The sequence below is a fragment of the Vicia villosa genome, linkage group LG6 (genome assembly GCF_029867415.1).
Source record: "Vicia villosa cultivar HV-30 ecotype Madison, WI linkage group LG6, Vvil1.0, whole genome shotgun sequence".
Taxonomy (NCBI): domain Eukaryota; kingdom Viridiplantae; phylum Streptophyta; class Magnoliopsida; order Fabales; family Fabaceae; genus Vicia; species Vicia villosa.
Window position 1 is genome coordinate 16,086,727 of NC_081185.1, and position 72,089 is coordinate 16,158,815.

At 32.8% G+C, this 72,089-nt stretch overlaps 3 protein-coding genes across 4 annotated transcripts; 1 reads left to right on the forward strand and 2 right to left on the reverse strand.

Moving 5' to 3' along the window:
* The first annotated feature begins 36,994 nt into the window (after positions 1–36,994).
* On the forward strand, positions 36,995–37,860 carry LOC131611279 (protein SOB FIVE-LIKE 4-like). The gene has a single exon (XM_058883349.1). The coding sequence runs from the start codon at positions 37,366–37,368 to the stop codon at positions 37,756–37,758; it is 393 nt and encodes a 130-aa protein (XP_058739332.1). The 5' UTR covers positions 36,995–37,365; the 3' UTR covers positions 37,759–37,860.
* A 4,978-nt stretch (positions 37,861–42,838) lies between these two features.
* LOC131608929 (6-phosphogluconate dehydrogenase, decarboxylating 2) lies at positions 42,839–46,134 on the reverse strand. Of its 2 annotated transcripts, none has more exons than XM_058880522.1 (2): positions 45,979–46,134; positions 42,839–44,486 (listed from the first exon to the last, which is right to left on the reverse strand). In XM_058880522.1, the coding sequence occupies exon 2, from the start codon at positions 44,474–44,476 to the stop codon at positions 43,013–43,015; it is 1,464 nt and encodes a 487-aa protein (XP_058736505.1). In that variant the 5' UTR covers positions 44,477–44,486; positions 45,979–46,134; the 3' UTR covers positions 42,839–43,012. The 2 variants fall into 2 exon arrangements, with proteins under 2 accessions (XP_058736505.1, XP_058736506.1); XM_058880523.1 differs by having other exon boundaries at positions 45,867–46,019.
* Positions 46,135–62,959: 16,825 nt separating this feature from the next.
* On the reverse strand, positions 62,960–63,391 carry LOC131613258 (uncharacterized mitochondrial protein AtMg00860-like). The gene has a single exon (XM_058884945.1). The coding sequence runs from the start codon at positions 63,389–63,391 to the stop codon at positions 62,960–62,962; it is 432 nt and encodes a 143-aa protein (XP_058740928.1).
* Positions 63,392–72,089: the final 8,698 nt, after the last annotated feature.

Here is a 72,089-nt window from a genome sequence, read left to right on the forward strand (position 1 = left end):
GAAATGAGTGTCATTTGGTAGGATTCTCTGATTCAGATTTTGCTGGCTGCAAATCCGATAGAAAAAGCACCAGTGGAACGTGTCATCTATTCTCAAATTCATTAATAAGTTGGCATAGCAAGAAACAAGTATCGGTTGCATTATCTACTGCTGAGGCAGAATATGTAGCTGCTGGAAGCTGCTGTGCACAAATATTATGGCTCAAGCAACAACTTCTTGACTTTGGTATTAAGCTTGATCGCATACCTATCATGTGCGATAACACAAGTGCCATAAACTTGAGTAAAAATCCTGTCTTACACTCACGTACCAAGCATATTGAAATAAGACATCACTTTCTACGAGATCATGTAGAAAAAGGAGACGTTACATTTGAACATGTAGAAAGCAAGAAGCAACTAGCTGACATCTTCACCAAACCTCTAGCAACGGAGCAATACTTCAACATTCGTAGGGAATTAGGGATACTCGATATCTCTAATTTGGGCTAATTACGTTTGTTCTCTCTTAATATTATTCCTTTACTTTATATATATATATATATATGCTTTCTTTTGCTAACATTTTTCTTAGCGTAAAGGTAGTTCATTATCTAGCCAGGCGTCATTCCACATTGATTAAAGGCTGCCATTAAAGTTGAGAAAGCGGTAACGTTATTGTTGTTCACTTCCAAAAATATTATTGATACTATAATATGCTATCAATTAACATGCTTATAGTGACTTCATACATATATCGCTCTTGCTCATTTGACTCTCATGCTATAACTGGCTACCTTTTTATGAATGCTAGCATTTTATCTATGTTTCTCTCGTTACTTTTCTCTTTTCGTTGTATCTCTTTTTGATGTTGACAAAGGGGGAGATAGATGCTGAGTGTACGGGGGAGCTTTGTTGAGAGATTGCCTTGTCGAGAAATAGATGCTGAATGTACGGGGGAGCATTGTTGAGTCTTTATCTCTTACTACCAAAGCCTCGACTACTGGTTTGCCATCATCAAAAAGGGGGAGTATGTGAATACAAGATTACAATCACAAAGATGTTTTTGATTCATGGCAAACTCAATAAGCATACAAGCAACAAGGTGGAAGCAGAAAACTCAAAGAAAAGCAAGCATTGATCACTCATGTCAGAACAGGTCAACCTATTATGCTTATAGGTTGACTCAACACAAGCAAAACAAGAAGAATGCAGAAAAGCAGCAGTTAGGTCGACCTACTGTCAACCTAGGTCGACCTAAAATGGAGAAAAATCCATATACCTCTGCTAGGTCGACTCACACATCATCTAGGTCGACCTAAATTGATGAAATTTACATACCAGTCTGCTAGGTCGACCTACACAACAACTAGGTCGACCTAATCTGAGAAAATGTCCCCAGAATGCATTTGAAGAGGATTCTGGTCGACCTACTCCTTAAACAGGTCGACCTAACTGGGAGAAAAATTCTGCAAGCACTGCTAGGTCGACCTAAGCTCTACAAGAGGTCGACCTAACTGATCAAGAATGCCAAAAATTCTGTTTCTCTCATCTCCAACTGCTAAGCTATCTTATATATTATCAAAGGTTCATTATTCAAAGCAACACCAACGACTGAAAGATACACAAACGCTTCTCATCTTCGTTCTTCATCATCTCCAACACAATTACACATAATCATTCTTGCATTGCGGGTTAGTGATGAGTTCGATAACGTCCATGGAACGGAATTGAAGATTCCTAGTGGGTGAAGGTTTGTGGGGTTTGTTGGTGAATAAAATCTGCGGGTTTTGTCCTCCACGACGGGTGGTTCTTGGGGGTTTTTATCAAGAGGCGTTCATTGAGGATTCGGCTGAGTGTAACGATTGAGGAACGGGGAGTTCAAGGAATCAAGACACTGCAGAAGGGAATCAAAGTGAAGCTCTTGGATAACCTTGATCTTGTTCAAGATTAAGGGGGAAGAAGATTCAAAGGATCGACATAATTGGTTTATCGTTTATCGCTTTGTTATCTTCTTTGTATATACTACTTTCAACATTAATGAAAGATTACCCAATTTCAATTTGGAATTGGGGGCAGACGTAGTCGTAGCGAGGACGATCGACGAACTGCCTAAACAAATATCGTGTTCTTGTCGCTTTTACTTTTTCATTTACATTCTGTTCATATTTGATTATAATAGCAAATTGATCAACGATTCGAGTGTTAAGATTGTGAATTAAGAACTTACATAAACATCACAATCCACCACACATTGAATTACCTTCAATTTGATCATTATCACCAAGTGTTTGTATATTTGCTTCTATCACTCTTACTGCATTGCAAACATTGGTCATCATACAAAAAGTTAATCTGATTTTCAATAAGAGCAACGCTTTGATTCTGCAACATATACTCTTATCACTTACCTCAAGTCTTTGACTGGTTTTTAAACACATATATAATCGTTTCGATAGTGGTTCGGAATAGACGCGAGTCGATTCAGAATCACTTCCGCTGAAAAGTCGTTTAAATCCGTAAAACTGTGAACGATCTATTCACCCCCCCTCTAGATCCTAAGGCCAGCGTCTAACAGTCAACACAAGTAACTTACGATCCAACAATACTTTTTGAAGCATCTACTCTAGGCGAGGTCTTCGCACTGACCTGAAGAGATAACTCGCATCCAACTGGTCAATATGATGCAACCACCATCCAATCTTAAGTGTTTTCTCAAAGCCTGGGTAATGGGCTTTCCCTCACAAAGTCAACCATCAGAAAGTTCCAACCACGACAGATAAGAAACCATACAATGATATATTAAAGGCAATAAGAAATAAAGATAACGAAGAAAGCAAATAAAAGATAACATACAACACAAGACAACTAAACTAGGGTGGACTCGCATTAAGGAAGATCCCCAGCAGTTATGACGCGGAAAATACTTGAGCGTATCGCACGCTCGAAATACAATAGAGTCGCCACCATTATTTATTCAAAACGGAAAAGGAAAATATCGATAAAACCTATGAAAGAACAAAGGATAAGATTGTCATCGCAACCAAGAGCGGGTTCGGGAGTCGGTTATGAAATGTGAAGGTATTAGCATACGTCACATCCGTTATACTCAACGAGACTCATTTAGTTAGTCTAGCGAATGAGTGTTAGCGTGATATTTGCGTTCTTATAATTATTAATCGAGAAAATAGAAAGAAAGGGTTTTTTGATTTTTTATTATAGTGCTTGACGTGACTTTGAGTCTTGCTCCTACATATCTCCAGGTGCGATGGAGAACTCAAGGCGATCTAGTTTTGGGTAGAAAATGTCCGTGGGTTGGTTGATTTTAGCGAGAGATACTCAATCATATTCAAACGGAAAACATTGTTTCCCAAAACATTGATAATTGAATATTTGCATCACTTCTAGAATGAATGACTGAATTTGGATTGACACAGATTCTTGTCATCATCACATTCGAGTGGAAAATGTTTGATCTTCACATGTAGAAGTGTTGTTTGCATCGTCATAGAATGGACGGAGTTTCTTTTGATTTGAAAAGGTTTTGAATAGAAAATACAAGAGGCAAAAGTTTTGAATGAGTTGGGTTATATTTATGTGGGCAACGAGCATTGGATCACAAGCCTAGAACAACTAACAATCCAAGTACTCGGGAACGGAGGGGATAAAATCGTTCAAACCATTCTTTTTCATCCCAAAATTTTTGTTTATGAAATTTTTGAGGTGAATCAAGATTCGTTTATTTAATGTGTTTTGAAGCATGGAATCCAAGCATTGGGCCCCAAGCTAAGGGCGGCCAACAACCCAAATACTCGAGAACACATGGGATAGAAGTGTCCCAACCATCCTTTCAAGTTTTATTGAGAAGGGGTTTTTTAAAAGATAACTTAACGTTAGATTAAATGTTTGTTGATTATGAAAGTATTTGAGTAATCGAGAAAGAAGACTTGACGTTGGATCAAGCTTCGCGTTGCATTCTTTTTTAGTTTGATTTGGAAAGGGGGCTCGACGTTGGATCGAGTTTTTTATTTTGGAAAAAGGGTTGCTTTTAGTTATCGCATTAATCAATTATTCAAGCTACCTAAACAAAAGAAAATGAGAATTAAAAAAACTAAAGAAAATAAAATAAAATACATAAATATAATAAATAAAAATAAAAGAAATAATAAAAGGGAAAGAGATTCACTATCAATACAAGAGTGTGAAAGCGTAAAAAAGATTAATGGGCTTAAGGCCCTAGTTCTAAAAAGAAAAATAAGAAAAACAATAAATAAAAATAAACAAAAGACATAATGAGATACAAAGTGGGAGTGTCATTAGGAAAATGCTCTAGGCCCAAATGAGGGGGTCCCGTAGGGGTCCGCTGAGCAATCAAGGAGGATGGAAAAACTTCTTCTTCCCCAATCCCACATTTGTTTACTATTCCTGTAAGCACTAAAAATGGAAGAAAAAGCTTCAAACAAAATAGTAAATAAACACGAACAAGAATCTATGCTCAAAATCAGCAAAAATTCATCTACTTGATCTCACGAACAAGAATCTATGCTCAAAATCAGCAAATAAACAACAAAAATTTACGGAAAAAAAAAATCAAAAATACAACAACCCTCTTTTGACTTGATTTGCCATAATTTGTTCAATTTTTCATAAAATTAAGCAAATGAATAATGAAAATTCATCTACTCGATCTCACGAACAAGGATTGATGCTCAAAATCAAAAAATAAACAACAAAAATTTACAAAAAAAGGAAAATTAATTCAGATTTAATCACATTTGCTCATGGAGGTTCAAGAACACTTTAAACTCTTGATTTTGAATCAATGGAGTTTCCATTAAAAAATGGTGATGATTAAGATACCAAATAAATGAAGCACGAATAAAAATGCAATAGAATTAAATAAAGAACAAGCATAAGAGCCATTAAACAACAACAAATCACTTTTGTTTATGGAGGTTCAAGAACACTTTTCAACTCTTGATTTAAAATCAATTGAATTTCCATGCAAAATGGTGATGATTAAAGTACTAAATAAATAAAGTAAGAGTAAAAATGCAATAAAATTAAATTAAAAACATGAATAAGAGGGCTGACTTGAAAGAAAATGAAAAGAAAAATGAAGAGAGTTCTGACTTAGTTTAATGAATGATTGGTGGTGATATTTGTGAATGGTAATGAGTTTATTTATAGGCTCTAAAAAAGGTAGTTTAGGAATTAAAAAAAAGGAGGTGGAAATGGTTTGAGTGCATTCTCGAAGCTTATTTAATTAAATAGTGAATAATGATGCAATAAATCCAAAAAATGATGTAATAAATGAAAGATATTTTATGCCTTGTAGAAACTTAATTTTTGTTTTATGATGTATGAAAATGATTAATAAAATTCAAATGGATATTATGATGATAATTCAACTGATCATGGAATTATTTTTGAAAAATGCATAATAAAAAAACTGTAATTTTAGTCAATTTCTTCAACATGTGAAATGTTGACTTTTCTTTGACATTTTAGGGCCTGTTTGTTTTGACTTTTTTTAAAAAAGATTTTTATAGTGTTACATAATTTTGTGAAAAAAAATTTTACAAAGAAACTTTTTATAAAAGTTTCAAATAAAATTTTTGTTTGAATAGTTATTCTTAAAATTTGATTTTAGGTATTTCATTTATTTATGGGAAAAAATTTGGATATCAAAATTTAAAAAAATCACTTAATTTTGAAGCTATTTCAAATATATTTTAATAAAAATCATTTTTGAAATACAACTTTTTGAAAAGATTGCAATTTTGACTAAGTTTTGGTCTTCAATAATGTATGTTTATGTTATTGGATGTCAAAATTAGTGTTTCATTTTAGAATAAACGAATATTAAAAAACTTGTAATATTTTAAAAAACAGTTTTGAAAAATTTATTTTCAAAAATACAAAGAAAAAATCTATTTTTTTAAAGCTGAAACAAACAGACCCTAAGTACGATGCATGATAATGATCGATGAATATTTTAAATGAAATAATGTGATGATTTAAATTATTTTTCAACAATGATCAACGATGCATGAATTTTTAGTCAAATTTCACAACACATGAAATGTTGACTTTTTGTTTGACTTTTGATGTTTGTGTGATTATGAAGACTTTATTTAATGGTAAAAATGCACATAGCTAAAAAATCAAAAACTTTGACAAATGGACATGTATCAGATGAACTTAGAAACAAGGCGCATAAAATTGGAGTATGACACCTAGTCAATTAGAAAATTAAGTTTTGTTTCCTAATTAATCATAATTACTTCTTAATATATTAAGTATTTTTCATAATTTTTTTTAAGTTTTAAGGAAGAGATAAAGAGTTTGAAAAAAATTTTGTGTGTGTATTGCGGTAGTACCTCAAGACATACTCTTGCTTAAATTACATTTAAATCACTACTACGAAAAACACATATAACAACGGTTGCGAAAGACCTATAATAACGGTTGAACAACCGTTGTTAGGTAGAGTGTGGTTGTAAGTGGGTTATTTAAAATCACAGTCTATTGCCTGTGGTAGTAAATTAGATAACGCGCTACATCAACCACATTTGTATTAAACAATGTTGTTGTATGTCTTTTTGTAAAAAAAAAAAACGGTAGTAGAACAACAACAATAGAAAGAACAAGAACAAGAACAACAAGAACAAGAACAACAAAAACAAGAACAACAACAACAATAATAACAACAACAACAACAACAATAAAACAACAACAAGAACAACAATAATAAAAACAAGAACAATAACAACAATAACAAAAAAAGAACAACAAGAACAACAATTAACATTGCTAACTTGAATCCATATTTTCCTTGTTTCATTCAAGTTGGAGAAGAGATGATGGAGTTCTGAAATTTGTTAATGAAAGAAATGATGTTTTTGAGTTTTTATTAATGGAAGAAATGATATTTTCGAGCATGGTTTAGTGGAGAAATAGAGTGTCGTAAATGAAAGATGACGTTTGGAAGTAGAAGATGAAGTTCGTCTAAGTTGGAAGTTCGTCTAAGTTTTATGTTTCACGCGGATCACTAAGAGTAGTGTCTTAAGCGTTGATACCCACTAAATGGACGACAAAGATTTGTTTAAGGACGATGAAGAAACTACATAAATACACTTATATTTCTCCATGACCTTGAGTGACTTTTCACCACGGTTGGAATATCCTACCGTTGTGAAAAGTGGCTTAAAAACAAATAAAAAACAAAAATGTAGGTGCTAGGATTCAAACTCATCTCCTTGAGTGACTTTTGACCACGATTGGAACTTTCAACCATAGTAATAAAGTGGATAGTGTAACACCCCATAAATTCGGATTTATTAATTTAATTGAATTTTTAGATTAATTCATTAATATCAGTATTTTAAATTGGGATTATTGGAGAAGTATGGTTTAAGGGCCATTGGGCCGAATGATGAGATTAGTAACGTGGGGGTGCTAAGTAAGTAAACCCAGTACTAATTATTTTATATTTTCATAAAATAAAGGGAATAAGGAAAAAGAGTGGAGAACGTGAAAAAGGAGAAGTTGAAGAGAAATGCTGAGGAACGTAAAGAGGAACAAAGAGGAAGAGACCAAAATCAAGAATTTGGCTAAGGTAAGGGGGACTCTTCCAATTATCATCTCTTATTGTAATTATGAATGATAGTGCATGATTGGTTGTGTTGTCCGGGTCGATTTGATTATATGTCAGAGTTAGGTTTTTGGGGTTCTAAGAATTGGTTAGAAATTGGGTTTTTGGTGTATAATTTGATATAGAATGATAGTCTAATAAGTATGAATGAATTCTATGAATGAAAGTGTGAAAATGGACTGTTTTAGACTCAAAATCGTGGACTGATGGGAGTAGAAACGAGTGAGAATTGGACTGGTATGAAATTGCAAGTTCTGGAAAATTTACTGGTGTTTCGCGTATGAAATAGTGTCATACGCGTATGGGATGAGGCCATACGTGAATGAGGGATAATCCTCAGGGGCAATACGCGTATGATACGCAGCTGCCCTGTCCCAAAAACCATGTTCTGGTGGATTGCGTATGAGTAGCGTATCGGAGTGGTCATACGCGTATGGGAAATTTTAAGAAGGATTCTGGTTCTGCTGATACGCGTATGAAGAGGATGATACACGTACGGAAGATCTTTCTGGGAAATTTTGGTCCTGGTGAAACGCGTATGATACGCGTATGATGAAGGGTGATACGCGTATGGGCTAGGTCATACGCGTATGGCTGCTGTGTGTTAAAATTCTGCTTTGTGATTTCCTTCGAATGTTCAATGATGCGTAACTTTTGATCTGTAGGCCTGTTTTGAGTGCCGTTTTGAGGATGATGAACCTTGTGATATGATCTTGTGTTTTAATGATGATTTGAATTATATTGAATGATCGCTAATATACATATGAACATGCTTAATGATGATGATGATGATGATGATATAAGTATGTTGTGTATGTTGCATTCATTCCATAGTCATTTGATGAGGGTTGAATCCTAATGATGAGAAGATTCAGTGAAGGGCATAATTCCCATTGTGTGGAATTTGTGCTGGCAGGGCCGTATCTGGACGATGTTGGATCGGTCGGTGGGTGACTCCCATTAATGATGTTTGGTACCACATGCATAGAGTCAGTTGCATTCATATGCATGAATTTGATAACATGACTGAATGTATTTCATTGTTATGTTTTTAGTGATATGTATTTTATGTGATGATGGATTATTTGAGTATAGATGAATCGGGTGAATAATATAACTATTGGTGTATTTTTATTTATAATGCAATAATATTTGTTAATTGCGAATGAGACTCACCCTTACACTATATTTTTCAGATTGAGGATAGCGGCTTCGACTTGGTGAGGATTAGCTCATGAGTCAATATGTTAGTTAGCGTCGGGTGTCATGCTCTGATAGAAGTAACACTAGGGAACGAAATGTTTTAAGTTTATGATAATAATTCTGTTTTGTTTAATTTATTCTGAGGATTAAAGCATTGATGATGTGATGCTAGTTGATGATTTATTCCGTTGTGTAAACATGAGATTTTAATTATGAGTTATGTTAAGATGTTTCTTGGTGAATACATGACATATGACAGATAATGTTTATTTAATTAAGAATTATGACGCCCTTGTGCATGTTATTCTGATTTATTTATCTAATTGCCTCGGGGCTTAGAAGGGTGTTACAGATAGCATGCTACATATAACAACACTTATAATAAACAACCAATGTTGTATGTCTTTAAATAAAATATAAAAAATGCAGCAGTAGAATAACAACAACAACAACAACAACAACAACAACAAGATTCGAACTCATGACCATGCGTCACCTTTTACCACGGTTGAAACTTCCAACCGTAGTGAAAAATAACTTAAAAATAAAAATAAAAATAAAGCGCCTATTTGAATAGATTCTACCACGGTAGATCCTTTGACCGTGGTAACGTGAATGTTGTTATATAATCTTTTTGTAATAGTGAATGATCAAATTATAAGATAAAACATTAAGCACATGGTGAGGCAAGCTATCACAACTTCACAACTCCGATTTATTTTAATTACTTGATTTAAATTTGTTTAACTCGTTCGATAGAAACTTTAACACTTTATTTTGTGTTTGCTTCTTTACTAATAATACTTGTGATTTATTATTCCTAATTTAGTTGTCATTCATGAAAATCTGTAAAGATCATTAATCTACACATCACATAGAACTGCAATAGTTTCACTTATATAATAATACCAGATTGCAGATAGATCACATACATCTAATATCAAAACAATGTCTTCATTTTCTTCCATTATTTATCATAATTCTTTATCATTTTATTTCTGTTTAAATATATTTTGGTGTTAAATTTTTAAAAAAAATGTGAACAAAGAGATATCTAACTTATATAAATAAAAATATTATTTAATGTTATTATCAAACCCCTCTGTGTTGCTACACTATTGGTATGTCTTCACTTTTAATATTTAATGAGGAATTTGACGATAATTTTTCATGTGTGCGCACAATGTTTTGATGAGGTTGTTGGAGTTAGGGGGGAATAGATAAAACATACCAATAGGATATTCCATATGTAGTAGATGATGTGCACATACAGTGGGATTACCACTCCTAAGTCTATATATATGGCTTAGACTCTTCGACACCTCTAAGGTCTTGTCAAATATATATCAAGATAATGATGGTCTTGTACGAAGAATATGGTTCTTAAGGTCTCCTCAATGGAGAAATACAATAATTTTAGTGTTTTTGTGAAGTTCATATGTGCACATCATCACTTATCTTCTTGAATTTTAATTTTTAATTTGATCTTTTTAGTTTAACATTTTTGGATTGAGTCATCATACTTTTCATTAAATTTTTTAAGTAGTCCATACCAAAGAAATTCCCACTATCATTTATTAATTAAATAATATAAGGTTCTATTTGACAATACAATTATTAAAACTTTTAGGGTCTGTTTGGTTCAAATGAGGGGGAGGGGAACGGAGGGATTTTAATGGAGGGAAGGGAAGGGGAGGGGAGGGGAGGAATTTTTTGTAATTATATATATGTTTGGTTCAAACGAGGGGAGGGGAGGGGAAGGAAGGGATTTCGTTTAAAAATATGTTTGGTTCACGAGGGGAGGGGAGGGATTTTAATAATAATTTACAATTTTATCCTTGTAAATTTATATAAGTGATATGATATTCAACTGTAAAAATTTCATAAATATTTTCTTGGAAATAATATTTGTATAATCGAGTGATTAAAAAGTCATAACTTATCGCATAATATTAAAAAAAAATTGAGTACACTTGATTCGTATTATAACTCTCGACACAAAATAAACTATGCATTGATAACAACTTTTGAATATATAAAATAAATTATAATAAAAAACAAAAAATTATAGTAATAATAATTTTTATTAAATAAAAAAGATAATTTGAAGGTGAAAAATAATTATAATAAGTTGATGGAAGTAATATAGAAAAAATCACAAAAAGAAAAGTAAGAACATGAAATAAAAATATTTTTAAAATAATAAAATAAAAATGAGGATATTTTAGTAAATATATTAATTAAATTAATATTAAAACTCAGATCCCCTCCCCTCCCCTCCGAATCCCCCCGATTCGGAGGAACGCAAAAAGTATCATTTGGAGGGATTTTGCTCCCCTCCACTCCCCTCCTAAAAATTGAACCAAACACATTTTATTTTAAATATTCACTCCCCTCCCCTCGCTTTACCTCGAACCAAACACACCCTTATATATATATATATATATATATATATATATATATATATATATATATATATATATATATATATATATATATATATATATATATATATATATATATATATATATATATGAAAATGAATTTCAACCATTAGATTTTAAAATAAATTATGGAGATTATGCATTTAATTTTTTAAGTAGTCTATACCTAAGAAATTCCCACTATCTTTTATTAATTAAATAATATAAGGTTCTATTTGACAATACAATTATTAAAACTTTTATATATATATATATATATATATATATATATATATATATATATATATATATATATATATATCTTTCTCTCTCTCCTTCATTATTAAATGAATGTTTGTTCTCCATAATTTATCAAAATAGTCTCGCTGCTTTTTAACTTAGCCTTTAGACTTCTCTATTTATCTAATCTTAAAATATTTTTGTTTCAAGTAATATTATGAAATATTGGGATCTAAGCCTACATAAATGTGATTAGAAAAATTAAGACGACAAACTCGCCACATCATGCTACATCCTCGATAATGAGTCATCCACCATGCTATATAGTGGAGCGGAGTTTTGCGAGTCATAATCGAGATTATCAAAGCTTTATGTGTTTCAATGGCCACATCATAATATATATTCGGTGATGAATCATCTACATAGCTCTCAAAGAGGGTACGATCATGTGATTCATGCTCGAGATTATAGCTTCAAAAGTCTTCACATGTACGTAGCTATTTCAAATCTTCAAAATGTATGATTCAAATCAATCTTCAAAATTACCTTATTTTACGGCTTCTAACTTGTGATTCAAGGCACACATATTTTGACTTTGACCAATTTACTCAAACTAAAAAAACATTGAAATAGATTCAATCTAATTAAGTGTAAGGGATATCTTAAGGTACAATACTAAATGAATTATCAAAATCAAATTACAAAAAAAAATCGATAAATTATCAAAAATGCGAGAAATCATCAAAATACACAAATGAAACTCTATGTTATCGACAAAGCAATTTCATGATACGCTTCAAATTCCCCGCCATATAAGAGAATACTAAACCAGAGAAAGAAATTTAGGTGAACCCACCCATAATACACTCAACACTATTATTTGGGGTTTCTCTAGAGGAGGTGAATTAAGCTCCTCGCATAAGAGGTATGCTCGCCAGGTCATGCATGTGGTAGGTTCACCCCTAAATCCTCAATCAACTTTTTCATCCAAAGTCAATTTCTCAAATCATGAAATTATTGGTATTCTTCCCCATGAAGAAGACCATGTTTTAATCAATATCAAAATGTTTTACTTGGATGTCAAGCGAGTATTCATAGACCCCTAGTAGTTTTGCCGATGTCTTATATGTAGCTCTATAAGGTTAACATGTTTAACAAGTTTTGATGATGTCGAAGGAATAATGTAATCAAATCATAAGAATCATCCAAGAATAAAAATATTGAAGTAATTCAAAAAGAGAAGCTAGAAGATTTCAATGTTTTGTGCATTGAAAGTAAAATGCTAAGATCAACATCAAAGGATTTGAAGTATGTGAAACCTCTCCTGATCCTATGCCTTAGTGAAATTTTATTTGATTACGATCAATAGTATGTAAATTAAGTTTGAGTAGCTTTCAAGGTACTAAGTAATGCACACATACTCAAAATCATTTTGCAAACATCATGTATTTCAAAAACCCTCTTTAAAAATATTTATGGCCTTTATCTAATAGATTAGGAAGGTCGTGGCTAGTTAGGAAATCAAAATATCGATCTCTAATTTATTAAAACTTGTACCTAATAGATTATGAAGTGATTTTACTCACTAATCTATTAGGAACCCTCTTAATCAACCAAGCTTTGAATCTGGCTAATTTTTCCTAACTACTTAGTTTTAATTGATTAGCGCCACAAACTAATCAACTAGAGAATGGCCTCGACCGATGGATTATTTTCTTTCTTGGTCATTTTTATTATCTTATATAAAGGAGACTTTTTTATGATCTCTAATCACGAAAGTCTGATTTTACATTCTTCCTTCTCAGTCATTATTTTCATATATACTATTTTTATACAATTGTCATTATCTTAGTATTGAGAGAGCATATAGTTTAAAGTAGTATTGTGCAATTTGTTGTTTGATCAGATTTTTCTATAATTCTAAATCAAAAGCTTTGATTTCTTGTGACATTGTAATTTATCTAATGGTTGCAAAATAAAATTGTGTAGAAGCTTTATAGTTGAACTCTTAAAGGGAAACTCTAGGAGATTTAAGTAAGTCGTTTGATTTAAGACCGAATCAATATAAATATGGTGTACTCTTTCTAACTCTTATCTTTTACTTTATTGCTTTCTATCTTTCACATGTTAATTTTATTCTTCATCTTGTTTTTTAAAATTGACCAATCTAAAATCAATCTTTTTACAAAAAAATTTCAAAAACAATATAATACCATTCACCTGTCCCCTCTTGTATTTGAAGTCACTTAGTCAACACTATTTGGTACACCTTTAAAATAGTTTATAACTCCTTTTATATAATTTATTTAGTGCCCGAATAATTATATAGGTTAGTTATATCTTAGGTGTTTAGGGTTATTTTAATTGGTTTCTAAGAAACTTGACATGATTAATAGTTAACACAACAGTTGCTCTATCTTTTACCTTTTTTAGTATGCACGAGTAGAAAATACAATGAGCGTAGTCAGGACATCTATTCGAGACAAATTCCTAATAGGTTTGGTTGTGACTCATGAGTTAGCATTGATTTGGAGAAATTCCAAAAAAACAATAAATTAGTGTTAAGTTGTAGCCTTAATCACTAAAATAAAGAATAGATTCTATAACAAAGTTTTTACCTCAGCCAATAACCAATCAAGGTGTAAACCATAGTTGCACCACATTTTAATTTTTCTAAAAAATACTTCGTATTCCCTTTGCTGAGTTAGCAACTCAGGGGAAAGGTTTTGATCAACCCCCTCATAATCATAACAACTGTATTTTAGTGCCTTTTATTTTTTATTGATTTATTACCTATTCCCTAGGTTGAGCTGGAAACTGAGGGGAAAATTATTTTAGCGCCTTTAATTTCTTTATTTTTTATTTATAACCTACTCCCTCGGTTGAGCTCGTAACCAAGGGGAAAACATTTTTTCAAGTTGGTGGAAAAATTTAGTAACGAATCTTTCTCCATTTATAAAGTAACAATAATCAAGACATTTCCTACTCAATAATCCACACGAAACCTCAGTGATTTGCGCGGAACTCACACCAACAAATAAGAGCATGAGTGGCATAACGATGTATCTTCGATAAAAAATGATAAAATGCAAATTTAATGTAATTAAAATAGTGATAATGAAAGCTGATGCAATAAGTACTACACCATTCTCTAGAATGAATTGCAAGATCTGAAAAAAAGTTTCAATGTTATTTTCTTAACGTAATCTCTTCTCTTATTATTGCTAAAATTATTTTCTTCAATATGTGCTTGTTAAAATGAAATTTCATCTAATCTTTTTGATTTTTATACCAGAAAGAAAATACATGCAAAAACCATTGAGCTTGAAAAGCACCTCGGTGTGCAATAAAACTTAGAATTTGAGCTTTAATAACTTAAAGCATCATTAATGTGTTAAGGAGCATAAAAAATGATAATGATTACGATGACGATGATCATGATGATGTTGATTTGGAATTTGTCAACATATTGGATGCTTTGCATATTGAATTAGTAGAGATGGAAGTGTTGATTGAAAAGTTAGTAGCATTGAACCAAATTCTAAATGTTAAAGAGCGAGAGATGAATAATGAGTTGCTAGAAGCTCAAAAAGCATTGATTAGTGAAAGTTGTTTTTCAAATATAACTGAATTTTTTAGATTATTATTTTCTAAATTAAATTTAAAGGCTATTTGTTCAGTGAGGGGTTAGTTTTCTCTATATTGTTAAATTTATGGTTCAGAACAAGGTAGATAAGAAGGCTATTGTAAAATTAAAATCTCATCATATAGATTTTCCCTAGATTAAAAATCTCAAACAAGGGAAAAGGTTAGGCATTGTAGTTTTTCACCTCGGTTCTTATTCCAACAGAGGAAAAAACTTAGTCCGCACCTTTTTAAAATGCAAAAATGTTGTTATTGAGAATTGAAGTCATGACTAGTGCCACTTTTAGCCTAGGTTGGCAGGTTCAATCGAGAGGAAAATGATGCGTTTTTTTATTTTTCACCTCGGCTCAATTTTTCACCTTGCTTTTTCATGACACCCTACGTTACTTTGAACACCCAACCAAGGTGAAATTTGGCTTTCATAGTAGTGAATGGATAAGAATGAGCATAAGATGATAAAAGTCTACCAAAGCTACCACATTGCAGCCACACAACCACCTCATAGCTTCTATAAGATTATGTTGTCTCCCATTAGCTTTGTACTATTTTAGTACACATACTAACAAAGATGAAATATCTCTTATTGATTAGGCTAAAGTTAATGGATAATTATAAGACTCGATATCTAAAGAGAAAGTATGCACCTAAAGAAAGCTTCTACAAATTGATATACATTTATAATAAAAATGAGGTTTGGAACATAGAAAGAATATTTTGTTTCAAGGAAGAAGGAAGAACCATAGTAAAATTCAGTCTCCTACCCTCGTTAATTTTAAAGTACTACAAAGTTGGGAGGCATGTCACTTAAGGTTACTTGTTGTTGACAGACTACAGGTGATTGAAGTGTCATTCTTAGGTTTATCATTTCTATCTTCTTTCTTAGGAATGTGATACTTAGGCTCTTTCTCTACTGTATTTACTTTGCTCACTATATGCTAAACTCCTGTTATTGGATAACATGAAGTTTAATGACAAAATAATTCATTAAATATTATGAATGAATAGTTTTGATGTACTTTATTCATGTGATTTGATGCCATATGTATTTATTCCTTTGTTTGATCACCTTAGGAGTAGATAACAGTTTATTAGGTCCAAGTATCATCTAATAAATGGATTCCATGAACTAATATGGTTAAAAAGCTAGTAGACATGCATTGCTCACTTCATCACTTTAAGTATAAAGGCCTAAGGCCATTGGGAAAAAAAACAAGTTTTATAAAAAAATGTATTGGTTCAGACATAAATTTCTTAGTGAACCAATGTATATTTTTATGTTGTATACATACATGACAAGGTTGAGTTCTTTCCTCATTTGTCCTGATACCTCATGTCATATTCATGCATTAGATGAAGTCAGTGAATGAACAATTGTCTAATATATTAATCCACTCTGTTAAATCCTTACTTTTTGTTTATGATTTAATTGTTTCTGACCATGTGACATATACACTATCAATTCTTTTTTTCCTTTGCTCAAGTTTATTTTGTGACTCTTCTATGAAAAATTAAGGTTCATTGGTGGGGTTCTCTGGTGAGCAAAAACAAGTACGAGTATCTTTAATAAAACCATTTTGAAAATGGGTGAGAATGTTGTATGCAGATATCTATGAAGAATTTACACCCGTTTTAAAATGGGTGTAAAAAGCAAGTATATTACACCCTATTTTAGATATAATGGGTGTAAATTACTAGATAGTTACCTTGAATTTTAAGAAATTTACGACCTATTTAAGATAAAAGTGGGTGTTAAATGTCAGATATTTACACTAAATTTAAAGGAAATTACATCCTATTTTAACTAAATTGGTGTAAAAAGAATGATATTTGCAATAAATCTCAATGAATTTAAACCCTATTTCAGATATATGGGGTGTAAAATGTTTGATGGTTACAATGAATTTTAATTTACAACCTATTTTAGATATAACGGGTAAAAAAAAGTTTATAATGACATTGGAATACAACGAATTTACACCCTATATTAGATCTAACGAAGTAAAATATCTCAATTTATTTTTAATATATATTTGAAAATTCATTAAATCAAATATTTTTATATATTCTTGAATAATTGATAACCAAAAAATGCTAACAGAAACAAATAGATTCTATCATCTTCATATATCTCGTACCAATAAGTCATACTTCAAACAAAAATTATTCATACGTGTAAAAGTAATTCAATCACTTTCTTCGTATAACTTATACCAACAAGGAAATAATTCATTTAACCTAATTAAATATTTCAAACAATGCCTACACAAATAATTTTACACCGATTAATTAATCAGGATATATGGGCATTGAAATAATCACACACACTAGTATTTGAAGAACTAATAATATAGTAAAATAAACAGATTGCACATACAAATTGGACATGTTGTATCAAGTAAACATTAATTAAATTAAAAAGGCTTAAATGCACTTTTGGTCCCTGTAAGTTAGCAAATTTTTGATTTTCATCCTAGTAAGTTTTTTTCGAGTCTGATTTCCTATATTTCACTTTCGCGTTCGTTTTAGTCTCTAAAATCAAAACCCGCAGGAAAATCCACAAAAAAATACGCAAGAAATCTGCAGATTTTGGCTTTAGAGACTAAACCACAAGCAAAAAGTAAGATATAGGGTTTCAGCCAAAAAAATTTCAGGGACGAAAATCAAAAACTCGCTAACTTACAGGGACCAAAAGTACATTTAAGCAAATTAAAAATTTTGTAATTTTTAATAGATTAATTGTATCAAGTTAAACACACACCTCTTTTATAATCATCTTTCGAGCATGGTGTTCATTTGTTCCAAGTGCAACAGTCAAGTTATCCTTACGTCCTTCAAAAACAATTAAGAATGAATTTATCGAAAGTATCTTAATTTGATTCAAGTTAAACAATTTATCGAAAGTATCTTAATGATTTAGAAATAAAATTCTACCTAATTCTAAAAATGAAAAGAATTAAAACAACGACACTCACAAATCTTCACACAATATTAGCATTATGTTGAAGTTAAAATTTATACCTAATTCTTTACTCTGTTCCTAGATGCTTAGCAAAAATTTTAATCTCTACCACTTTCATTCAACCAAAGCATTTTTCTACATTTTTTTTTAATAAGCAATGGAATTAAGGGAGCAAAAGGGATGCTCCACCCCAATACAAAGAGATTACAAGGTAAAACACAAAAGAGGTTGGGTATTCCAACCGAAATAATTACTTAACGGCACCTTCTTATAAAAAGAACCTAACCAATTCCACGAAATGATAAGAATCTCCGACATACACTCACAAAAGCTAAAAGATTCATCTTTGAAAATGATAGCATTACGCTTAATCCACAAAGTCCAAATCGTCGCAAGCCAAACTACCGACAACATTGCCCTCTTAGAAAGACAATTAATCTTCGCACAATTATAGAAGAAATCTAGAAATTCCTCTAAAGACAAGAGGTCCCCAACTCCAAGCCACATGTAAACACGACGCCAAACTTTAATAGATACAACACAATTCGAAAAAAGATGATCCCAAGATTCTTCCGCCATCGAACAGAAAACACAAATAGAATCACTACCCTCAATCAATATACCACGTCTCACTAAGAGATCTCTAGTAGCAAGACGGTTATGGATAAATCTCCAACAAAAGAAAAGGACTTTAGAAGGAACCTTGACTTTCCAAAGATGAGAGAGAGCCCGAACTTTTTCCACGTTCAACTCCGGTCCCGACATATTAGCTTTGAAGAAATCATAGCATGACTTTACTGAAAAAATACCATCCGAAGCCAATCTCCAAGAGAATGAGTCGGACTCTTCCTTCAACACAGCAAGAGGGCGCAAGAGCTCCCTAAATTCGTGGAAAGACTGCTGCACAGCAGAACTGCCAGCCACAAAACCAGAACCAGCCGCCGCCATACTGTCACTACCACCTCCCTGCACTAACACCCTTACAGACCCAGACCCAGCATCACCACCTACTATTCCAGCCCCTTCATTTTTGTTCTCAGCCAGCGTAAAAACAGAACTACCATCCTGAAACAAATTTTGCAAATCCCACTTCCAACAGCTATTATCATAAAAACCTGCAGATGCAATATTAATGATATGATTATGAACCATAGAAAACAGAACCGGGAACCTCACCATCAATGAACGCTGCCCGGTCCAGTTCGCATACCATAAAGGAGTTGATTCCCCATTACCCACACAAACACGGACGGCACTAGTAAAATTATCCAAGAGAAGATTATCATAATTATCCGAAGTAATTAAGTCCCTCCACCAAATAGAATCATTATTATGCACCATCGAAGAATCTCCAACCAAAACCTTAAGCTTAATGTTGCCATACCGAACTTCCAAAAGATCACGCCAAACCTCCTCTTTATCCTTGAGAATTCTCCATTTCCATTTACTAAGCAAGGCCACATTCACGATCTCCATATTTTTAACACCCAAGCCGCCTTCTTCTCGGGACTTACAAATCGTATCCCAATTAACCCAATTAATAGAACGTTTCAATTCTCCACCTCCCCAAAGGAATTTGCGTTGAATTGAACAAACCTTATTCAACACCTTCTTAGGCGCCTTATAAAAGGATAGCGTATAAATTGGTAAAGCATTAATTACCGAGTTAATGAGAACAACCCTCCCCGCCATATTAAGATTGGTACCTTTCCACACCGATAATTTCTTCTTGAACGACAAAGTAAACTCTCTCCACATAGACAATTTCCTCGGATTATCTCCCACCTTAACACCAAGAAATTTGAAAGGTAGCATCCCTACCTTACAAGATAGAAAACTAGCCGCGGCTTCCATAAACCAATCTCCGGAATTAACCCCATACAAATTACTTTTATGGAAGTTAATCCGCATACCCGACATCATCTCAAACCCTCTAAAAATAGCTTTTAGACTCCATAGGTTGGCCAAATCACACTCGGCAAAAATCAATGTATCGTCCGTGAATTGGAGCAAGTCCACCTCCTTATAGGCATTAATCTTGAAGCCACGGAAATCTCCCAAATATTTGGCTTTTTTCATAAGGACCGTAAGAACTTCCATGACAACAACGAACACAAAGGGAGACAAAGGATCTCCTTGACGGAGGCCTTTCTCCACAACGAAGTCTTTAGTGGCGCTCCCTTTAACAAGAATAGACATCGTGTTGGTGAAGATACAAGCATCCATCCATCTCCTCCATCTCAACCCAAACCCCATTCTCTTAAAAACATATCTAACAAAATTCCAACTCACCCTATCATATGCCTTCTCAAAGTCTACTTTCAAAACCATACAACTCCGCCTCTCTCTTTTAGCCATATCTAACACCTCATTAGCGATAAGCACACCGTCCGAGATGTTTCTACCCGGTATGAAAGCCGTTTGATTACTCGAGACCAACTTTCCCACCACACTTCTAAGCCTATTTGCCAACAATTTAGCCAAAATCTTATACAAACTTCCCACCAAACAAATCGGACGATATTCCTTCAAAGATTGAGGATTCTTAAATTTAGGGACAAGAGTAATAAAGGAAGACGTGCAAGCTTTAGTGAGTTTCCCTTTTTCATGAAAATCCCTAAAACACAAAATCACATCCCCCTTCACTACCTCCCAATTAAGCTTAAAGAAATCCAACGAATATCCGTCCGGACCGGGACTTTATCACCATCACAAGACCAAACTGCCTCCTTAATCTCAACTTCGGAGAATTCACGCTCCATCCAAACCACATCACTATCCTCCAACCTCTTAAAACATAGGCCTTCCGGAACCGGTCTATCAAATTCTTCTTCTTTAAAGAATTTTTGAAAATAACCATGAATCTCCTCTTTGATATTAGCAACTCCTTCAACTCTACCCTCCTCTCCTTCCAAAGAAGTAATAGAGTTACGTCTTTGTCTCTCTTTAATAGAATTATGAAAAAGTTAGTGTTCCTATCCCCCTCCTTCAACCAAAGATTACGCGACTTAAGTCTAAGCATACATTCTTTTAAATGCATACTGTTCCAAAGGTCGACCGACGCGTTTCTTCTAGCTTGAACCACTACTTCATTGTTACCTCCCATATTATCCTCTATCACCATATCCAACATGTTAATACTATCCCTTGCCTCCTCCATCTTAAGATCAACCCACCCAAAAATCTCCTTGTTCCACCCTTTAAGTTTCTCTTTAAAGCTCTTCAATTTTTCATAAAGCACAAAATCGCCCCTTCCCGTTACAAGCAACTTCTTCAACTCCACATCCACAAAAGCCTTGAAACCTTCATGTTTAAACCAAGCATTATTAAACCTAAACGGTTTCGGACCCCAATCAAGCTTTCCCACACCTAACCGAATAGGAGCATGGTCCGAAAAGTCTCTTTTATCAATCCTTTGATCACAAACCTCCCATTCCTCAATGAACTTTTTAGTAAGAAGAAATCTATCTATTCTACTAAGAGCTTTACCATTGTCTTTAAACCATGTGAATTTACCTCCAACGCAATTTAAGTCGATCAACTCCATTTTATTCACGAAACATCTAAACTCCTCCATACCTTTAGTAAACCTAGGGACTCCCTCACCAATTCTTTCTTCCTTCCTCAAAACTTCGTTGAAATCGCCCACCACACACCATTCCTCCCCCCCCCCCCCTCTAGATCCTTTTAAGGAGATGATAGAATTCCAAGTTATGAGCCTCTCCGCCCTAATACACGCCGCATAGACATTCAAAATACTTTTTTCTTAAATTTAGGGAGAATGGGATAAACCAATCTCCCCCCCCCTATATTTTAAATTTATTGTGATGTTATTCTAAAATTTAAATTGTAACTTTTTTATTTGAATAAATTTAAATTAAAATGATAACTTTTCATTCAATATTCATTATATTTTATTCCATTGTATATTTGATCCCAATATTATTCATTCACCCTCCATCAAATTCTCAAATATAGTTTAAAAGTATTGCTTATCACTCATTTCCTTTTCGTTTATTAGTTATAACTTATGCTTTACCATTCTGTGTGGATAATTAAAATGGCATTTAATTTTTATGTGTATTTTCAATAGACCTTACATTTACTTTTAGTTCTATATTATATGTAATTGTCTAACTAATAGATCATAATGGACTTTAAGAGCCAAAGTTCTGTTAACAATCTAGCTTTTCCGAAAAGGATATTTTAATCATTGAAGTTGCTAACATGTTTATATAGCATATATTATACATGCACAACAAAAATTTGAAGGTGATTTCACATCCCTTGTTGAAAGATAAGAGTATGTGGCATTAAGATTTTAAAAAATAGCTCGTTATTAGAAAAATGACCATAACAAAACAATATCAAAAATGTCGATACTAATATCGTTAGTTATTCACAATTTTATGTGCAATTACATCTTATAAAACTTGCATATATTATTGTTTGTTCACATCATATCACTAATCAATTGCATAAAACACATATTAGTAATCGGTTATGATATAATGGACACAAGACCCAAAATGCATGAATTAGTCAGAATAATTAATATAAAGGGAGTAATAGAGATTTGATGATAATAATATTTTAATTTTACACCCGTTTAAAAAAAATAGGATGTCTATTATTACATACTATATTCTAAAATGAGACTTTATTAACAAAATTGTCACTGTGTTTGTTATTTACACTTTTTTTTTAAAAATAGGGTGTCTATTATTATGCAATAAATCTTAAAATGAGGCTTTAATTACAAAATTACCACCGTGTTTATTATTTACACCCGTTTTAGTACAACAAATGCAAATTCTTAAATTATATTCTTCTTTTTGTACTAGTGCCACAACGTAAAGTTTGTACACCTTGACCCAAGGGGAAACCCTAAAAAACATCTTTTATGCGATTTATCTACCTCAAAGAAGAGGTAGCCTTAATCCAAAAAAGTAAAACCTAAAATGTCTATATACTATAATTAATTAATGGTTTTTTAATCAATTATAAGGCGTTTATCTATGCGTTAATGTATTTGACAAAGTCCTTAATCTATTAGGAAGTGGGTTAGCTTTCCCAAATGATTAGAATTTTATTAAAATCAGAAGAAGTTTGAAAAGTATTGTGTGTGTTTCCGTAGTACCTAAACAATAATTCTTGTTTCTTTTACATTTAAACTAATTAAACTAAAATACTAAGCGCAGGACCAGACAAGCTTTCAATCTTTCACAACTTCAGGACTTCCAGTTCATCTACTTGATTCAATGTTTCATTAGCACTTCAACTAGAACTTGAACTGCTTGACTGATAAGGCTTGAGATATTTCTTCTTGATCATAATCCATCATCAACAATAGTTGGATAACTGATGCCATACTTTTTTCCCAAACATTGTACCTGTTTCAGTCTACCCTCAAGGTTACTTAAAAGGGTGGTCCCAGTACTACGGCTCTAGGAGCTTCAACTTAATTTTTATTTTTCCTTTTATTATTTTATTTCCTGTTATTTTCCCATGTTTTTCCGTGGATGTTCATTTATACCACTATAAGTAACCATCCTCACATTGTATAGGATAAGACATTCATACTGCATTATCTCTAATAGCAGCAACACAACTGATAATGTTAGGCCTAAACCATTCATCGATCCCCTCATAAAGCATATCAGTGATTCGTCTAGGGATGCTCTGAATTTACCCAAACTGGCGCACACACCTCTCAATTGAATATCAAGCCACATAAATCGTCCATCGTAGATAACCTAAAACAAGGGCTATGTCATCAAACTCCTTATGCACTCTATGGTCTACATAAGGTGTCTATATGATATCGTCTAGTTTCAGCGCATCGATCCTCCACCCGTACTCTAGAATACCTCCTAGATGAGAATGTTTGGCCCTCTATCTAGTAGCCCATGGCGATCCATCAATGATTGGACCACAATCACACTTGTCACGAATAGACGAGAAATGCTCGTATGTCTAACACTACATAAGAAAAATAAATTACACATGCCCAATGTCTTTGATAAATAAGAAGTAAATAAATAAACCATAATAAAAAATCATGCATGAAATAGACTCATAATCGATAAGTTGTCTCGTCTCAAAGAGAGTCGCCTCTCCAAGGGTATTATATAATATCTTCAAAGTAGCACACCCATATGCCTAGTAGAGATGCTTAAACTCAATAGACATGGATATGTATCTAGCATCAATGTATACATAAGAATTATCCTCTAAGAAATCACATCATACAAGATTCAACATGTATACCCTAGCGGTTGCCTCATACATAAAATGTTGCATTAGTGTCTCATATGTATCATATAGCCAAGAGAGACAAATGTGAGAACCCTGTTAGCCTTGAACTCCTCCAAGTTTGTCCATATGGTAAACCCTAAGAATTGTTCATCCATTATATATGTAAGCTCCTGATTAATGACAGGAGCGATGAAAAACTTACTTGCAAATGGGGAGGTGAAAGAGGCTGGAGACATCATCCAGGATAATTGTCATCTTACAAAATGGAAGATGGAATGAGGATGTCTACTTATGCTATTGCTCAACAAAATCAAATAATGCCGATCATGGTGAGGGAACACTCTATCAAAGGAATCAAACACACATAAGCGACAATTACCATGATCTTAAATAGAAGGGTTATATATGTTTTTGGTCCCTGTAAAATTATCAAATTTTGCTTTTAGTCCCTATAAAATAATTGAAATGTTTTAGTCCCTACAAAATTTTGTAGTCCCTATAAAACTACGTGCATAATAATTTTGTAGTCCCTATAACGTCGATCTTGATGTCAAGCCTAATGCTGACATCAAGATCTCTAGTCAATCTAGCTCAACCACCTCTACATTGCAGAGTGAGCGGTAATTAGGACTGATTGGCCTTCATGTGGTGAAAACAGGTTGGGGTTACTCTACCGGCCCTAAGATGCAACTGCTCTTCGTCAACTCCGCCACCTTCACTAGAGATCTATGTAGCTAATTTCTCTGCTTTGTCGATCAATATAGGAATTATCTTTTCGTCTCTTCCTCTAACCTCACTATAACAAAAAAAAATATTAAAAAAATATGAACTAACAGATTTTTTAAAAATCTGGAAATTAACATAAGTTTATCGGTATTTTTGAAAAATTCGATAATCAACATGCATTTTTATTGGCATTTTTGAAATTGCAAGTACGCGTGTATGCATTTTTACTGAATATCTTAAAAATGCTGTTAAAAATGCATGTAAGTTATTGAATTTTTCAAAAAACTAATATAGATGCATCCGAAATATGTGATTTTCCCTGACATTTAAAAAATGTCAATAAAAATGCATTTTTTTTAATTTGTTATAATTCCTAATTTATTGACATAAATACATAAATTTAACGAAAAAATGACTTATTTATAAATATCCGATAAAAATTCAAGAAATTTAAAAATGACAAAGAAATAGTAGAAGTTGTGTTTTTTAAGTGAAAGAGTATTATGATAAAAACATTAATAAAGGGGGTGTCAGGTCCAATATTATAGGTGTGAGATAAGAAACTACAAACTTTGGGCTTCATATTGAGCCTGTTTTTCTAAACTTAGCCTTTACATCCATACTTAAATGTTTCTGTAATTTAGTTTTAGTAGTTGCTTTTCACACTCCTTTACTGACTTTTTTATTCCTAACCAATAAACAATACTCTAAAAAATACAGATATATAATGATTTAATAATATGGTAGATTATATATTTATTCATGGTTTCAGAAGAAAAATATAATATGGTAGTAGAGGATTGAAGTGTGGGAAGCACACGTGTGAGATGTAGACTTATGGTAGCCACAATATTGTAGGTGTGGAATGTGTGAATTTTATGTGACAAATTGTGGTGACATGTGTCAGCATATGGAGACCAGATCAATATAAAATTGTATTATTGCCTAGTAGAATAGGTCATATTGACTTCAACCATGAGTACTAATTTTACCCAAAAAAAATATGGATGAAAAGTAAAAGATCTAGTGTTAGCAAGTTGGGATTTTTCTGTAGATCTTAATAGATCTCAATGCTTTGAATCCTTGTAGTAGGATAAAAATGCAAAAATCACTAGATTTGGGAGCAACATGAAATGAAAATGAAAACGATGTTTAAGTACAAATTTTGGTAAGTTGATAAAAGTAAAACTCACATTCTAAGAGGTTCATATTCTAAGAGATCTACTTAGTTCAACCCTTCAACAGCCTTATAAAAGAAATATTTTTACAAATGTTAATTTAGTTCTTTAGAAAAATTTTAATATTATGTAAAAGAGGATTGCTATCCTTACACTGGATTGTTTACACCACCTATATACACCATATAAAATACACTGAACAATTATTATTAAATATAGTAAAAGGAATCTAACCGAATAAAAATATGGTGTAGTTGTATCATCTAGTGTAGGATTATCATTTCTCTATGTAAAATTGGATTTTTACTTGTATCTATAACTTTAATATGTGGAAAACGTTACTATTTTTTAATGATAAAATCATCGAAGTGGATTAGACATAAATTGCCGAATTACTTTATCTGGTGTATATTTTTCTCTCATTGTTTTTTTAATTTTCTCCATTGTATCATGTATGTTAGGCATAATTCATCATCAATATATTATCTTGAATGGATCTTATTTATAGTGTTTTATCATATAAATGAAGATTTGTGATGCTTTTAATTTGACTGATATTCATATCTTGAATTAAGTTTGTATTGACTCTAAGTCTCTGGTTTCAATTTCAAAAAAAAAAAAAGTCTCTAAATTTAAATTGCTTGTTAAAGCAACTTCAAGCTTATTTGAGTTAATGATTTTGTTTGAATACATGTTTATGTGATAATGAAGAAACATATGATATTGAATCCATTCACCACGTTTTGCTTTCACTCATTATCTTTTACTTCTCCCAGCTTTAACTCTGATTTTGTAAAAAAATAATTGTTTTTATATTCGGTCATTTTAAGGGGAACACTATATTCAACCCCCGTCTAGACTTTCTCGTATTTACATTCTCGCCCAATAATTGACCTTAAAGTTAGTCTTACGACTAAGCCTAAATGACTTCAAAAGTTAGGAATGCTGACTTTGATCCTAAAAACCATTTTATAAAAGATTTTTCAAAGCGGATTCAATATATTTCATCATCATATGGATACTTGATTCACATCATTATATGATTGGCTTAGAGTTGACTGAAGTAATCTAACACTAATGTATCAATCAATCATTAATTTCAAGATGAAAGTTCATTGAAATTAAATACATCCAGAATTGAACTAACAAAGTTTTGATTTGTGTGCTGGTAAAACGAAACATTGCACTGTAGCCTAAAAGTTTGTATGATAATTATTTGTAAAGCTAATGGTTCCTTCATATAGTATATAGGTGAGAATTTTGTGAAAGATTTGTGAAAGGAAGAAGAAGTATCTCCTTGTTGACCTACTCTTCCAAGGTCACCGTGAAAGAAGATGAAGATAATTTTGTGAAATTCAACATGATCGCTGATTGTTCAACAAGAACATAAGAATTTCAAGACATCAAGTCTTGAAGAATGTGAGTGCAATATTCTCTCTTAGATATTTCGAATGATGTCAAAATTAGGAGTATCTAGTATTTGTATATTGGATCTTATCTTACTATGTCTAGGTTGCATTTTCATCTTAGGAAACTTATAGGACAAGTCAAAAGCATTTGGTCAAGTCAAAAATATGATTTTTTAATTAAAAAAAACTATGTTTGGAGTTGACATATCCAATGTAGGAGTCGACTCCCTCTGAAGAAAAATTGAAACAAAACTTTTTGCTAAGTATGAGTCGACACATAGACCTTAGGAGTCGACACACAACACGAATAGGTCGACTCCCTCGAGCTATGAGTCGACTCCCTCTATATCATTTTACATTATTTTTTTCTGTCCATTTGGAGTCGACTCCCAAGCAGCATAGGTCGACTCCCCATCTCATAGGAGTTGACTCCCTCTTCGAATGTGTCGACTCCTACTGATACAATGTTTCATCAAAACTTTTCTGGCTTCTTGGGGTCATCTCCTCATTCGAATGGGTCGACTCCCTTAACTTAAAATTGTCCAATTTTGTAAATTTGCTTGTCCAGTTATCTTTGTTATTGCTTTTTCCACCATTCATATATATATACACATTCATGCATCATTTCTAAGTGATTGAAACCAAAAATATACAAAGAATTGTTCATCAGCTTCATCCTCTTTCATTGCATACATACAACAACTACACATAATCATTTTTGTTGTGTGATCAAAAGATAGTTTAATAAGATCCAATAAGGTTTGTTGTAATCAATTGGGTTGGAAATTCTTTGGGGATTTCAAGATAAATCCAATTAAGGTTTTCCTCCAAGATCAAGGATTGATTTGGGGGTTTTGCACAAGTCTTTGCAATTCGGATTCAGCCGAGTGAAAGATTTGAAGAACGAAGATTTTGTCAAAGGAGTAACGGTAACCGGAGGATCATTTTGGAAATCTTGGGTTACAATAGTTAGCAATTTGGATTTGGTCGAGTGAAATCTTCGAAGAAAAATGTTCTGTCGAAGGAGTAGTGGTAACCAAAGGATCAAATTAGAAGTATTAGGTTACTTGATCAAGGGAAGAGAAGAAGCTAGGATCAACATCAAAAATAGGGTTTGGAGGATGGGATTGCTACTTTTTCTCTTGTAAACAACATTTGCAAAGGTTAATTTTCATTATCTCAATTACTTTGGAATTGCAGGCAGACTTACCCATAGTGAGGCCAATTTGGGAACTGCCTAAACAAATCCTTCTCTCTCTCTCTCTCTCTCTCTCTCTCTCTCTCTCTCTCTCTCTCTCTCTCTCTCTCTCTCTCTCTCTCTCTCTCTTTCTCTCTCTCTCTCCCTCTTACATTTACCTGCAAATTATGAAACAATTGATTGTGCTATCGATACATATATATACTTTCTTTGTCTAATACTTCAAACTATTTTGTTGAGTTGATTGCAATCTATGTGAATGTAATTGGTTTCTCATATCAACAAAATCAAAGAAAAATCTAATTTGAATTAATTGCACACCAAGTGTTCGATGTAAAACCCTTCTACCCCACATATATTTTCGCATATAATTTTGACGAAAAATAAAACAGACAAATAGCCCTGCTCCGTAAAACGGGTTTCCAAACTTTAAAACATGAATAACATCTTTAGCATGGTAAACAAAACACTTATAACTTCGCAGCGGATTAAACAATTCAAAACATCTTCATCACAAAAACATCACCACCTCATCACAAAACAATTATAGGAACCTACATCCTATGGTCCATTTTACTCTCCCAGAATATAGATTATTTTATTATCTATCTTACGCTTCAAACGACACGAAAAACAGAGTCCATAAACTCAAGTTATGCTCTTTTTAATTTTTCTGCATTTGGTGTCAATCGCCCGGTGAACCCTCTCCTTCGCCCAGAAAACCATTCTAGTAGCCAGCCACGCTTTCGCCCACTTTATTCGCCCGGTGCCTTACTGTCGAACCTCACTCGCCCGATGAGAACATCGATTCGCCCGGTGAATCCTTGCGATCAGAGAAATTCTTATACGATTTCCTGCATAAATATCAGTCCAATTTCTACGATTTCTCCATCTTACAGGTCCTAAATTATCCTCTAAACTCATGTTTTCATCATACAAACACAAATCCATGTATTTCACATTATAGGCATCATTTTATTACCAATTAACACATCTAAATCCTCTACATCCTTCCCACCATCACAATTCATCATCAACCCAAAACCCAAAACCAAATCCCACAATTGTCATTCACTTAAGCCAATTATAATAACTAGGATAGACTCCCCTTACCTTAGATTGAAGCTTGTTATCAAAATCCTCTTCGCGTTCTACAAAGCCTCCAAGTTCTCCCAAGACCTAGCTCTCCTCTCTTCCACGTTATTCCAACTTTTGCACGATTGAATGAAAACCTTTTTTCCCCTTTTCTCTTTTTGTTCCACTTATCCCTCATGAAAAGAATATCTCGCCCTTATTACTTCTAACACCAATATTATTTTATTTATCTAATTAAAATAAGCCCAACTATTATTCTAATTATTTCTAAAACACTCTTAATTCTCGATAATTCCCCACAACACCTATGCATCACCAAACTTCATTGAAACATCACATGAATCGCCAAAACATCGTATAATCGTCGTTAATTCATCATATCATCGCAAAGGCTCACATAATCACACCAAACTAATTAAATAAATAATTAAATAATTAATCTAGATTTTCGGGGTGTTACACTCGACAAATTGCTTAAGTCAATTTTTTGTTTCATATTTCACTAGAAATCGATTACTATTGTGTGGTTTTATTCAAACGTTGCTGTTAAAAATATATTGATTAAGTTTCTCATCCAACGTATATGTTCTATAAGGTTTAACGCATATTTGATCTTTTCTATAACTGGTCAGGATAGACGATTGACGATATGGAATTGTTTTTATTAGCCATAGTCAAACATTTTCAAAACAAAATTTTAATTAAAAATTTTCACTTGCGATTTATTCACCCCCCTCTAGATCGTAGGCTATCGTCTAACAAAGTACAAGTCCTTTGGCTAAAGCAATAACTACTAGATTATGATTTAAAACTTGGATGTTATTCTGTTTGGGAACCAAAAATGGATGCTTTGGTTCCATTTAGGAACCAGAAACGAAGATGGTTTTATAACTAGTGATCTTGAACATTGGCTCTGATCTTCTTTATGGTGACACGAGGTGAACTTGCATGGTTATAATTCCAACGCCCAAGTCAGTTCAAGATTCAAGATGAGTATAATGAAAGTGGAGATCACATATCAAACCTTACTCTTAGCGTGTGAACTGGTTTTATACTTTGCATCAAGTGGAGTGAATTTGAGATGGATTGGGCCTTGGTCAAATTGGGCCTTTGGCCACTCCAGAATAGTTTCCCTCAAGGTTTTGTCGATCAAATAAGAAGTCGAGGGAAACCTTAAGTATCATTGATCGGACTCCATGTTATGATCCGATGTAAAATGGAGCTGGAATGCTTGGAATCAGTTTTTAAAAAAGACATAATCGAAAACAGACGCATTTAATATGGTTCCATCACTAAAACATTTTGTCACCCTTTTTTGATATGTGTAGTAACATCACCGGCTAGGGGGTGGCATAACTTATAGGTCACTTGAGTGAACTCGAGTTGGAATGTATTCATTAGTGGAAATCTATTTGTTGATCTTGTGATTTCTTTCAGTAGTTGGTTTCATCCTTTTAGCTACCGTTGCTTATAAATAGGGTGAATTGAATATTTGGAATTTTTTGCAACCTTTAACATTCAGAGCTTACAGTTACTTTCCAAAAAATGTCTTTGTTCCTTCTTCCCCGGGAATATTACTAGAAGAGATTCAGTGTTTCACTTAAAGATTTCTCCTTTTTTCATTCCTCGTGTCTCATCAACCCGATATAACCAGGTACCTTTCTAACTCAAGCTTTTTTCTTTGGTCTTTCTTGTTTTCTTGTCAAGATAAACGATAACACGGTTGATTTAGTGATATATTTAAAAATTTGAAACTTCGTGCGCTTATATGTTGGGGACTTCCTCCGATCGTTATCTCCCTACTCTAACTAATGATCACATAGGTCAAAAAAATATACACATATCTGACGATTCTGGCTCATAAAGGGTATGTGGGATTTCCTTGGAAGAAGAAACTTCTTCTTATAGGTCGTTATACGCCCTCATATCAAATGTAGATGGAGGAATAAATCATGCCGAAGTCCCTATGCCCCTCGCGTCTTGTCGAAAGAGGAGGTACACACCAATTTACAAAGGAGAGAACGAGTTAAAGATTACACTTCCTTTTGTTTTTAAGTTAGATGATTTCGATATATCTATATTCCTTTGAACTGACCCATACATATGCGCTTTGATTTTTATGCCTTTGTTCTAACGAATTTGAATTGATCAGGAACTTTGAAAAAGTTCACTAAATATTTCTAGACAGACAATTCTGAAGAAATATTATTCTGGAATATATCTATAACCAAGATGATATGAGTCATGAACAAAACCCTTTATTAAGGAAAATCCAATCAAACTCTGATATCACTCTGATATTGTATCTATCAACTAGATTCTGATATAACTAGATTCTGATACATCATTTGTTCTGATAACAAGCCAAGATCTGAGATAGAGCTTGCTCTAAGAACCAGGCATACTCTATTAGTATCTAGGATGATCAAGCCAGGCTCTCTGAAAGAGTTCAACCAGAGTTCATGCTAATTAAAAGGTTTTATATTTCAAAATTATTCTCTAAATCTTCAACTCAGGGGGAGCCTCTAAACAAGATGAGATAATTTTTTAAAGTATTAAACTCAAGGGGAACTTGCTAAGTTCACTCTAATGTGTTTTATGTGATTAAACATGTAAAAATTGTTCATCAAAATACATGGTTTTGTCATCACCAAAAAGGGGGAGATTGTTAGAACATAATTTGGTTTTGCATCTGGCCTTTAGTTTTGATGATAAAAATACGTGATATCTTAAAGATCAATTTTGTACCCTAATGGTTTTTATCTAGTGTGTAGATTTTGCTTACAGGTTCCGACTCTGATAGTATGGTGTGTAACGTCATTAGTGTTTGGAATCAACACACTCTGACCATAGGAAGATACAAAGCATGCTTTACAAAGATAAGTCAAGTTCTGGAACGCTTTTTGACTGTGCTTCTGATAGAATACAAATCATTGCTTCTGACTGTGACTTTGATCAAGGGGGCTTCTGAAGACTCTCAAGCTCATACTTCTGGCACAAGTTTTCAAGACCAAGTTCTGAAGACTCTGAAGACAAGGTTCTGGAGAACAAGTTTTGAAGATTCTGAAGATGAGGTTCTGAAGACTTTGATTCAGCATTTCATTCTTCTAAACATGTTTCACCAACTTACATTATGAATCCTCTAAATATTAGAAGATAAGATCAAATATTTTGCGTGAGATAAATAGTACATGGTACAAATTCGATATTCCTTCCACTATGCATGTTTTGCGACTTAAGGATTGTACGGTGGTATAATGTTGTCTACCACTCTCTGCTGACCGTTATGAAGATTACATCTAAGATATGTGTGATTTCATCTTCACCCTCCAACGGATCTTTTTATGCCTATATAATGAAAACTAGGAAGATTGCAAGATTGACGAATTAACGAACTACTGAATGAAATTTTGAATACGCTGAAACCCTATTCAATTGAAAAGTTATAAATAGCAAGGAACTTTCGTTCATTAACTTTTTCAAACTCTATTGTGTTATCTTTGTATTTCATTTGTGTAATATGCTTTTAAGAAAAATCTTGTAAACACACAATATTTGTATTTCAACTTGTAAGTTGATTGTTGTTCCTTGAGAGACTATGGTATAGTTAGAATTTCTCAAGAAGACGTTGACGGGTAGTCTTTGTGGTTTATAATCAGTTTGATTATAATGGATTAAGTTCTTGTTGATAAGGAAAAATCACCTTGGTTGGTGGACTGGAGTAGCTTCGTTAATAATGAATCAGGATAAAAATATTACGTCCTTTATTTTGATTCCATGTTCTTTCTTTGTTTGTCTTGGTTAAGAAAAAGTTTTAAATCATGAAACTCAATTCAAACCTGTTAGTGTTTTCATGTTGGCTGCATTTGTAGTAAAACATATCTGGATGTTTAATGTCTTGACCAATGTCATGACATGTTTTATATGGTGTTATGCAGGCTGCATATGTTTAAGCTAATACAGGTTTTGTTAGTGAATGTCATGACCGATGTTATGACATCCATGTCTGACAGCAGGAGCTGTTATGTTTTATTATTATGTTTTCTGATTTCTCTCAATCTACAATTTAGGAAACATTTCATTGTTTGCCGAATATTTCTCCTAAAAGATTTCGTTAACAGCACATTCTGTAACAACCTGATGATGTGTAAATTAGGTTAATTTGGTTAACCCTAATTTGGTTCTTGGAAAGCCCGAGGCCCAAGAGCTGCATATAAGAAAACTGCAATCCTAATTTGGAACGCAAAGAGAGATTTGTTAGTTGTGAAGAACCGTAGTTCTGTGTCTGTGTGTTTAGTCTCTTGTACTCCAAGCAATTGTCTTTTGATGATTGTATTGGAATAGGTTGTGTTTTGTAATTTTTCACTCTAAGTTTTTAATCACGAGTGTGTGTCTCTTGATTGAAGCTTTTAAGAAGATCAAGGTGTGTTTTGAAGTGTGTCTTCTCTCTTATTTGATTAATGTTTGTTTGTAATCACTGCTGTGATTGAGGGGGAGTGAGTGGAGATACTCAGGTCTAGGATTAGATTGGAATTACATTGGGTAGGTCTTAAGTGAGGAGTTGTAAACGGTGGAGTTTAACTCTGAATTAATACTTCTTACATTGGATTCCCTCCCTGGCTTGGTAGCCCCCAGAGTAGGTATTGCTGTATACCGAACTGGGTGAACAATTTGTTGTGTTCGTTACTGTTTTGTTATGCACTTCTGTTTTAAAGTATTATTCTGTGTGATTGTGGATGTCGTAACATCCAGTACGACATCGCGTGTGAGTTACTAGAATTTTTAAACCCCTCTTTCTTGTGTTTCCTTTACCTTCAGATATAGCCTTGAAATAGTTTATATAGAGTGACACCCCTCGCCTTACAAGTCGGTTTTGTAAAGATGAATGAGGTCAAACTCTAACATAGTATCAGAGTTTGATTTAAGATCTGTGAGACCATCTGTTATTAGGTTTCCAATATCGAGTCATCCACCATTTATTTTCACACTTTAGTTGTTCAATTCTGGGTGTGAGGGGTGTGTTAAAAGTCTCACATTCGATAATATATAGCATGGACATGTCTTTATAAGGGGACAATCCTTACCCTACAAACTAGTTTTGCATGATTGAGTTAGGCTCAACCACAACCTTTTAACAATTATTTAGTTGATTCATTATTATTCTATCACTATTGAATTCATTTCTACATCAATTGCATTGTGTAATTTCTTTTATAAAACACTTATAAATTTTTCTCCCGCACATTTTAAATGCTAATTTTGAAAAATAATTGATAAGTGTATTGAAACCTCCTTCTATACCATTCTACTCTCGTATTTAATTGGTAGGGTGAGAGTTACTTTATGCTATACTCTTCTTGAGAACCAATGGGAAGGGGTACTCAAGTGAGTAAGAAAAAAAGAAACAAGATGTATTGAGATGAAATTTTGTGTATTTTTTCTTTGACTTCATAAGTTTAGAAGAGACCAGAGTTGTAAATGAAATTATCACTATCAACTATTACCACGATCCTTATCATGTATTTGGCCACTCAGAACAAGATCCAATTCAGAACATGTATCAAATATAGTTTAGGTAAAAATACATGTGTTTAGTTTATATTAGGAAAAAATCAATTCTATTTAAAATCACATTTATCAAACATTATCCCAAACATGCCATTAGTAAGGTTACTACAATTGTCTAACATTGTGGTTAGCATGATCACATCCCACCTAAACAATGTTTAGCCAACAAACCTCACCAATAACAACCTACCATCACTTATTTTAAAAGTTGAATGCGCACTTTGAACACCAATGAATACATATCAAACAAAGATTAACAAACTTGTCAAAACAAAACAAAAAACTCATCATCAATTTGAAATACACCTTCCCATTCAACTTTTATATATATGAAAATAGTTCAATTTTAATTCAACGGTCACTAATGAACTGAATGTGTGAAAATCGTGATAACAGACAAAATCGTCTTAAGTTTTTAAAACTTCTGTCTAAGTTAAATGCAGTATAACTATGGAAAAACTCATAGAGGCCTTATTTTACCACTATTTAGTATTGATAAATATTTTTACGAGTCCTACTTAACTGTAGTTTATCCGTAATAAATTTTAAACTCTATATAATAGTTTGCCTTGCGAATATTTAACTTGCCACCTTTTAAACTGTATCTTGCACCCCCTATATTTTGATAATGCCAAAAGTGTCATTGATTAAAAATGGAATCAATTGTCCGAACGAAATTTTCGATAGGTAGTAAAAAAAAATCGGTAACCACTAAATTTTCAATAGTTCATTTGAAATTTTCGGTAACCATACAATTTTTTATAGTTCATTTGAAATTTCTGGTAAGTGAAAATTTATTTAGGAATTTTCAAAATTTACCATTTTATAATAGAAATTTAGTGCAAATGTGAAATTTCTGATAGTTCTGTAAACAAAGGCCGATTTCCAAGTATCCGAAAATTCTAAAATTTTCAGAAATTTTCAAATTTTTTTGAACTACTAGAAATTCTGAAATTTCCGTTACAAATGAATTCACAAAAATTCAAAATTTTCAAAATTGGTGGTAAAATTTTTTCGTAAATTTCATAATTTCTGATAAAATTTCCGGCATTTCCAAAAATTTCTAGATTAAATTTCCAGCAATTTTGCAATTTTTGGTAAATTATTCACTTTTTTAAGAATTCTCGGTACATCCTCGAAATTTTCGATATCGCACAAGAGATTTTGAAATTTCCACTTAGTTTGAGTGAGTTTTGAAAATGATGGAAAAAATTTACAAAAATGTTATGATCTTTTCATTAAATAAGGTATCAAATACAATTTAAAGGACAAAAAATTAAATAATTCTGCTTTACACACCCTCAAAAACGTCTCTCATAGAATTCGAATTCATAATTGTTTTACAAACAAGACAAAGAATTTCTTGCAATGATAAATACTCACAAAGTGAAAACAACACATTAAAAAAATCATATTCAAAACCAAAGATATTATTACATTCTTTCCAGTTGTGCACCTTATGCTATTGGAAAGACATCTGTATTATACAATAAAAGTCATATTTCAATTTCAATGACAACGGCATAGTTTAAAAAAAATAGATTATTTATATCTACATCTCATGACTCATACATGGTAGCCCCAACATTCCTTTTGTTTAATTGGTTCATCCAAAAATTATTTCAAGAGTTTTATAATACAAGGAACCTTCCTAGCTAGTTTCTACTTCAAATTTAAGCTCTTTTTTTTCTTCAACTACCTTTTGGTTCTTTATCCAAATTATGCTTTTGCAGCTCAACAAGATAAAGATTTTTATTATATAGTTTTGTTTTAATTCATCATCTATATATTTTCTTTCATTCTTTTCTTCTTCTTCATCATAAAAAAAATGGATTCTTTTAAACAAATTTGGGGTGAAGGTTGTAGTAGTAGTGAATCTGGTTGGACTATGTATATTGATTCTCCAATGCAAGAAGATGATGCTAGATGCAGCAATGAAAATGATGGATATAATCATCATAATCATCATGAAGTTTACGGCGAAAAGAATCGGAGAAAGAAGAAAGTTGATGAGGAAGAAAGCGACGATTCAATGGCTTCGGATGCTTCGTCCGGGCCGATGAATTATCAACAATATCAAGGCTATGGTCGCGGCGGGGAAGGTAGGAATGGTTCTTCGGTGTCGAAGAAAGATAAACAAGATCATGGAAGTAAGAGTTGTTCTAAGAAGAATGGGAGTAAACAAGAGAAGAAACGTGTTGATAGTAGAAGTAAGAAATGATATATAGAAAATGTTGATCTTTTTTTTTTGTTCATTGTGTATGATGTTTGGGATTTTTGTAACCATGCATCTTCAAAATTTGAATTTGTTGATTTGTAATCATAGTTCTCTACTCAAAGGAAATATTGCTAAGCATTCTTTCAAGTATTGGAATCATAAGTCTTAAAAGTTTCATCTCTCATACTATAAGATCTCTATGTTGAATGTTGAATCATTCTTGTATTTGTGATCTCTTCAAAACTTCAAACCAAATGTTCCAAGCAAAAGAATTCATGGATTTCTTGAGGAAGGGTTCATAGGGAAGGTTAAATCTTATGAAGCACCAATACTTTTCTAATTAGGCGCGTGTGTCCAATCTGTGTTAGTGTTCGATATTTTGACATCTTTATCTATTTACGTACTTTATTGAATCTTTTATCATGTAACTTAAAGATCATATCATCTTTTTAGCCATGTAAATAAAACTTAGAATCCCAATTCGATCCATAACAGTAATGATTATCAATCAGATTTTACTTATCTTCCTACCGTTCTAGATTATAGTTTTTACCTAAGAAGACAACTAAAACCAAAAATATTTGAGGGTTTGCAAGACAATTTATATTTGAGATCGTGCAAGACATGTTATTGCACGGTTCAAAATTTGTTATAGTTAAATCATAGCTAAATAAAATTTCATAAAATGTTTTTTTACGGTTAAACTACATTTAAATATGACTCATGTTTCATCGCAGTTGAACCATAGTTAACCTTTATAAAATTTCGAAAAACTTAAAATGACTTTTGTTACCTTTGAACTAAAGTCAATTTTATCAAACACAAAGTAACTATACAAAAACTAGATCAAATTGGTTGCCATAAAAAACAAGAAACATGACAAAAGAAAAACACCAAAGAGTCCAAAAAAGATTTTTGGCTAGTATATCACACAAGAAAGTGATATATTTGTAATAAGAACATGGTAATGATAGCATTATGGATGCACGTGTTTGCTGCCAAAATAGCTAGGAAGAACTAATGGGGTATGCTTTGCTGGAAAGTGAGTAAGGTTTCAAATAAGCTACACAAATGACAACTAGAAGCAATAAAAGCCATTTTGTTTGCAATGACACAAATGTTAACAGCAAAGCAATAGCAAGTTTTAGGCTGTATCAAGTGACATGAAAACATGAGGGTACACATGACCTAAAAGGAATCAATGAATTTGATAAATTAAATGGTCACATATCATGCATTCATATAAAACCAATTGAAAGAGAAAGAGAAATGGAAAGAGGGTCTTTTTTGTTTTAGTTTTTGTGTAAAATACAAGATTGAAAAGAGTGTTTCTCTTTTATCCACGTTTTAGCATACAAGTAGGTTTGGTTTTTGTTGTCAATATTCAATGGATCGTGCATGACTAGTCATCATAACTTGCTAGTAGTACAAATTTAGAACTTAGAACCCTGTTTTATTCTCAATTCAAATTAATATATGATAATTTACATTGGAATAGAAGGCAACTGGACAACAAATTGCTCTGTCGATATTCTTTAGATGACAAAATCAATTTTTTTAAAAAAAATTAAATCTATATAGATTTCGGAGATACAACATTATGCAAGACCCTCTAAACTCTTTGTTATGCAACATTGTTATGTCAAACATAAATGATATAAAAGTATGTTGATTGTCAGAACACGTTTTTTCATAAAATGTGCGTCTGTCGATCCTACAATTCCTAGCTTTGGAAAGTTCACGTTAAAGTAGCATTCAGACACAAGATTTTAGTGGCAAACGTCGAACCAAACAGGCTTTAGTCTCCAATCTCATAAGTCAGAAAATCTCAATCAAATACGCACATGCATGTTTCCTTCCCACCTACCCTCCATCCATTCAAAATAGGTCATGGAGGCTTCATGACGGATTGCGGTGGCCGATTTTTTAGCATGCCTTGATCAATTTGTGAAGGATGGCAGCACTAAGACGGATATGACAGCATCAAATGACCGACTTTTTGGCATTCAAGATTTTTCTTCACATACTTTGCCTGAATATATCAAAAATGACATTTCTAACAAATAGTCCTGCCCCCGTAAATATCTCATCACTAAATTTATTTGTAATTAATTGAGTGTCTCACTTCTAACTTATTTGTAATTAATTGAGTGTCTCACTTCTAAATTATGTTTCCGTGACATTTCAAACTAAATATGAATTTGATATTCGACATATGCCAATATTTGACACTAATATTTTAAATTAAAGATGTGTTGGGTGTCCAACACGTATCAATTTTGACACTGACACAAAGTTACATGTCAAACTATTATTATAGATTTTCCTTATTTTAACATAACGCGTGGTTAATATTATATTATGAAGCAATCTTATTTAAAATCAACAAAACAGTGTTATCGATTACATATGGCCGAACCATGTAAAAAAACCTTGAATGCCAAAAGTCGGTCATTTGAAGCTGTCATATCCGTCTTAGTGCTACCATCCTTCACAAATTGATCACGGCGTGCTAAAAAATCGGCCACCGCAATCCGTCATGAAGCCTCCATGACCTATTTGATAGTACTAGATCTCTCCAAACAATTTATCTCTTACAAAGGATCAAACCACGAATATCCATGCACACACTCACACCATTTTCAAACCTAGTATTACTTCCATTAAAAATAGTTTATTTTCATCTACCATATTTATGTACTAAATTTGTTAGTCACAACATGAAGAGTTCTTCATGATAATTAATGAGTAACATGGAAGATTCTCTCAATTCCATAAGATCCAAATTCTCAACATCCATTTACAAAGAAGTGGTTCACAACAATTATTTCAATTTCCAAATATTTAATATTTTTCTTGAATTTGAAAGTGGTCTTTAAACCCTCTTGAGATTTTGTTGCAAGATATTATTTACTAAAAATAGTTTATCATGAACTTTGCCCACACCTGTTTCAGCCAAAGACCATTACAGGCTTCTCAATCATTGATCTCATTATTGACAAAAACTATTAAAGGCTCTTCAATCATTGAGTTCATTATTGATATGAAGACTTCAACAAATTCAACAGAAACAGAAGACAAAAGAGAAAGTAAAGGTTAAGAAAAAAATGGATTGACAGAAGTTACTTCAAATAACAGAAAGAAGTTTCAGTTATTCTTAAGGTGACTTAAGGCCTAGTAGGATAAACAACTAAATTATTAAACTACAAGCCGGTTTTGTATTGTTATGTTAAGTTCAACCACATTTCTTAACATGGTACTAGAGCTTAATTTAAAATTCACTGGACTACCTGCTGTCAAATTTCCACTATCAAACCACGCACCATTTATTTTCATACTTCATATGTTAAGTCTTAAGAGTTCCACATCGGAGAATATATGACCTGAACATGTACTTATAAATGGGGTCAATCCGCACTCTACAAATCGATTTTGTATGGTTGAGTTAGGCTCAACCACATTTCTTAACAGTTATGCTAGTAGATAAAATCAAATAAGACAATCCAAACAATGTCTGCCCCCTCTACTTTGTCTGTCCCATCTGCTCCGTTCTTTTGGCAAGTTTTGGCGGGACAGACTTAAACGAGGCCGGCAATAGATAGGTTTCTGACACAAAGAAAAAGGAAGAAAAAGAAAAGGGTGGAATTTATTCAAGGGTCATAATAAAAGGTATGAATTATGCAGAAGTTACTTTCATATATAAATAAATACATGATCCACACCTTTTGAAAGGCAGATTCTTATTTGTCTTTGTCTGTGGAACAAGCTACAAAAAATCAAAATTCTTCAATCTCTACAGGTATGAAATTCCAAAAGTGTGCAACAATTAATAGAGTATAAAATAAAGTGACAACAACAACCATTATTTATCCAATTAGGTGTGGCTAATTACATTAATTAATCAAATTCATTGCACATTGGTCTCAACTAAAAACCAAAAAACTGAATGTCCATTCATAAATATAAAATGGACTTTTTTTTTTTTCTGGCTTTGGCTTATGATCGGAAGTAAGAAACTAGCTAGCTTTCCCTCTCTATCTATGAAGTACATACACAGACATGACATTGACATGTAAACATCAGTAATAATTTAAGAAACTAGCCAGCTTTCCCTCTCTATCTATGAAGTACAGACACAGACACGACATTGACACGTAAACATCAGTAATAATTTAAGAAACTAGCTAGCTTTCCCTCTCTATCTATGAAGTACAGACACGGACTCAGCATTGACACGTAAACATCGGTAATAGTTAAAAAAATAAAGTGATTGAATGTAATCAGATGTGTCGGAGCCGTGTATTAGCTATACAACACTCAATCTATCATTTTTGAAGCACCTGTATATTATGCTGACAAGCTATCAGATTCCGAAATTATGAAAGTGTATTTCAATGTCATCTAAGTTAGTGTAGAATGTCCATACAGGAAAGAAAGAAATAAAGCCAATCAATGCCATCATCCCATTGGGCTTGGAACCATCTAGAAATAGTATGGACCACAACAATTAGGACAGAAAGTTGAACTGGAAACAATGTTCCTAACCTAGGAGTAGGACTGATCCCAGTTCGGTTCCGGAAAGAAAACGGAACCGAAATGATCCGTTAAAAACAGTTTGGTTGAACCAAATCGAACGATAAAGATTCATCCAGAACTAAATCAAAACAGTACAAAGGTTTGATTCACCGGTTCTGTGTTTTCGGACGAAACCAAACCATTGTTGAACTGAAAACAGAACTACACTCTCTGAACCGTGTGATACAAAAATTCATCGCTGCAATCCACCATAACCGATATTTTGCAACACAGCTAGTAAAACCTCGAGCCTACAAGCATCGCGACTAAAATGCAGTTAAGAAATTAACATTTTCTTAGAAAGTTTAGAGACATTATTAACATTCTCTATCAATGAATATTTTACTGTCAGTATATCAATCAGCATTGTTAAACTCAATCAAAAACTTGACAATGGAATCAAATTCAACTCCCGCGGAAACTTTATTTACTTAAACCCATACAAATCCATGGTGCTAAACTCAAAATACTAAACTTGACAATTTTGTACCAAATGCAAATCAAGATCAGTAAAAATACAACATAATTATTGGAAAACCAAAATCCGAGAAATTTAGTAGGACAGAATGGTAAGAAGTTCAAAACATTGCAAATACTATATGTAAGCTTTAACTCAGCAAACAGTCTTGAGTAGAAAACAATACATTTATTAGGAAATCATGAAGAGTTGGAATACAGTAATCTAAATTCTCGACTGCTTGGCAAGCTTGAACCACTCGGTATGGTAAGAACCGTCGATATCAGTCCTTTCATAAGTATGAGCACCGAAATAGTCTCGTTGAGCTTGCACCAAATTAGCCGGCAACCTTTCCCTTCTGTAAGTGTCAAAATATGCAAGACTAGCAGACATACCTGGGATGCTGATACCAGAATTGACAGCAAGGCAAACAACTCTCCTCCATGCAGGTTGGCGATCGATTATTTCCTTTGCGAACTCTGGATCGACAAGAAGATTTGCCAAATTGGGGTTTCTGTCGTATGCTTGCTTGATTCTGTCTAGGAATATAGCTCTAATGATGCAGCCTCCTTTCCAGATGCGGGCGAGTTCGCCCAATTCCAAACCCCAACCCTTTTCAGCACTCTTTGCGCGGATCAGATTCATTCCTTGTGCGTAACTACAGATCTTGGCTGCGTAAAGAGCCTTTCTAACGTCATCAATCAACTGCTTCTTGTCTACATGTTGGTCGGTTATGATATCGCTTAAGCCGCCTGATTTGAAGATCTTTGCAGCTTCAACTCTTTCGTCTTTCAAACCACTAAGGAACCTAGCATCCAGTGAAGCTTCGATGGTGGGAGCAGCAACCGATAATTCAGCGGCTTGCTGAACAGTCCACTTACCGGTACCCTTCATGCCGGTTTTATCGAGTACCTTGTCAACAAGATATCCATCGCCTTTATCATCCTTAATTCCAAATATATCTGCAGTGATTTCAATCAAGAAACTCAGAAGCTCTCCCTTGTTCCATTCTGCAAATGCACTTTGTAGTTCCTCGTTTGTTAACTTTCCAACTGACTTCAGCACATCGTAAGCCTCGGCAATCAGCTGCATGTCACCATATTCAATTCCATTATGGATCATCTTCACGAAATTACCGGATCCACCTTTACCGATATACGTCACACAAGGACCGCTATCAGGAACTTGAGCTGCCACCTTGAGAAGAATATCTTCAATGTATTTGTAAGCCTCGATAGAACCACCAGGCATCATAGAGGGACCGCGTCGAGCACCCTCCTCACCACCTGAAACTCCCATCCCAAGGTAAAGCAGACCCAATTCGGCTACCTCTTTCTCCCTCCTCTCGGTGTTCTCGTACCATTCATTACCACCGTCAATAATACAATCACCTTTTTCCAAGAATGCGGATAGGGTCTTGATGGTCTGGTCAACAGGTGCACCGGCCTTAACAAGCATTATTATCACCCTCGGTTTTTGAATCGAATTAACAAAGGCTTCAGGGTCATGGAAGCCATATAGTGGAAGATTTCCTTCTTGTTTTGCGCGTTCGACAGTTTCATCAACCTTTGATGTTGTTCGGTTGTAAACAGAAATGGGGAATCCTTTGTCAGCAATATTGAGGGCGAGATTTTGGCCCATAACAGCCAGTCCGGCAAGACCTATCCTCGTAAGTGGTTGTTGAGCCATGATTTATTTCCTGTTTGATCATTAATATGCATATAAGAACAAAGGAATTCTAATTCACGAGTATATAAATTAAAACAGCAAAAGACATTTAGAATTTGATTAACGGAAACGATCTAGTGATCATCATATAGTACAAAACACCAACTATTAAAGCCACACAAACATTAAACAAACACCATATCAAGCAAGGGATATCTATGGCCTCAACAAAAGCTCACAAAATGCAAAAAAATAAAAAACAAAAACAATTAGTATTATCAATTGCAGACAATAACCATGGCAGAAATCCAAAAAACTCTGTCATTTTAAGCCGTCACAAATGCCATCGTGCCGTTATCTTACACAAATTGGCCATGGCAGTTGTCAAAAAATCTGTCACCGCAAACCACCATGGCTGATATTAGACAACACTTAGTACAATATCAGAATTACAATCTAAATCATCATTTAACATGTGTTTAGTTCTGCGTTGAAAAAAATAGATTCCGAGTGAATTGTTTGGATTGGCGGTGGGCAGAATTGATTCTAGTAGAATTGGGTTTGGTAAAATTGATTTTATCAGAATTGAGTTTAGCGAAATTGGTTTATGTTTGGATACATTTTTGTAAAAGTGAGTTGAACAATAAATTACAATGTAAAACTCATCCAGAATCAATTCTGGAGGCAGAAGCTACAAATTCTAGCTTCAAGTAGAATCAATTCTGGAGACAGAATCAATTCTACTTTTGTCTAACCAAACATCTTAAAATCTCCCAGAATCAATTCTACACCTCTAGAATTGCTTTTGGCCTTTCCAAAAGCCAAACCAAACATGCACATAGTGAGTTGAAAAGTAAATTTCAATGTAAAAACCACATTTATACTCAAAAGCTATAAATTTTATCTTCAAGTATAATCAATTCTGGATTGCAGAATCAATTCCACTCAAAAAAACCAAACATATCAAAATCAATTATACATATCCAGAATCAAATCTAAGTGCTCCAAATCACCAAACAAAGTACAGTAAGATCTGACAAACCCTTTTCAAAAAATAAATTATTTTTTTCAAAAACAAAAAAGAGATTAATTGGTATACATCTAATCACATCTCCCAAGATATTTAATTCTGCAGATATTTGCATACTAAATACAAACAAACAAACAAAAAAAAATCAACTTTACTCTACAAACTACAAACAGAGTATAAACCAACAAATCAAAACAGTATATCCATCACCTACAAATCAAGGGTTTCAAACACTAAAATCCCAGATCAACAACCATTTAACAAAATCAAACCAACAGAAAATTCACAAAAACAACAACAACAATTAACATCAAATTGTAGCTCATAAAACCCTAAACAGTAAAATAGAATCAGATCCAAAAAAAATAATTCAAAACAAACCTGAAATTTGAGAAGATTAAGATGAAAATTGAGGAGTATGAATGAATGAAATAAAATTGGGTATGAATTAAGTATGAATATATAGAATGATTGAGAAAGTGTGAAAGATTACCGATTGAAAGAATGAATATAAAATTGGCAGTTGAAACTTGAAATTCAATGGTCGAAGATGGCTAACGAGACCTACCAACCACCAACCTTTTCAGACTCAAAAAGAACCAATTTTTGTATATCTATATTAATGTTCTGTTTCAGAGTAGTTTTTTATTTGGTTTTTTTTATATGGGTGAATTTTTTTATTTTATTAAAAACTAATAATAGTTTAATACTTTACTATAAAAACTCGTTTTATAAAAATTAGTTTTATATTTTAATTAAAGAAAATATTAAAGAGTTTCTCAAGGTACTTTTTAAGTACTTTTTAAGTGGTAAAAAAATTAAAAGTATGTTTATTTAATTAATCAAAAATTGAAATAATTGACTTTTATAAAAAAAATATTCAATATGTCAATGAGATTAATTAAGACAGTATTTCAATGCACCCCATAGATCTCTTACATACCACGCGAAATTTCAATTTTGCTCCCAGTTTTTGTAAATGCACTTCCGGAAGCATCTTAATTTTGGAAAAAAAATATGTTTTCTTTCGTAGATGCATCTACAGAAGGTGGTCAGAGTGTTCCGTAGGTGTATCTACGAAACAGTCTGCTAAATTTTCAATGATGTTCATTCACTCCAAAACTCAATTTAGGTTACAATAATATTTTAAAATACAAATGTAAAACAAAAAAAAACGCATTTTAAATACAATAGTAGGTAAATAAAAAAAATACATCGTATAAATAATGTCGGTCATAATGTCGAATACATCATCAAAATAACATAAGTAACATACATACATCATCAAAGAAAATACAAACAAAAAAATAGACCACAGGCATCACTACTGTGTGTGCCGGACATCATCCTGCGGCTCTCCACCACGGTCTCCGCCTCTGCATCCACTGAATCTACTGGCACGCGGCATGAGCTCAGTGTAGGTCGGCACCTCTCCCCAGCCAATAATGTCTGGAAAGTGTTGTAGTATCCAAGCCTGAAAAAAAACGGTTATTTTAATTTACTATCACAAATATATAATAAGTAAAAGGAGATAAGATTGTTACCACTAAAACAGCTGTCTACCACCGTCCTTGTCTTCCACAGGCATCCTTCTCCCAGTCTGTAGTAACTATACGTCAGTATAACCGCTCCCCAATTGTACTCATGAATACGTGTTGTATCCGATAAGTACATCAAATAGACGACGTCTGTGTACGACGAACTCGTGTCCACAAAGACCTGAGTGCCTATCAAACATAGGAAGTAATATCTGGTGGAACAGCAGCTCCATCAGTTACCTGAGATACTACACGCGCCCGTTCACGCCGCACGGATGCGTACTGTGCAGTCTTCCCATGTATATCTCTATCCAGACTGTCAGTCATAATGTCTGCATTGTGATAACATCTACTTAGTTAATATGTATTTATACATAAACAATGATTTATAAATAAACAAGAAATTAAAAAAAAAATACTTTTTCAGTAGGTCCATCTACGGAAGCACCTTAGATTCAAAAGGTATGATGCTTCCGTAGATGCACCTACGGAAGCACCTTAGTTTCAAAATGTATGGTGCTTCCGTAGATGCACCTACGGAATGCCCTAACGTTCATCTCTTCCGTAGGTGCATCTACGAAAGCCCCTAAAGCTCAAAAACGCAACAATGGTGTAACTGCACTGTTCAGTCACCCAAAAACCCCATTTTTTTTGTTTGATCGTCCAAAATAAACCACAAACAGCACCTACATTGTCTTTAAACAATATCTATAATCCTATCCAATCATTTCTACACCTAAATATCATATTCTAATTCGATTTCAAAATACTCTAAATAAGTGAAAATGTCAAAAACTTACCGATTAAATAACGATTTGAACTTGATGGAATGTCTTGATACTTGATATTAACAATGTAGGTCGAGTGTTTGAGAGTTTGAGAGTGTTTGGGGTTTAGAGAGTTTGAGAGATAAAAGTTTGAAATGAAGAGAATGAGGGAGGGGAAAGGTCTGGCCTGAGTTATAACGTCAAACCTTTCCGTAGATGCATCTATGGAAGAGTTCTGTAAGTACATCTACGGAATAAAACAACATTATAAAAAAAAAAAAGATGCTTCTAAAAGTGCATCTACGAAAACACGAGAGCATTTTGGTCAATTTGATGGTGTGTAAGAAGGTTATGGGATGGGATGAGAAATTGTCTTAATTAATATGTTATGTTTGTGTAAAAAAATTTATACAATTATTTTGTTAAGCTAACCCAATTGTAATGATAAAGAATGCATATAAAGTATCGAGTTACGGGTTCGAATCTGTCACTTTTCACTTGTTAATGTTAAAAGAATAAATTACAATTATTAAATTATTTAAACAAAAAATGTTTTACATAATCAATACATCTAACTGTTTATATGTGATTAAAATAAACATAATTAATAATTAATAAATAATGTAACATATATTTATACCGCCAATATATCAATTAAATTCTTAAAAAGTTATTAAAATATTGAATATTTTATTTAATAATTTGATGATCATAATTTTATTTTAAATAAATGAGATGTCTAGATACAAATTTGTGTTTCTTCAATCGAATGTTCTTAGTTTTTGATATATTTAGTTTAGTTATATATTATTATTTTTCACAAAATAGTGTGCTTTATAAGAAAAATTATTATTTTATGAATGTTTTTCTCTTTCTTTTATATTTTTAAGGATATTTTATTTGGTATTTTATCAATTTTTATTAAATTATATATTTTGGTAAAATCCAAGTTAAGATAAAATTTTAATAAATTAATTGTATGTACAATGAATATAAACTAAATCTATAATAATTAAAATAATTGCATTGGGAAAATTTTAATTGTATTGTATGTGCTAATTACTTATTTTTTGAAAGAAACCAAAATTATTACTATTATTAAATTGTTATTGGAGTGGAGGCTTATAGCATTTGGTCAAAATTTTCCAGCTTTCAAGTTATTCGGTGAGTGGGTTAGGTAGAACGACTCCGATGAATCTACACCGTTGATTCCATCGCTATCATGTGACTTGTTGAAAATTGGGTCAAATTTGGTTTAGTGTATTATTATTTATTTAATGCAAAGGTCATGATTCTAGTAGATTAACAATATATTTTGTTTTTATTAATTGTCTTTTAAATTTTCAACTCTTGAGTTATGTATAATAATAATAATAATAATAATAATAATAATAATAATAATAATAATAATAATAATAATAATAATAATAATAATAATAATAATAATAATAATAATAATAGTTAGTTTAATAAAATAATTTACAAAAACTTATGCAAGATATAAATTGTTTTTCTTGGAATGTCAATTTCAATATATTTTTAACCTTTTGAATGTGAAAATTTATTTAAAATGTAGGGATATAAGAAATTGACTTTTTTTAAGGAAAGTACTAATTGACTATTTAATAAAAGTTGTAATTTTTAATTAAAATAACTATCTTTTTCAACAATTTTTTTCAAATGATCATGTTTCCTCATTAATATTCAAAATACTCATGTTTCAAATAAAAAAAATTCGCAACGCAGAAACATGATAATCTAATTGTCGACTGCATTGAAAAAATAAGAGGAGACGTCAATTGGATTGGCGCTTGTATCATCCAATTGAATTGTAACTATGTACAAGCAACAAAAACATTATTGTTAATCTAACTAACGATTACATTAAAAAAATGCTCTAATTGAATTGGTGACTGTATTAAAAAAATAAGAGGAGACATCAATTGAATTGGCGACTGCTCCTGCTGCTTGCATATAGTCATCAATTCAATTGACTACTGTTTGATGCAGTTGACTATTCAATGTCTTTTTTTTTTCTTCAATTCAATCACCAATTGAATTGTTATATGCTCTTTGTTGTTAATATTTTATAATTAATTAAGAAATATGATTTTCTTTTTGGAGAATTTTGTTGGAAAAAATGATTACTTTGATAAAGAAATTTCTAAAAGTTGTATAATAAATAAAAGTCAAATATTGTGTAATGTTTACACTTTCTTTGCCATGCGAAAGAAGTATGATGAAATTATAAATGTTGACTTTTGTTAAGTTTTTTGATTTTGTAGTTTATTCTTTGACTTTTTTCTATTTCAAAAAAAGAGAGATTCAAAATAGCAATTATGATTGTAAAATAGACGAGAAAATAAAATTTTTTATATTTAGATTTAAATGTATTTTTAATTTTTTTTTGGTGTTTTTAATTTGTTGGTCCCTTTATTTTAATTCAGCTTTTGGGTCCCTATATTTTATTTAAGATTTTTTTATCTCTCTCCATTTTCGCATATGTGACACTGATAATTAGGAGGGGTGTTTGCAGTATTTTAATAATAATAATAATAATAATAATAATAATAATAATAATAATAATAATAATAATAATAATAATAATAATAATAATAATAATAATAATAGTAATAACTTTGTTAGTATCATATTATGTAATGTAACAAGTTTTAATCATGAATTTAATTTTTTATTTTCTATAGCAATTTTATACTAAGGTAAATTCTATATTCAAGTGAATTGGTTTATTGATAAGCAATAGGCATGCATAGCATGCCATTAGATGCTAAAACAGAGACTGAGGAAAGCAATTTTGTTTGAAAAATGTAGTGGGGATGTTATCCAAATCTAAATGAAAAGTGAATTAGTTATTGCTCTAGTTTTTTAAATTCAAATAGTATTAATTAAGTTAGTTCTAAATATTCTTTTCATACTTCTGTTAAAGTGAATTAAGTTATATTACACATATGTAAACTTTAATCCAGTCCCGTAAACTTTAATCCAGTCCCAATAAGCCAACATATGACATTTTTGACTTATGATTATTTAGCTTTAATGTTCCTCCATATAGAAGAGTATATGTGGTATGATATAGTAAGAATTGGATCTTTAACACTATTTCTTAAAAATATTTTATTATAATAGTCCAATTATCATAAATATTTTATTTGATAATTTAATCACAGGACAATGTCCATTTTGATTCTTTACCAAATTTCAGATTTTTTGGATATGGAGATGGTCTATCACCATATCTCAAGATAAATTCAACATTCCTATTTTAGAAAGAAATTTCTTCTATAAATGGTGGAGCAAGATGAGTTCTGAAGAAATCCAAAATAAAATTATTTTGATTCAAGCAGCTATAGCTGAAGATCAAAATAATAAAGTCAAAGAGCAAAGCTCCCAACAAATGTCTATGGGAAATTTGAAGAAATTCTTCCAGAGAAAATACCCCAATGAATTGGAAGAAGAAATTATGGTTAGAACTTTGGACCATATGAAAAACCAATTCTTCTCCACTTTTCCAACTAAAGCATCAAAAAATGAGAATTCATCTATGAAGACTAGCTCTTCTATGGGATCAATGGATTCCAACAACTTTGATTGTTTAGCAAGAGAAGCCCAAGCAGAGGAGCCTACTGCTAAAGATTTTTGGGATGTAATGATTCAACCTATGGCCCAGAAAGCAAAAGACAAAGCAAAGAGATAATAGAATCTCAAGACAAAGAGAAATGGATAAGAGAGAATTTTATCTTGTCTACCATTTCAAAAACCAATAAATAATTCCAAAAGTTAAGAATCTTATCTTATTGGAAAAAACAATGCCAAAGACAAAAGCAAAGATAAGAAAGAATCTTATCTCGGAAGAAGGCCCATGCAAGCATCTTTTCTTGGAATAGTGAAAGAATATTTTCTGTTTTTTGTAAGAAAGTTTGTTTTATTGTGAATTATTATTGTGACGATGGGGCCCAATGTGTACCCGACATTAATAATTCATCTTTATTTGTTGTAACCGGCTATCATAGGTAGCTCTTACCGGCTTAAATAGTAAGCCTTTGTATCCCTATATAAAGGGAATTTCTTTTCTTTTGTAAGCACGCAATTTCAATAATATAACAAAGTTTTTATATATGCTCTGTCTTCTATCTACCCAACTCCTCTAAAATACTTAAATTTCTTATCCTGCTTCTGCTGTTCTACAAATATTTTATGGTATCAAAGTTGTAATTTTTAATTAAAATGACTATCTTTTTCAACAATTTTTTCAAATGGTCAAGTTTCCTCATTAATATTCAAAATACTCATGTTTCAAATAAAAAGAATTAGCAGTGCAAGAATATGTCAATCCAATTGTCGACTGCATTGAAAAAACAAGAGGAAACTCGATTGAATTGGCGTTTGTATCATGCCAATTGAATTGTAACTATGTACAAGCAACAAAATCATTGTTAATCTAACTAACGACTACATTTAAAAAAAATAAGAGAATGCGCTAATTGAATTGGAGACTGTATTAAAAAAAAAAGAGGAGACGTCAATTGAATTGACGACTGCTCCTGCGGCTTGCATATAGTCGTCAATTCAATTGATTAATGTTTGATACAACCGACTATTCAATTGACTCTTTTTTTCTTCAATTCAATCACCAATTGGATTGTTATGTGCTCTTTGTTGTTAATTTTTTTTAAAAAAAAAATAATATGAATATTTTATAATTAATTAAGAAACATGATTTTTTTTTTTTTGAAATTTTGTTGGAAAGAGGATTACTTTGATAAAGAAACTTCTAAAAGTTGTATAATTATCATAATCCAAATAAAAGTCAAACATTGTGTGATGTTTACACTTTCTTTACCATGTGAAAGAAGTACGATGAAATTATAAATGTTGACTTTTATTAAGTTTTTTTATTTTGTAGTTTATTCTTTGAACTTTTTTTTAATTTCAAAAAAGAGAGATTCAAAGTAGCAATTATGATTGTAAAATAGACGAGAAAATAAATTTTTTTCTATTTAGATTTAAATGTATTTTTAGTCTTTCTATTTTGGTGTTTTTAATTTGTTGGTCCCTTTATTTTAATTCAGTTTTTAGGTCCCTATATTTTATTTAGATTTTTTTATCTCTCTCCATTTTTCGCATATGTGACACTGATAATTAGGAGGGGTGTTTGCGGTATTTTAATAATAATAATAATAATAATAATAATAATAATAATAATAAAAACTTTGTTAGTATCATAGTATGTAGCATGTTTTAATCATCAATTTAATTTTTTATTTTCTTTAGCAATTTTATACTAAGGTAAATTCCATATTCAAGTAAATTGGTTTATTGATAAGCAATAGGCATGCATAGCATGCCATTAGATGCTAAAACAGAGAGTGAGGAAAGCAATTTTGTTTGAAAAATATTGTAGTGGTGATGTTATCCAAATCTAAATGAAAAGTGAATTAGTTATTTCTCTATTTTTTTAAAATTCGAATAGTATTAATTAAGTTAGTTCTAAATATTGTTTTCATACTTCTGTTAAAGTGAATTAAGTTATATTACACATGTAAACTTTAATCCAGTTCCAATAAGCCAACCTATGACATTTTGACATATGATTATTTAGCTTTAATGTTCCTCCACCTAGAAGAGTATATGTGGTATGATATAGTAAGAGTTGGATCTTAACACTATTTCTTAAAAATAAGCCATTGAGTGTTGGAAGAAAGTAAATCCTATCAATTAATTGTGTGGATCAGTATGTTATGTATGACACGCTTTATTAATTGGATTCTACCATCAATGAATAAAAGAGACATTTCAAGATGAAAATTTAGCTATGATCTTGTTAGCAATAGACTAGACATAGAAGGTCTTTGGTTTGCCATTGAAGATAGGGAACCCAAGGTACAAGAAAGTTAGAGAACCAATGCTGAATAAAGATGACAATTGGCTGGATATGAGTAGGATATTATAGTACCTATGTTCATATTTGTGGTTGGAAAAATCTTCATACTCGAGCCCATACCCGCTTGAGTAACAACATCATATGTACCCGAACCGGTTATCCATATTTTTAATAAAAAATAAATATATGTTATGAAATTAACCAAAACAATATAGATCAAAGAGAGATAGAGAAGAAAGAGAGCAATATTATCTTATCTTATTTCAAGTGTGCTTTACATTGTAATATGTGTCTCTATTTATAGGACTCAAGGGAGATAAATCACACATATTAAACACATATTAAGTATGGAATAGGAAGATGAAGAACTAGGAGATGGATGGACATCCACTAACATAAATATTCATAACACTCCCCCTTGGATGTCCATTAAGGATATGCCTCGTTAAAACCTTACTAAAAAAAACCCAGTGGGAAAAATTCTAGTGAAGGAAAAAGAGTACAATATCCTTTGAATGTGAATTGCCTCGTTAAAAACCTTACCAGGAAAACCCAATGGGACAAAACCATGGTGAAGGAAAAAAGAGTGCAAAACATATGTATTTCTCCCCCCTCATGCAGAAATTTACATGTGAGACGATATTCTTTGTAGTCGTTGCTTAAAATGTCTTCTTCGAAATGACTTCATGTAGTGCTAATAGTTATGCAGGATTTGATGAAGTTGTTTCCATGAGTTGTTTCATATATCTCCATGAAATGGTTGTACCATCACATGTAAACAAATAGCCTGTTTCTGATCTACCATTGTGAGAATCTGACAAGTAACAAGCATCTTTAAGATAACGAAGTATATGTTTGACCGTTTTCCAATGTCTTCATGTAGGCGAATCATTGTATCTTGGTAATAGATTGACCACAAACGATATATTGAGACATGTATAATTAGCAAGTTACATTAGTGCTCCAATTGCACTAAGATATGGTACTTCAGGACCAAACAACTTTTGTAATTATTTTCTTGAGGCCTGAAAGGATCTTTCTCTACATCTAATGATATAACAATCATTGAAGTAGACAACGAATGAGATTTGTCCATATAGAAGTGTTTCAACACTTTTCTATATAATCTTCCTGATATACAAATATTCCATTGTCCAAATTCTCAATTTGTAAGGCTAGACATAATTTTTGTTTTTCCTAGGTCATTCATCTCAAACTCTTTCTTTAAGGAATTTATAGCTTTTGGAAGCTCTTCAGGAGTTCCAATAATATGTATCACATTCACATAGATAACTAGTATTGCAAATTCTTATCCACATCATTTTATGAAAATACAAGTACAAATTGAATTATTTGTATATTCATCATTTAGTAAATATTCACTGAGGCGATTATACCACATGCATCCAGATTCTTTCAGCTCATACAGAGACTTGTTCAATTTGATGTAGTAATTTTCTCGAGATCCATAATTACGTGCCTCTGGTATATTGAACCCTTCAGGGAGTTTCAGGTAAATGTCACTATTAAGTGAACCATATAAATAAGATGTCATTACACACATCATGTTCAAATTATGTCCTTCATGTGTTACAAGGCTAATTAATTATCAAAAATCGATTGAATCCACTACAGGTGAATATATCAAAATCAATCTTAGGTCTTTGTGAAAATCATTGAGCAATAAATCAAACTTTATATCATTCTTATTTTTCTTTTTCACAAAAACTCATTTATATCACATTAGTTTCACATCTTGAGGTGTTCGGACTACAGGTCCAAAAGTGAGTTACTTGTAAAGTGAGTTTAGTTCTTCTTCAATTGAATATATTTATTTTGGCCAATTCTCACTTAGTCTACAATCTTTAATAGATTTGACTCATGATCCTCGTTACCATTGATCACTTTTACCGCTATATTGTATACAAAGGCATTGTCAATATTGACTTTATTTAGTTATCTCAATTTCGGTTCCATTCCATTTTATCCATGACATAATTTATCGAGATCTCTTTATTTCATATATCAAGTACTTGATTTGTTCTTCTGGAACTGAAAATTAAATTAGATCAAAGTGCTCTTAGCATTTTCATATCCTCAGTTGGGTCATCTTTAGTTTCTTTTCTTAGTAGAGGATTTTTAACATTGGAACCAACTTTCATACCACGCTTCAGGCGCAACAACAACTCATTTGCATTATTATATTATCCAATGAGAGAATCCACTTTGAGTGGAGTATTATCAGCTGATAATTTATTTCATAAACTTTGCAAATGAATAATATTTTGAACATTTGGTTCATATTGATTTGTACGAGGATCAAGACAATAATTTATTTTAAATTGTTCATTTGAACTTCTTGTTCATGATTTCAGCTGTTCATTTCCCTCCCCCTAATATTGGGAAAATTAATTTATCGAGTGATAATCAGCCTATTGGGCTGCAATCAAGTATTTGATTATTTTCTCAAATTATTTCCTCAAAATTGAGAGTCATATTAATTATATTTTTCCAATATTCTATCATGACTCATCTTAATGTATTATATTGGAGCAATTGGAATATACACAACACATCCAAATATTCATTTAGATGAGAAGTATCAGAATAAATTAGGGAGGACTAAGATATAGTATCTTGTTGGCTTAATGCGAATAAATATCTTAATATCATACTTTGGGTGTTTCAAATATATAATTTAGAATTGATGATCTCATAAGTATCAACCATATAATTAACTTTAGACGTCTAAAGAATGGATCTTCGGGTCCATTTTCTTTTTATGAACATATATTACATGATATTCAATATCAATTTTAATAATATATGTGATACTTATACAGGAATTTCTAAAAAATCCAGAAAACAAGATCTTAGTCTAATTAGTTGAGAAAATAATTTCACAAACTTCTGGTTGTGAGTAGAGACATATGCATGATATTTTAGTCGATGCAACAATTAGTGTCATAAAATCGTAATTTCTCAAATTTTTATTTTCCTTTAGAAACACACAAAAATTGACTGGATTGAAGAAACTTCTGGTTCTTCAATACAAATTATCCGCGTCATATTAAATCCGAGATGACCCAACCGGTTTTACCAACGACACATTTAAGTGTAATTTGTAAACTACAGGTTTACAATGACATGTGCTTCAATTGTACTAATATAAGTGTAGTACAAGCCCGAGAAAAAAGACGGTAGCTTTTCTATTACCCATTTTCTGTCCAAATTGTGTTGTGTAATACAAAGATATTCGATACCTCCAATATAAGTCAAAACCAATATAATAGTATTTCATTATTAAACACTTTAATCAAATACATTCATATCGATTAAGAAAAATAATTCTTTAAGTAATTCTCTTGAGATATCTTAACATTAGTTTAAGAGAGGTTTTTTTTTTTGTAGTTCTTCAGGAACTCAATCACAATCACAATTTTTTTATAGTTCTTCAGAAACTCAATCATATTTTGTAGTTCTTCAGGAACTCAATCACAAATCGTTTACTAATAAAAATAATAATATTTATAATCCTTCTGGGATGCACGTTATTCATGCAATTCTTCAGGAATGCATGAAAATTACAATTGTTGTTTTCATAAAAATTGAACAATCATTCTTTAAGCAATCCTTCAGGGATGCTTCAAGAACTTATCGATGATAGACAACTTTAAAATATATAATTGTGTTAATTAAACAAAATTTCCAATGAAATCTTATACAAAAAAATAATAGAATAGCATGCTAAAATTTAATCTATAAGATGAAGAAAAATCTTAAAAACTTACTCGAAAGAGAAAAAACATGATTATGCAAATTGATCATAAAATCGCTCACACGGTAGAGTTTCGTGCTGATAACGTGTTATGAAATTAACCAAAACAATATAGATCAAAGAGAGATAGAGAAGAAAGATAGCAATATTATCTTATCTTATTTCAAGTGTGCTTTACATTGTAATATGTGTCTCTATTTATAGGACTCAAGGGAGATAAATCACACATATTAAACACATATTAAGTATGGAATAGGAAGATGAAGAACTAGGAGATGGATGGACATCCACTAACATAAATATTCATAACAATATGCCAATTATAAAATATCATATCATTTTAAATTTTTAAGAACATTTAAATGTTTTAAAAAAATCATTGTTCAGTCAAAAAAAAAAAAACATTGTTGAATTATGAAATAAACAAACACTCTTGTTACAAATGTAAAGGTTTAACATCGATGTATTTTTAAAAATTGATGAATATTTATTTTAATATAATAATATAAATTAAAGTATATTAATATATATAATGTGCGAGTATGGGACAGAGTGGGTACTAAGGTGCTCATTCCCTCTTATTTAAGTGGATAATTATTTGGGCACAATCTGAGTTTGTACCCGTATTCATTTATGCTGGTTTTTACTTTTTGTCCGTTCTAGATATCCATTACGGATGGGACAAAGTGTCATCCATAACGTTGAATCAAAGTAAGTTAGCTAAATTATGCATTCAAAGATGAAGGAACTCATGGGGTTGACCACTTGACAAGAAATTTCTGCATATATGTGAAAAAGATATGAAATGCTTCCATATTTAAAAATTTCTCTCTCGATACCATATACACAGAGAATATGTCACTACTACAAATAATAATATATTTTATGACAAAACTTTCATCTTACTCAACAAAAAATTGAGGTGTAAATCATACACGCGTTACATTTTAATTTTTTTTAAAAATACCATCTATCATATCGGTTTTGCTTGAAATCGAGGGGTAAAGTATTTAGAAGATACGCCTTTGAGTTCTGGAAATTACATTTTATCACCTTTTAAATTTATTTTAAAATTTTCTTTATGACCTATTACCTCGGTTTTGTTGGAAACTGTTGGAAACTGAGGAGTAAAGTATTTAGAGGAAACATCTTCGAATCCCAACAACAATTTTTTATCACCTATTAATTTTTTGTAAATTTTTTTATGACCTATTACCTCGGTTTTGCTAGAAACTGAGTGGTAAAATATTCAGAGGGAACGTCTTTGAATCCCAGCAACTACATTTTATCACATTTTAATTTTTATAAGCTATTATCTGAGATATATTGAAACAATTAAGTACCGAATCTCTGCCTCCATTTATAAAGTAACAATGGTCAATGTTAGACGATAAGCTACGATCTAGAGAGGCTTAATAGATCGTATTTAAATTTTTCTTATAAAAATTTTGTTTTGGAAAATGTCGAACTATGGCTTGCGGAAACAATCCCAAATCAATAATCGCCTATTCCGAACTATTATCGAAAATACAAGATATACGTTAACCGATAGAACAAATACGTAAGATGAGAAAAACAATCAATACATTTCAGCAACTGTGTTTGAATATAAATCACACTATAGTAATCAATTTCCAATGAAATATCAAACAAATACCTACTTAAGCAATTTGTCGAACACTTGGTGTGCAACCTATTCAAATCAAAATTTTCTTCAATTTTGTTTATATGAGAAACCAATTACAATCACATTGATTAAAATCAACTCAACGAAAACAATTTTTAAGTAATAGACGAAGAAATTATCTTTATGTATTGATTGCACAATCAACTTTTTCACACTTTGCAAGTAAACGCAAGAGAGAGAGAAAGAGAGGGGGAGAGAGAGAGAGACAGAGAGAGAGAGAGAGAGAGACACACAAGGACTTGTTTAGGCAGTTCCCCAATCGGCCTCTCCATGAGTACTTCTACCCTCATTTCCAAAGGAATTGAGATAACGAAAATTAAGCAATATAGGTGTAAATTGTGTTTGAGTGAGAGAGGAAGAAGAAGCTTTGAAAAATAGTGCAAAGAGGAAAAATAACCTCTAAAACCCTAACTTCCACTAAACAACAAAAAGGTGGATCGGGTCCCAACTTGGGCCCAATCCAAAAAAAATTTCTTTTTTTCGCAGAGCGCGCTACGCGCCGTCAGGAGCGCGCGACGCGTGCAACATTCTGCCAAGAGGGATACAAAAACTCCCACGGCGCGCGATGCGCCCTACACCAGAAACATATTTTTTTATCTACCAGCAAACTCAGATTTACCGATAGGTCTATTTTGGCTCGATAAAAACGCAAATTGCACACACAGTAAAAAGGCAATAAAAATGATGAATATACACAAAATTGGGGTGCCTTCCAATAAGAACTTTGTTTAATGTCGGTCAGGTCGGCGGTCAAAGCTGATCAAGGATCACCTAGAGAAATAGCACTTGTTTCACGATTAAACTCACATCCACGATACATCTTCAACCTCTGACCATTAACTGTCCATTCTTTTTTTTTGGATCCTCTACCACAATAGAACCAAAGTTTTTGACCTCTTTTACAAGAAATGGTCTAGACCACTTCGATTTCAATTTTCTTGGAAAAAGTTTCAAACGGGAGTTGAAAAGCAGCACCAATTGGCCTACTTTAAAATCTTTCAGACGAATTTTGTTATCATGGTAGAATTTCACCTTTTCTTTGTAAATTGTATTGGAATGATAAGCACTTAACCTTAACTCATCCAACTCATGGAGTTGCACTTTCCTCTTCTCCCCACACAACTTTGGATCAAAATTTAACAATTTCAAGGCCCAAAAAGCCTTATGCTCTAATTCAACTAGTAAGTGCCAGCTTTTCCCGTAAACCATCTGAAACGGTGTGAGACCAATTGGAGCTTTGAAAGTTGTCCGATAGGCCCACAATATAACACCCCTAATTCTACCCGAAATTATAATGCAAAAATCAGAGTATTTTAAAAACTATCAACAAGCATTTGGGATATCACATTTACTTCATATAAACAACTATAAACAGATACATAGCACTTTAATCTCAGAGAAGCACAAAACAACTTATAATAGCTCTTAGACAAACCAAATTCAATTTAATATGCAGCGGAATCATAACATTTAGCTTTATAAACAAATCATCTTATTTAATCGGAAACAACTTCAAACATCATAGTACTTCTCATTATCCAATTTGGAACTCAACAATTATAACATGAACAACATAGAAACAACAATATAAACAACCCCCGAGTGCTACGTATCAGAGCGACACACCAACAGGACTCGATGAAGAAACAAACTTCCACAGGTATACTTGAGTACCTGCCCATTTCCCATGGTAGGGGAAACATCAGCAGAATGGGTGAGATATCAAACATTATAAAGGAAAGTATGATAATACATATAACAAAGGTAAGATCATACACAATTCACCACTTCTCAATATAAGCAATTTGCATCACAACAATAATGTTAACTATCAATTATAACAATGTATTCAAGTTTACAAGTATGTCATTCAAGCACATAATAACATACACTTCATAATCACAACGGAAATTAATACAACTATCAACAATGGCAAAACATGGTTCATATATTCCACTTATATACATATATCATTAATACATATATATTCGCATTCTCATCATGCATGTTTCATTTACATATATCACATCTAAACCATCAACAATTCATATCAAATGAATTCAACTTCGCAAACTATGCATTCACACATCATAGCATTCACTACATAAACACAACAATTCAAAATGCGACTCAAACTATGCATATGCATGTGGTACCATTGGAGTAAACTCCCAACGCTATCAATTCCCAGTAATTCCGAGGCAAACATCCAACTCTATCATCTTTGCCATTAAAGGCCAACACTATCAATGTTATGCTATGCGACAAATTTTCGACTACAACTCAATCAACTCAATCAACTCTATCCACAACAATAAACTCTATCAATAACAATCGACTCTATCAACTCAATCAATTCAATCAACTCTATCAACAACAATCAACGATTTATCACCATCTCGACATACCAACATATCATCATAATCAACTTAACTAACGACAATTCGCTAGGATTCATACCATAAGGTTAATCACATAACAATGTACAATACAATCTTATTGGCAATCACAACATTATTCGCAACAAAGGCGTCCAAACCAAAATCACAATTTTCGGTCAATTCTCAAAATAATCTCAGTATGCCAATTTATCAAGTAAACTGAATCAACTTCCAATTAACATTTAACTAAATTAGATATCATATTAATCATCGAAACGACATCATTGGCGTAGCAATATATTATTCTCAACATAGATATTCAACTAAAACACAATTACAGCCAAATTCTCAAGACACCGTTATTTACCGACAAACCGAATAATTTATCTAAGTCCAAGTATTTTCCAATTAAATAGACTTATTGAAATTAATCCAACTATTAGTTAAATCAACCAATTAATAATCATATTATATTAATTCAATTCACTTCTATTTCTACTCCATGTCTAATTCTACAACAACACCCATTATTTCACTATCAATGGTTTACCCACAACAAACACAATAATCTAATACATAAAGATCAACAATTGCACACAACTTATCACATTTATATCATCACTTTCCAACAAACCACCAACTACCCAAAATTGTAACATAGAAGAACATGGATATCAAGTATAAAATCTACCCACCATAACCTACTATCATACACCCCTTTATCATGAAAGAACCTCACCCTTATCTTGGTAAATATGGACTCTTTCACCACAGCTCTAAGCTTTTCTCCAAAAGAAATTATTTCTAACATCATTTGGAGACACACCTAAAAACCAGTTCGGGAATCAGCTTATCAGACGAACTTAAAACTCACAAAATCAAAATCGCTCCGGTCAGAACTTACCTCTACGGGTCAGAAACGTTGTGTCCAAGTACCGCAACGATCCAACGGTTGGATTGAGAGATACGCCCATTTTTCCAATGTGACTCTATGTTGAAACTTGCTGCAAAAATTGAGGCTTCCTCCATAATTTTTCTTCTTCTCTCAAGTGCTCCTCCCTTATTTCTCTTCTCTCTTCTTTCTCTCCCAAAATGAGTTATGAGACTCCAACTCTAAAACCCTAACTTTCTACTCTTACTATCTCTCTTATGTCAATTGGGCTTAACCCCTCAATCCATCCATTATATTTCTACAACTTAGGCCATTTAGTTATATATCTCTAATAACTCAATTAAGTCAAACAACACAAACACTCACATAATTATATACTTAAATAATTATTATATCACATAACAACTAAATAAGAAAGTAATTATTAAAAACACCAAATAATATAATTACTAACATAATTAATAAAAATATTAATAAAAATCAGGATGTTACACACAATGCTTCATCAAGCTTAAGGGACCAATCTTTCCTAGAGCTTGAAACTATTTTTTCCATATTTCTTTTTATCTCTCGACTTGACCGTTCGTTTGTGGGTGGGAACCTTATGCTTAACACCAAATTGTTCCAACACCCTGTCAAGTTGTGCATTGCAAAAAGACCAAATTGGTGCAATGATTATGGGTGCATTACTCAATTTTTCTTTCAAATCATTAAAAGCTAACATGCAAGCATCATCGAAGATAAAAGACTTATCTTTGTTAAGCAGATTGCTTAAAGGCTTTGCAACTTTGGAAAAATCTTTGATAAATCTTTGGTAGAAGTCGGCATGCCCCAAAAAGCTTCTAATCCCTTTCATGTTCAAAGAAGGAGGCAACTTCTCTATCACTTCAACTTTAGCTTGATCCACCTCAAGGCCTCTTGAAGAAACCTTGTGGCCTAGAATAATGCCTTCCGTCACCATAAAATTCCACTTCTCTCAATTAAGAACCAAGTTTGATTCCACACATCTTCTTAGAACGGTATCAAGATTTTTCAAGCACAAATTAAACGAAGGACCAAAAACTGAGAAGTCATCCATAAAAACTTCAATGCACTTCTCAATTAAGTCAGAAAAGATTGTTTGCATACATCGTTGAAATGTTGCTGGTGCATTACATAACCCGAAAGGCATTCGATGATATGAAAAAAATACCAAAGGGGCATGTAAAAGCCGTCTTCTCGTGATCCTCAGGATTGACTACAATTTGATTGTACCCCGAATAACCGTTTAAGAAGCAATAAAATTGTTGACCGGATAATATTTCGAGCATTTGATCCATGAAAGGCAAAGGAAAATGATCTTTTCTCGTAGCTTGATTTAGCCTACGATAATCTATATACATCCTCCACCCTGTTACGGTTATATTTGGAATTAGCTCATTCTTGTCATTACGAATCACAGTCATTCCATCTTTCTTGGGCACCACATCAACGAGGCTCAACCAAGCACTATCCGAAATTGGATAAATCATCCCGGCCTCTAACATTTTAACCACTTTTTTCCTAACAACTTCCTTAATCACAAGATTCAATCGCCTTTGTGGTTGAGCCACCGGCTTGAAATCGTCCTCCATTAAACTCTTGTGCATACAAAAGGATGGACTTATTCCTTTGAGATCAGAAAGAGTCCAACCTATTTCCTCTTGATTTTTATCTAAGACACAAAGTAATTTTTCTTCTTCACCCTTAGAAAGGGCATTGTTTATTATCACCAGTTTGATTTCATTCTTTTCAAGGAATGCATATTTCAAATGTGAAGGAAGCATTTTCAATTCAAACTTACATTCCTCCTTGATAGTTGGTTTTCAAATCATCAACCACATCTTCCAAAGGAGGAATTTCTTCTAATGCTTCCAACTATTTCAAACATTCCTTAATCTCTTTCTCTTCATCCTTATTGAGGATTTAGAGAGCATTTGTGATAGCTCTCTTAAGAGGAGTAGACACATGGATTTCCTTCTTTACTTTCATGATGGCTTCATCGATTCCATCTACTCTAAAATAATCATTTTTATCGTTGGAATGCTTCATTGCCTTAAAAAGACTAAAACGCACCTCTTCATCTTGAACTCTTACTTTCATTAGACCGTCATCGATATCAATCATCATCCAAGCAGTTTTCATGAAAGTTCTTCCAAGAATTAATGGTGTATCATGATCTTCTTCCATATCAAGTACAACGAATGTCGAACGGGAAAAAGAATTTATCAACCTTAACTAAAAAATCTTCTGTAATCCCATGAGGATGAGTGGTGGACTTGTAGGCTAATTGCAAAGTCATTCTTGTTGCTTTTAACTTAATGTTTCCCAATCTTTTCACAGGAGACAACAGAATCAAGTTAATGATAGAACCCAAATCAATAAACCCCTTACCAACATAAACATCGCCAGTTGTCACCGGTAAAGTAACTTTTCCAGGATCAATTTCTTTCTTAAGGAAAGTTCTTTGAATGATAGCACTACAACACTGTCATACCCTAATTTTTGACCCCCCTGAGATGACATATCTTCAGGATTTTTCATCAGGTCAAGACAAGTACCCAGAGCAGTCGTTTCTCCATCTGGTACCTAATCGAGGATGCTCAAAGACAAGAAAGCTCAGGCAAAGGATCAATCAATACAAGGATTAGTCCCTAATACAATCATGAGGCTCAAAGACTTCACTTTTCTCATCTATGATTGATTAGACATCCAGTCATATGAGTACAGGTTTACTCAGGTCGCCAGACTAGGGTTCTGAGCCTATCAAGGACTGAAATCAGGGATCACATTTGGGAAACCCTAAAAAACCTCAGAGGGTCATTCAAAGACATCAATCATCTTCAAATAACTCATATTACAAGGTCTACTGGACATCACACTTCAATTCAAAGTCTACAGTCATTACTTTCACATGGTCGACAAATTAGGGTTTTGACCTAATTCACCAAGATAGTTGACTTCTGATCAGGGCATGAATCCAAAACTCAAGACATGATTCAAGGATCTCTACTACCTCCATACAATCCATTTATATCATCCATTTGTGGAGAAGATCTTATTTCTACACAAAAGCCCAAAAATTCACTTTGTCAGGAAAAAGTCAACTGTGAAGGATCATCATTGACTTTTAAGGTTTTTGGTCAAAAAATGACTTTCAAAGATCAATATCATCAATATATGGATGTCAAAGTCATTTGGCCAAAGAAATTCAAAGAAATTCATCAAGGAGCGAAAAGTCGGGAATTAGGGTTTTTGAAGGCATGGTGAGATCTCAAAATTTCACCTACACAACTCAAAAAACTTCCAACATGAAAGTTGTAGATCTTGCAAAATAAAACAACATCTTACAAAGGAACTTTTTTCAAAAGATCAACCATTTATGAAGTTTTGGAAATTTTGAAGTTTAGGTCATAAACACTTAGAAATTTTTCTAAGTGTTTTAACCTAGTTTTCATCCAACTTTAGGCTCATTTTTCACAAATTTCCTAAATGATTCTGAAGAAGACATAAACTAATGATTTGAAGTAGATGTTTAGGGCTTTCCAAATTGTGTTCAACCTTCTCCAAATTCAATTTGAGCTAGGAGTTATGCTTGTTCAAAGTTGGCCTCATGAAGTAAAATTATAGGTCATGGACACTTTTGGACTTTGCAAATTTTGTGCAAATAACCTCTCTTATGGATGCTACACGACCCATAACACATCTGAAACCATGCCATGCATTCATTTTCACCATGCCATAAGGATTGAAGAAGATTCTAAAAACAAGAACATGTGATTATGTAATGATTACATTTGTGAATTTATGGCAAATTGATGAATCACCCAAGGAATCTTCTCACCAACCAATTAGAGCTCATTTCTGGCTCAGAATTGTCCCCTAAGATCAAGCAAAATCGAGGGCTAGGGGATTGATCAAATGGAATCAAAATTCTCATCATTGCATAAGAGATATTTGCAAAATTCCTTCATGGCTAAGAAAGCAAATCAACTTCACTAAGGAAGCTCACTCCTCTGCAGCTATACTGATCCATTCGCCTATAAATACAGATGCATTCCTCATTCAAAAACACACCAAAGCAACCATATTACTTGCTTTCTCCTTCTCTCCTCTTGTTCATTGTTTTTCAAAGTTCTTTGGCAAGAAGAATCGATTTCTTCAAACCAAAGCATATCTTTGGGAAGTGAGCATTCTAACATCTCAAGGGAGGTCATTTGAGGTGATCCAAGCACCTGGATCACTTCTGTAGGTGGAGGAACACCATTGTTGCTCTCACTTTGGAGCACTTGCAGTTGGAGGTCCATGGAGTGATTCAGAAGGTTTCAAGGCAAGCCAATCATCCAGACACACTCCTCAGGTCATAGTGAAGCTAACCAGATGGCTGCAGCTCATCTGTAACTCAGGATTCAACAACCTCCATGTCCACTTGAAGCTCAAATCGAGGGAGGCCCATAGAACAATTCAGAAGGATTCAGGCTACAATAAGCATCCAGTTAGCATCATTGAGTCTCAGGGAAGCTATTGAGATCATTCATTCAAACCCAGGTGCTCTCAATCATCCTCACGATCTCCATTTTCAGAGGTAAGTTTCTGAACTTCACCTCTCTAATTTAAGTACCTTTTGTGAAATAGCTCGATTCTATCTTGTTCAGCATCATCAGAGGATTGAAAACCCTCTATCATCATCCATTTATCTTTCAGCATAGTCATTTAATTTGATTTTGAAATTTTAGGGTTCTTCACGATTTCTGATGAATTAGTTAGATGTAGTTAATGATAGTTCATGTTAGTTACATATTTAGAGTCGTGAGTGAAATTAGAGCAAGTTTCGTGTTTACATCATGACAAATGGTTGAGAAACGAGTGAGTTCAGAAATCCAAAAATGGAGAGCTTGAGGTTGAAGACGAAGATGGTGGTGGCGCGCAAATTTGAAATCTCAGGGCAGGTTTTATTTTATTTTGAATGGTATGCGTTTTATTAACGACAAAACAACTTGCCCTAGTGGCCACACATGCGCCCTTAGTATCATCATGCCACAAGTCTGGGGTTCGAATCCCCCTCGCCCCAGACTTTTTCATCCTTTTATTTTTTTCAGATTTTTCTAACTTGTTTTAAAACAAAACCAAATGCGCGCGTGTTATAGTCACCAACTGGCGTTTGGCTCAGTGGTGTTGTTTTGAGTGTGTGGCTATAAGGGCGTGAGTTCAAGCCTTGCTAGGACCAAAACCTATTTTTTTATCACTTTTCTAACTTAATTCCTTCACAACTTTAACCAATTATTTAACTTATCAAATTAATTCATTTTGACTTCATTTTTTAAACACTTGTTGATTAATATATATATTTTATAAATAATAAAAAAAAATCATAAAAATATTATTTATTTCATGTATTTTAATTAGGTTTAAAATAGTATGTTTTAAATGTTTTCTTAAATACTTTAAAATATATATATTCACTTTGATTTAACCTAATCATTTTATAAATAATTTTATGATAAAACCCTAATTGTTTAGGTCTTAATTAAGTAAAAATCTTTATTTTTACTTTAATTAAGTTGACTTTTGTCAAATCTCAAAACTGTTTTCAATCTCTGATAAAATCAAATGATTAAGGTTTTCAAACAACAAAACCTTGTGTCATTCCAAATCATTTCCAACTGCTTTTACACCAGTACTGTAAAGTACTGGGCCTCTAATAGAGTGTAAGTCCCAAAAACCTTCTCTTCTTAGCTTGTTTTCAAAACTGTATTTTCAAAATCTTCTTTCTGTTTTCAAAAACATTCTTCTGGTATTTGAAGGGCATTATTCCCGGTGAAACTCTTCAGATACCTATGTGACCTTTGTCCATCTTCACTTCTTCTGTTTTTTCAAAAACCATTAACTGTTTATCATATACATTCAACTGTTATCAACAAAAACAACAAAAATTACTGTTGAGGCTCTGTACATACTTCTTCAATGGCCTCCACTCCATCCAGGTTAGGCTTTACAAGCTTTCAATTTACAGTCTTTATTTAAATTACTGTCAAATATAAACTGTGCATATATTAGTTTAGAACTACGTTTGAGTATAAACCTTAGGACAGTTAAACTATATATATATTATAGGAATATGACCTAGGATTGAGAATGTCTTCCCGGTGAAGGCTCTTTCCTAATTAGAGATCTGTAGTTCAAACCCCCAAGATGAATTATTCCCGGTGAAACATCTTGGTAAAAACCTTAGAATCCAAAGATATAGGACACATCCACCCAAAGAGGAATTATTCCCGGTGAAACCTCTTACCCATTTGCTTAGAGCCAAAATAAGTTCAAAACTACATAAGCTTTCTCTTGTGCTATAACAAGGACCCTCGATTAGCCTCCTCTTGGGCTTTGTACAAGGACCCACAGGCTTCTTAAAAGCATTTCCAGCTTCCTCTTGAGCTTGTATACAAGGACCCATCAGGTTTCTTATAAACATAGGAACAGGTCTTTAGTCACCTTTTAGCCTACCCTGGTGAGTTTCTTCCAATTTAAACCAGACTTAAAACAAGCTAAGTGTGTCTCAATTTTGCATTGAGTACATTTTTGGAATGAGAGACATGGACAGTCTCTGTCACCCTTATCTTCATCAATCCTCCTTAGTAGAGTCTAGGATCTATGTTTTGGTCATCCTCAGCATTGAGTCAGCCTTCATCTTGGGCTTTAAACAAAGAGTCTCCACTAGATAATCTTTCTGCCATCCACTTTTCAATCATAAAAATCCCTGGAAAGGGTTAGCCTCCAAAGTCAATTAAAATCAATCCATCATTTCAATAAAAACCCCTGGAAAGGGTTAGCCTCCAAAGTCAATTAATAAATGTCAAAAATAAATAGATTTCATTCTCTTAGGAGATAATTTCCCCAAAAGAGTCAAAACCCCTGGAAAGGGTCAGTCTCCAAAAAAAAACATGATAAGGTCAGTCTTTTAACAGACAAATTCACCAGCTGAGTCAAATCCCTGGAAAGGGTTAGCTTCCATCAAAAAACAGTCTTTTAATAGATAAAATCTCCTCAATAGAGTCAAAACCAACAAAAACAGTTAGCCTCAACCTTGGGCTTCATACAAGGCACCCAAACAATAAAACTCCCCTGTCAAGAGTCAGCCTCAACCTTGGGCATTGTACAAGGCAGATAATAGAGTCTCCCCAGTGAGTCCTTCATCACTCAGTAGCCACAACCTTGGGCTTTGTACAAGGCAGATAAACCATATCTTTCATGTGTCAAAGATTCCTAACACTTAGGATCTTTCCCCATATAGTCATCCATACTTAATTCATTTAAGAGTCCGCCACAACCTTGGGCTTTGTACAAGGCACATAAATAGAGTCTCCCTAAGTAGAGTCAGCCTCAATTCTGGGCTTTGTACAGAACACAAACATACCCTGTAATTAATTCCCAGTGGAGTCATCTCCCAGAGTCAATAATATTAATTAATCAATCAAAAAGCCTCAAGCTTGGGCCTCATACAAGCCAGCTAAAGTCAAATCTTTCATACAGTAGATAGACATAGCTTATCTCTATAAAGAGATATTTTTACTACTCTACCACATTCAAACAAACAAACATTTCAATTTCAATTTCAATCAAAGTCTCCCATTTAGGACTCTGAAAGACATGCTCTGGCACATCCCCAGACTTGTACACTTTCCCTAATTTGGACGAGCATCTTTCTTTCATTTAAGAGGCATCTGACTGGCATACTTGCACACACACAAGTAAGGTCCCCCTCTTGAATGAAATGAATTCAGTTATTCTGTCACTCCTTTAAATGTTTGTGGTAGAATAGTACAAATACCTCTCTGTAGAGATAATTTCATGTCTCTTTACTGTAAACAGAGATTTAATTCCAAGCTTCAACCTTGAGCTTCAAGCAAGGCACCAAAAAACATTAATTTCCCTAGTTAGTTCCCCGAACTACATTAAGCTCTGACTTCCACTAGGGATATGTAGGCATGAGGTTCACAAGGAATCTCAGCGAGCTAATAAAATACCAAAAATAGTCAGTTTGTCTGTCTGTCTGTCTTTTTTTAATCAATTCAATTCCTTCTCCTAACACAAAGGAGAAACTTTCCCAATCATAGCAATAAACACAATCACAATGACACAGAGAAGGTTCCTGTAGAGTACTACAGATATGTAGGGTGTTTAAACACTTCCCTATGTATAACCGACCTCCCGGACTCCAGAATTTCTAGTCTAGGTGAAATCCCCACACTTAGCAAACTCCTAGGGTTTAGTTGAGATCTTTTTTCCCCTTTCCTACTCGTAGGACAAATAAGAAAGTTCGTGTGATATCGTAGGAAGAACTGAAATAAAATTCATCCCACCACGGGCGCATTCTCCTTCCAAATTTCGCGTGAAGGGTTTAGCGTGCCGTCCTCCCAAGTGAAACGGGGAGGTAAAGAAAACGACACCACAAACACGAGTTAACAGTTATGACTTCCTTATCCGTAAATCTCGTCTTCTTTGTAATAATATCCTTCATGAATTTTGCATAGGTAGGCATTTGCTCTAACACCTCAGAAAATGGAATATTGATTTGAAACTGGATAAATATATCCAAGAACCTAGCATAATGCCTTGCATCATTCTTCTTTGATGGAGCATAGGGATAAGGTAAATTTTGCATGACAATTGTATTCTCTTTCATCTTTCCTTTCTCTTTTTCTCTCAATTTCTTTTTCTCCTTTATAACAAGATTTTCCTTTTCCATTAATTCTTTCTCTTTTCTCTCTTTTTCAACTAAATCTCCCTCAACATTTTTTTCTATTTCAATCTCATCATTTTCTTATCTTTTTCAACTACAACATAATCTTCCTCAACTACCTCACTTATCCCTATATCAATGGTTCTCCCACTACGAGTTAGAATAAAATTACAGTGCTCCCGAGGATTTTCTTGAGTATTCGCTGGAAAAGTATCTTTGTGTTGGTCGGCAAGTTGTTTTGACAACTAACCAACTTGAGTTTCAAGATTCTTGATGGCTGCATCGGTACTCTTTTGACTAGCAATAGAAAATTGCATGAATTGACTAAGAGTGTCCTCCATTGAGATATTTGTACCATGAGGTTGTTGATTGTAGCCACCTTGATAAGGCTTTTAACGATTCGAAGGCCCGAGATCTTGTCTCCAACCTTGTTAATAACCTTGGTTATTACTTCTTTGTTGGTAACCTTGGTTATTTTGGTAAGGTTGTTGTCTTCCACCATAGCCTAGTTGTGGAAGCTTTGACATTTGTTGAGTGAGCAAATCCACTTGTTGAGTCAATAACTTGTTTTAAGCAAGTATTGCATCATTAGTACCTAACTCAATGATTCCTGGTTTTCTTTGCAAAATACTTCGGTTGTGTTGTCCTTGATGATCGTTGAGAGTCATTCTATCAATAATAGCTATTGCTTCTTCTGCACTCTTCGACATCAAAGAACCACCCACGGTAGCATCCAAAAGAGTTTTCGGTTGTGGTTGAAGGCCATTTCTAAAGATATGGATTTGTGTAAGCTTATCAAAACCATGTCCTTTGCATTTTCTTACCATAGATTTGAACTTCTCCCATGCTTCATTGAGAGCTTCACTTTGCCCTTGAGAGAAAACAGAAATAGAATTTTTCGCTT

Excerpts from the sequence above, each read along its gene's own strand:
- LOC131611279 (XM_058883349.1), top strand. The coding sequence starts at position 37,366 with ATGGATTCTTTTAAACAAATTTGGGGTGAAGGTTGTAGTAGTAGTGAA.
- LOC131608929 (XM_058880522.1), bottom strand. The coding sequence starts at position 44,476 with ATGGCTCAACAACCACTTACGAGGATAGGTCTTGCCGGACTGGCTGTT.
- LOC131613258 (XM_058884945.1), bottom strand. The coding sequence starts at position 63,391 with ATGGTGACGGAAGGCATTATTCTAGGCCACAAGGTTTCTTCAAGAGGC.